We start from the raw sequence: 67,737 nt of genomic DNA on the forward strand, positions 1-67,737 counted from the left end.
CAGCAGAACAAATAAATGTATACTGGTTTGGATCATTTTGAGGGTGAGGGAATGACGACACAATTTACATTTTTGCCTAAACCATAACTTTAATGACTTGAAAAGAGTGAAGGCATGAAAAGCGATATAAAAAATATGAAATTTGTTAAATTGTATTAAAAACAGTTTTGACAAGTATTATATTGTTGATGGGAAATTGTATTTTACATTATATATGCATGTTTTAGTTAAATTGTTTGCATCCAAAAGAGAAATGTTTTTAAAAGTACTAGTACTGTACTAGGGCTTAAAGGAACACATTTGCCATAGTTAAGGTACAAAAGTGCTCATCACTGGTGAGGTACCTTCAAGGCCAATATTTGTACCTTCGTTTCAGGTACAATATTATACCAGCAAGGTTCAAAGTACAAAAGGTACATTTTGGTTACTCATGATACAAATCATGTCCTTAAAGGTACAAACTGGAATGGTACAAATTTGTTTCTCTATATTAAGGTACAAATGTGTACCATTAAAAGGTACTGCCCCAGTGACAATGGCTTGTACCTTCTTTGGTACAAAATTGTACTTTGTTTTCCGAGAGTGTAGGGGGCTGAGGGCAACAGCCGAAAAAGATTGTTCATAGGGTTAAGGCTTAAACCACACACTCTACAGCGCCCTGCCCGACCAAAACAATTAAAACACACGTGAATATCACGCCAACCCAAATCACACCAAAAGAATGAATAAGAAACCCATACCATATGGCCAGCTCCTTGGATGGCCCATGGCGCGAATAACGCTGCCCTCCCACAAAACGCTAATAGAACAGGAGAGGATATTACATCTATTGACCAATGCATAGTCAGAAGAACTGGAACAATGAGGAAAACCAGGATATACTCTTCAGATAGCACTAGGAAAACAAAACAAAGCAATACATGACAAGCCCAAATGAAAGAAAACCAAGAAAAAGCAAAGTAAAACAAACAAATCAAAATAAAGCTAAACAAAACCACAGCGTAGCGTGGGTCCGCACGGGCTACCAAATGAACCGCTTTAGGGTTTGTAAAATACTTGGACAGTAAAATATTACTGAAAATTGATAAGAAATGCCTTACACTACTGAGTCACAGCACAAAGCAATACTTTACTGTAATACATTACTTTTGTGACGCATTACTCCTAACACTGGTTACAAAAGACACATTCTAAAAAACAGTAACCTATACTCTCTAAAAATGTTCATAAACATTAACTAATAATCTTTAAATCTCATTTCTTACATTATCATGTTTCTCTTAGATTTTATATAAGAGAATCTTTCTTCAAGTACACATACTGTGGAAATCTTTTGAAATCGTATTCTTCTTATTTTACGTCCTTCTCATTATAGATGAATAACTCCATGTGAAATAATCCATTCACATGTCTCTAACCGCCAATAATAGAATCACAGATAAAACTTTATATGAAGTGTAAAATTCGATTGCATAAACCTCTAAAGTGAAGCGACATCCCTAATGAAACAAATGAGCAAGATAAAAATAAGCTGACACTGCTCTTCCCCAATTGGACCAAAATGAAAAACAACAGAAAGCAGAAATGAAACTCAATTCTTCTGTAAAAAGAGATATATGTCTCTCATCGGAAAATTTTCTTGTAAAACAGTACTCTATGCAACAATAATGGAGGGTTACTTTACAGGCCCTGTTAACGGAGTTTTAAAATGAAAAAGATCCTTGTCTTTACTTGTGTTTCCACCACCTGTAACACCAGAGGGTGCTCTCACTGAGCCTTGACAACTTTTTTCCCTCTGCAGTGACTTTCTGGCCTTATTTTACCGACCATGCCAACAAGACATTGCGGAGTAGTGCCAGTTTTACCTGCCTTACTGCCTTTACTTTCACCACATCGTAACGGAGCAGCGTAAGCTACTGTTCGTATTGTGATGAAGGCTTCAGGCTCTTGATTTCGCAAACTACCCCTATAAGAGACTCCAGGAAAGGCTGTGCCAGGTCAACAGGTTCTGCTGTGTCCCTGAAATGAGACCTGCAGAATCAGCATTAAAGCATCCTGCCATTAATGTTTTAATTGACCCCTAATTGTTTTACCATTTGAGGAACAGGCAGGAGGACCAAAAGAACAGGCCCTGACTATAAGTTTGCCTTGTAGTTGTGCGATCTTTCCTGTGCTTTAACAGGGAAGATCTAGTGGGGGGTGTTCTAGCAGGCTGCTGAGGGTGCCCCTACAATCTCCAGCTAGAATGAACCAGCTAGACTTCACCAGCCAGCATGTACAAGGTGAAGTTGATCTGCTAATTATTAGGGTAGAAAAGAGGGAGTGGAGAGTAGCAGCAGCACGCAGCCCTGAGCACTGAAACTTGTTATTCGGAATGATAAAGCGTTTTGTCCAGAATCAAGCTTGCTACAAAAAATTTATTAAGATATAACCGATGAGCTTTTATATTTTCCTTTTGTATGGAGCTGGATTTTTTGCTTGTTGCACACTGATATGACACAGCTTAAACAAATGTTATTGTTCGTTAAAGATGTAATGCAATGTGTATACACGATTCAAGGTTAAAAAACGTTGTATTTTCTACATACAGTGGATGTTTGTATCTCCTCTTTGCACCGCCTCTCTGAAACTGTTTTACCTTTTATATACGACGTTATAAAGACTATAAACAACCAACCATATACTTCATACAGAGTTTGTGTGAGATAGAAACAAGCTGGCATTACAGCAGGGAATGGTAACATAATAAATAACACCAGCGCTCTGACTCTTCTTGATCAACCAGTGTTAGGCCACGTCTCATCACCAGTCAACAAAGACAATAAACCCTAAATAAATACTTAATAAAAGACAATATAAACACCACATTTGTTGCCTCTAGTGGAACATTATTACTGATTATTAGGACTCATGTTGTCTTTTTTCACGTTGTGCGCCTGTCTGCATTTGCAGATCACAAACATACAACAAACTCAACCCGCCAAGTCCGTAACAAAGTGTTTTAAAATGAAATTTACTTACAGGCTGTGAATCTGAAGCGCCAGACTGTCATTGCAGAGTTGTATTGGTTGGAATGGACCCCACTTTTAACCAAAGCTTCCGTGCACAGGCGGTCTTGATCTCTCACAGGTTCAGGAAGCAATGTTCGGTGAAATCCTCTGCACAAACTGGAACATTTGAATTGTACTTTTCTGGAACAGTGATGTAAATAAAATGTAACCATTCGTTTTTGGTCGTATCATCTTTTGGCAACGCAAACAAAACATAACACACATCATCTCCGCGACATGGCTGTGCCGGCAACGGTACAATGAGATTTACAAGTACGCCCACCTTACTTGCATTTAGATTTGGGTGGTCTTTGTCAAATCATGTTACGAAATGACGTACATTCGTGGGGGTGTGGTTACAAGAGGCGTTTCAGGCAGGTCTGGGTGAGCATTTGCTTTAAGATAGAATGCATATTTCGATCCGAGACTTACATTTTTGCAATTTTTACAAGTCTAATCCATACATGGGCAACTTATAACACACCAAAGACACATAAAACATGTAACCGCACCATATCAACCCTTTAAAATATTCAAATCATGTAAAAAATATTAAATTATGTTTTCAAATGTTCAAATATGAAATCATTATAACTTAAAATTTTACATTTACAAATGTGGCAGATGCTTTTATTCAAAGCGACTTACATTGCATTGTATTATACATTGTTTCTGATTATGTGCAATCCCCTGGGAAACGCAATCAAGGGAAACAGAATCAGGTGAGGGACTTATTAACTCATAAAGACATTAGAAATAGAAGGAAAACAAGGAGACAAAACAGTCCAATTGTGACACTGAGCCACAGGAAAGCTCATTATGTATTGTGTAATTTATTTATTCTTAAAGTGGCTAAAGTCTGCTGTCTTTTTATTTATTAGGATGAATTTTCAAAATAACAGAAAATAGGAGAGCAAAAGTGTGGTCAATGGGTGAAAATCAGTAGGATTGTTCTTGTAATGTCTTTTAACTTGTGAGTGTTCTGCATATTGAAAACCTTGCAAACAGCTAGGAAGAACTTGTTAACCACACATTCATTTTAATAAAAGATCAGAAAGTTTTCCAAACAGTTACAAACGACACGTTCTATGGGATGGTAACCTAAACTCTCAAAATGTTTTTGTGTTTTTACACCACGAAGGTGCTTTGAGAATTTCCTTGTTTGCTCTGCTTACAATGACAATAAAAAGCTATTCTATTCTATAAACATTAACTTACATTATAATGTTTCTCTTAGATTTTATATAAGAGAATCTTTCTTCAAGTACACATACTGTGGAAATCTTTTGAAATCGTATTCTTCTTATTTTACGTCCTTCTCATTATAGATGAATAACTCCATGTGAAATAATCCATTCACATGTCTCTAACTGCCAATAATAGAATCACAGATAAAACTTTATATGAAGTGTAAAATTAGATTGAGTTGAAGGCGATCTCTAAAGTGAAGCGACATCCCTAATGAAACAAATGAGCAAGATAAAAATATGCTGACACTGCTCTTCCCAAATTGGACCAAAATGACAAACAGCAGAAAGCAGAAAATCAGAAATGAAACTCCATGCTTCACTAAAAAGTGATACATGTCTCTCATCTGAAAATTATGGATTATTGGAGAACAGCATACAGCAAAAATGGAAGGTTAATTTACAGGCCCTGTTTACTGAGTTTTAAAATGAAAAAGATCCTCCGTCATGAATGGGTACAGATTTGTTTCATTATTCTGAATAAATAAACTAAGATTCGCAAATAAATATAGAGAATTTCACAAACATTTTTTAAATCCACATATGCACAAAAACCATAAATACATGTTAGACGTTCCACAAATAAATACAATGAGATTTGCAAATAAAACATATTTACAAAATTATTTTAACCGCATTTATTTGTGGATCGCTTTGTTCACATTGTGGATCAGTGTACGCATTTGTGGATCTGTGCACGCATTTGTGGTTCAGTGCACGCATTTGTGGATCAGTGTACGCATTTGTGGATCAGTGTACGCATTTGTGGATCAGTGTACGCATTTGTGGATCAGTGTACGCATTTGTGGATCAGTGTACGCATTTGTGGATCAGTGCACGCATTTGTGGATCAGTGCATGCATTTGTGGATCAGTGTACGCATTTGTGGATCAGTGTACGCATTTGTGGATCAGTGTACTCATTTGTGGATCAGTGCACGCATTTGTGGATCAGTGTACGCATTTGTGGATCAGTGCACGCATTTGTGGATCAGTGTACACATTTGTGGATCTGTGCACGCATTTGTGGATCAGTGCATGCATTTGTGGATCAGTGTACGCATTTGTGGATCAGTGCATGCATTTGTGGATCAGTGTACGCATTTGTGGATCAGTGTACGCATTTGTGGATCAGTGTACGCATTTGTGGATCAGTGTACGCATTTGTGGATCAGTGTACGCATTTGTGGATCAGTGTACGCATTTGTGGATCAGTGTACGCATTTGTGGATCAGTGCATGCATTTGTGGATCAGTGCATGCATTTGTGGATCAGTGCACGGATTTGTGGATCAGTGCACGCATTTGTGGATCTGTGCATGCATTTGTGGTTCAGTGCACGCATTTGTGGATCAGTGTACGCATTTGTGGATCAGTGCATGCATTTGTGGATCAGTGTACGCATTTGTGGATCAGTGCACGCATTTGTGGATCAGTGCACGGATTTGTGGATCAGTGCACGCATTTGTGGATCTGTGCATGCATTTGTGGTTCAGTGCACGCATTTGTGGATCAGTGTACGCATTTGTGGATCAGTGCATGCATTTGTGGATCAGTGCATGCATTTGTGGATCAGTGCATGCATTTGTGGATCAGTGCATGCATTTGTGGATGGCTGTCTGTGCACTCGTGGATTTTGGAACATTTCTCATTTCAAATCGTGCACACAATCCACAAAAAGGGGGACTCCACCCACTTTTGTTGTCCAATAGGCCACGTTCTAACTTCAGCCAATCACGTTTTGCTCTGCACTAAGATTCAGGGAGCTAACATGGTGACTAGTGGCCGTCTAAAATGTGTGTTATACTAAGAAATGGTAATGGCCTCTTCTTTATACTATGAAATGATCGCTTGTTTCCGTATTGTTACATAAATGCTGTATTTAAACGTTTATGACTTGATAACAGCGTGCACGGACTGCAGTGGAAAAACCTGGTGACTAGGGAGTCGGGACTGATTTGGTCTGCCAGTCAGCCGTTTTATTGTGTTTATGTACCAAAGGGCTAAATTCTGATTTTTTGCAACTGTCGGTGTCCTACCAGTATAACGATTGCAGAATTAATGTGGGGAAATCATCAGCATTGTGAATTTCTACGTCATTCATAATTCAAAATAAAACGTAATTTCTACAGTCATCTCGGTTTATCCCATTCCTGAATGATCTCTGCTGCTATGTCTAAACTGTTCTGTATAACTCTACTCTCACACATACGTTTCTTGATGTACATGACGCGGAAAAACTTTTTTTTGTTAAGGAGTACCTAGCATATGGTTTTTAAGGTCCTGCTTTGGTTTATGGAGTGTCCAACAACAAGTTTATGTACAGAGAAGGTGTAAAAACACTATAATTTCGTAATAATAGGCAGTTATTCGTACCTTACTTCTTGTCTAACTCTCAAATGATTCGTTCCGGTATTCATCTAGTCCCTTCCTACCACGAGCCTTTTATTATGTGATTGGTCAGATGGTGTATTCTGTTGTTATTGGTCAAACGCGTTCATCATTTGTTGCAAATGGAACCCCACTACCATCATTACAGGATTACGGTTTACATGTGGTTGGATGTCACTTTTATTATATTAGTAGCTAGAGATAACGGTACATGCTAATGTTAGCGTTGTATGCATTAACTAAACACAAACATAATGTACAAAAATATTTCTTGAAGTTAAGACAAAAATGAAAGCCATTGCCATTAAATAATGGAAATAAACAGTACTTTAAAGCTGTCCTATATGTCATTTAAAAGGCAGCAATATATACATAATTATATCCCAACAATAATTATTTATTTAGCACCAGGTAAAATGGAGACGTTTAACATGAAAACTTACCGCAGATGTGTGAGCGTCAGCCCGGGATGATTTCAGCACTGATTGAAGGTCAAACGTTTCCTCATCTGCACTCAGAGGCGCACACACACATGTCTGAATCATTAGCCATTGGTGATGTTATGATGAGAGCAGTGAGTTATGCAGTAAGGGCAATATTCAGTAAATAAAGCCTGATAATGCTAACAGCCTGAGGGCTAATATAGGGATGGATTGTTCGACACACGTATCGAGTTTTCGACAAACTAGTGCTTCAAAATAGGGTTCCGGAGCATTGCTTGAAATGAGTCTGTCATGTGACCTGAGGAAACAAAGCGTTGTGATCTCACTGACACATCATGCAGGGATCAAACACAAAGCATAGGAATATATTATAATTATTTATTTAATTGATATTATTTTACGTAATGTATTGCTAATTAAAGTACTTCTATGTCAAAAAGTAAAAGGCAGGTTTACACTGTTCCCAAAAAGTATAAAAAAGTGTTTCATCAACCACAAACTGGTTTCCTGGGTTCTCTGCAGCTTACACGTGTGGTAGAAGTGTGTTTGATCTATAAATGGAGAATACACACAAGAGACCCCGTTCTAAAGTGTGGGAACACTTCAGTCTCCAAACTCCTAATAAAGTGTCACGTCTGATATGAGAGCAAACTTTGTCTTATTCCTATAATACATCCTCAATGCTTCGTCACAAACATCCAAACGCTCTGGGCAACGATACTAAAAGAACAGAGCACCAGTCTGCACCATCTGGGGAATGTACATAAAATAAATAATAAAGGGTAAAATACATATAAATAATAAAGACATCTCCTTTGGGACAATAAAAACAATCTATTTCCTTCAACAAATGAGCAATAAACGAATTAAAATGCAAAAGTCACCTGTTTTGAGTATTGATTTTCATATTCTATTCTATTTTTATGTGTTGTAAGAGATTACACTATCTAAGAACACTGAGTATTTCAGTATCCATTAGTTTGGTGGGTTAATCTAATGTATTTAAGGTTTACAGGCTGTTGGATTTAAGGCCAACACCAATCAAACACTTTAAAATTGTGTCCAGATTCACACTATATCATTATTTATTATATATATACTGTACAGTATATTGAGTTTGGTTCCAAACGTTTTTTTATATATTTTTTTGCATTACATTGCTGTATTTTTTTCGAGTTATTATGGCTAAAGCCAACTACAGTTTAATTGATATTAAGTGGAATCCACCATAAAAAACATGATAAGTGAAATGTTTGAAAAATAGAAATATGGAAGTCTTCATATATATTCAATTATCATTCATGTTTCTTATGTTAAGAACTGGATGTGCTTATTTTTCTTTGTTACTTTAAGTTCTAATGCTGTATATTATTAAATGATATATTAAATATACAAATAAAGCTTATAATAACTTTTTAATTAAAAAAACATCCGGTGTAGGAATTTTTATTGACCACCAGATGATGAAGTAGAGCACCGTGTCAAAAGCTTCGAAGCACCGATGCAGTTTGTTGAAAAAGCCTCACTGATTCAGAAGCTTCATTCAGCACATCACTAGGCTAATAGCGAATGATCGTATAAAACAGATTTATCTGTGCGTTTTATGAGGATTTTGGTACGGGATACACTTAAGAATAAGTTTTGCCCTCTGTGAAATATCAATTTAAAACATAAATCTTAAAGCGGCCCTTCAACGATGTGTCATGCATTCAGACTTGCTGTTGCCTGTCCCACTAAAATCCATTCAAATAGGTTGACAGCACGGATTTGTTTGGAACTATTGAGCACCCCATGAACCATGTGACCCCACGATAGCGAGATCAATTGTTGCAACTCTAATATTCAACGGCTCTGGTTTTAACTACCCAGATAGCGTGGTGACACTGGTATAGTGTTGATCATTTTATTTCAGACGGACATCACAATATTTGAAGTATTTTTCATCAACATACATAACATTGATTCAATAACATTATTGTAGATTTTGTTTATGTATTGTTACAACATTGATTGCAGGTGAAAATGGATCTTGAACCGACACCACTTTGTAATGTTAACTCAATACAATTAGCTTTCACACATCAACACTGACTCAAAATACTCAAGCAGTAAACAGAGAAAATGATTCTGCCACTGTTGTCACCGAGGTCGGTCACTGGCCCAGAGGGGTCGATATTCTCAACAGCTGTGTTAGCTGTACTTGTATTTGGGCGCAAATTTGTTGAGGTGGTTACCATTTCTTAAATCCCTTAATTATTTTCGGTTGCAAACACACTTTGCACTCGTCTCGCTATCTCATTGATCATTTAGCTGCTCTTCTGATTTACGCAGTTACGCAGGGCCAGCGGCAGCATATGTAATTGGCTCCCTATGTTAGCACTGCGTTATGGGTCAGAACATTTTTTATTTTAAATAAAATTATACTGTTTATTATGTAACAAAAATTCAGGGCACAACCAACTTAAGTTATAAAACAGTTTTTTTTATTATTAAGTTGAAGTAATATTGTGAGAAGTAAGGGGGCACAGTGACTTAAGTGGCTGGGCCAAGCCCCCAATGGCCGCCTCGTTGCCCCAATGGCCGCCTCGTTGCTCCAACACTGACCAAAGATTTACAACAGAAATGTAACCATTAGTAAAAGTTATATAGCGTTGATTCAAATGCTATCTGATTATACTGATAGACAGGAAAAAGACTGGGATGCAAAGATAAAACGACGGACAGCCAAGTCTAAGAGGAGTTAAGAGTCAGACAATCTGGTTTTCAAAGAAGAATACGTTTAAATAGCGCTTCAGTAACAAGCTGTTTTTACATTTACATTTAGTCATTTAGAAGACGCTTTTATCCAAAGCGACTTACAGGTGGGGTAGGCAATGGAAGCAATTGGGACAGGATAAGGACAACAAAAGCATAAGTGCATCAAAAAAGAAGACTGGTCTCATATAACCTAACACAGTATACAGAACCATTCTTTTTTTTTTTTAAAGAGTAGAGAAGAAAATAGAGTCAGAACAGATCAGTCAGGTGATGACGGAAGAGATGTGTTTTCAGACTGTCAGGGTTCCGTCATTCATGTTTCGAGTTTGCATGCTTTGTGGACGGGACCTTGAAAGTACCATGTCTTGTTTGTGTTTTGTTATATGTGGAGACACGTGGCGGTATGTTTTGATTATTCGCCGCGTGTCCTCCTGTCTTCCGTGTAGCTCCGCCCCCTTGTTTCTCCGTTAGTGTTTCATATGCGTCAACTGTCTTCCTTTAATGTTTAGTATTGTCACCTGCACGTCTCCTTCGCTGTGTAATCTCCCCTCGTTATCTGGTCCCTAATTAGTCCCTCTGTTTTCCCCTCACACCTCGCAGGTTCATTGTAAATGTTACTGTGTTTGTGTTACGTTTGTGATTCATTGCATCAAGTTCTAGTATTGTCTTTTCGAGTCTAGCCCCGAGTTAACCTTCCTGAGGTTTTGTGGATTTACCCTTTTTTGGATTTACCTTTTTCCAGTTTTCCGTTTTGGATGTGTTTCCTGGCCGAGAATCCCGTCTCTGGATTTTGTGTGGACTTATTATTTATTTTCTGTTTTGTGAGTACGAGTCTCTGTTTTGCCCCATAGTGGGTTTTGTTTTGCTTTTATTTAATTTAAACTATTTTTGTTACCTCCACCTGCCTGCATTTGGGTTCTGCCTTACACCATCCTGACACAGACTTTTCTTAAAGATGGCTACAGAATTTTTTTCTCAATCAACTTCATATTAATAATACTATCAATTGTAATATATTGCATCTATATGTAGTCCTGCTGGCCCTGAGTCACTAACATCAAATTATGTTTTAATAAACAGGAAACTACCACTTACTCATTGGTGTCATTGCCATGATTGAAATCAGGTAAGTCAGCAAGTGTTTCAGACAAACCAGATGTGCTGGATTGAGGAGTGTTCTCTTCTGGAACCAGACTATCCTGAAAGTAAAATAACATAACTATAGTCATAACAACTATTTCTTTAAGTTAAGTCTAATACTTAATAGTAATATAGAAATCTCACTTCCATGCTTGAGCGTGCAGGATTCATTTATGTAATCAATTATTCTGCCTCTTGTTGTGCTTCTTATAGCTGAAGCCTGAGTTCTCTGAATAAAGAAACCTCTGTGACCATCTCAACCGATCCGGCAAAGTCAAAAAGGTGCTGCAAAAATAGAAAACAAGAAATTAAGTTAAAGTGTTGCCCATACAAATCTTTTCCAAAAATTTGAAAACCGATTGTTTTCTTCTCAAGACTCAACACTCATGGAGGTTGCTAGTTTAAGGACAGGAATGGGCACAATTGACAATGGAAGTTATAATACAAGTTAATGAGTTAATTTATCCACGGTATACTTTAGATGAATGCAGAGGTTCTTCAGATTGGGTAGAATCTGACCAAGGTTGTTAGCTAGCTTTCATGGTTGCCACACGCTTTGTTTCTCACCAACCCAGGGTGAAATACTATTGGGTAAACTGGCTGTGGGAGGCATCACAGACCAAAATACAACAGACGCTGGAACACAGAACACGAATATCAAAGCAGTGGTCCTCTGGTTTGGTCCTGGAGGGTCCAGAATTTAGCTCCAATCCTAATCAAACATACCAGAACCAGCTAATTAAGATCCTACTAGGCATAGTAGAAACTTACAGACAGGTATGTTATGGCAGGTTGTAGCTAAACTGTGCAGGACACCAGCCCTTCAGGAACAAGTTTGAGGACCCCTGGCTTACATAGAAATAAGTAGTATATTGCCTAAACATCTGAAAACATAATGGGACATTTTATAGTGTACAATAGGGGTTTACAAAGACGTTCCTGGAGCCCCCCAACAATGCAGATTTAGCATCTCTCCTCTGTCTGACATTTCAAGTCTTGGAACATGTAGTAATGAGCTGAAGACATAAATCAGGTGTGTTTGATTAATTAGCAGTATTAGAAACCTTTAGAATGTGTGAAATAATTCCTGCACCTACATTAGCAATTATGTAGCACCAGAATGTCCATAGATTTGAACTAAATTTAATTTTACCTGAATTGGCTGCATGAGGTGAAACCTTCTTCTTAAAACATGGCCATCTGGAAATGTAATATGTAAAGGGACACCATCCTGCGGCTCAACCAGTCTACTTGAATTAAAACGACGTCTTTCCAAAGCCTGCCAAGAGCACAAAAAATAAAAAATAAATTCGTCTATGAAAAAATAAAAATAAGTGACAATTTGCCTCTGCCCGTCTATTACGGATGTCTGCTTCTCTTTGCAGTGCACGTTCCTGTGGAAGACAGATTTTCCCAGATTTTTATGCTTGCTCACTTATACATTTCTTTTAGAGATTCTTTTTACTGGTTCTTGGTCAGCTAGAAGACTTTCATTGTATTCCTCGTCTAGTGTAGCCCTGAGTTTACGCCCCTCTTGTAAATCCTAAATCAACAGAACGGATGCAAGACCAATCAAAACTGTTTATTCGTTCTTGGTCAGCTTGTTAACTTTCATTTTATTCCTCATATTCCTAAAAGCAATAAAAGGAAATATAAGAACATTCCTTAATATTATCAACTCATTTATATTGAAAATCACAAAAAAATACATGAGTACATGTTAATGTAGAAGGGGTCATCTTACAGGATTTCCTGATTTCTTCTTGATTTGGTGTGTTATATAACTGTTTGTGTATGTATAAGACCTCTTCAAAAGTCAGATTTTTGCACAAAATGATTTATTCTAAATTAAAGAAGAGTCTGATCCAGATCTGCCAAAAATGCCCTGATCAATCACGCCCCCACATTTCTTTGTCAGTTCGTAGTAATGTTTGCATGACGCCACCCAAATGTATATGCAAAAAGGGCGGCAGAGCTTCAGTAATTGCAGCGTGGTGCTGGAGCCGGCATGTCACAGAAATGCAAAAGACAAAATAAAAACATAACCCTGTATAGCGTCCTTCTGGTTGATCCGTTGGTTTCATCGTCCTAACTAGGTTTGAAGGCAAGGCTAACTGACGATCGTTCCAACATGAGAGTTGTGCGCTCTGTGCTTTCACGCGCTGTCTGGTTTTTCTGTGCTTGCATATGTGGTTTTGATCCGCTAGTTTCATTATTTAACCTGTCACTGTTGTTATTAGTGTACAGTTTTTACAACTGTTCAGAGATGAACTGACAATCGGCCTCGTCCTGGAAGATTGCGCTCATGGTTAGATGTGTAAAATTTCTGTCACACGCTTGTGGTGTGCAACAAATCACGAAGCACTGGGTAGCTGGCCAATCAGAGCACACACTGCTTTTTAGAGCGGTGAGTTGTGTAAAAAAAAGGAAAATATGGCCCTAGGGGAGCTACTGTCACGGTTTGTCAGACAGAACCAAAACGTGGGCAGTAGTGAAGGGTTAAATAATATTTATTAAGCACGAAAAAATAAACCCACAATGGGGCAAACAAGAAACTAAAGACTTACAAACAGAAAACTTCCCACAGGGGGGACAAAACAAAACAAGGTTTAGGGCAATCCAAATAATAGATCCTAACACGAAGGGAAACAGGAACAAGGTAATCCAGATACGAAATAGCCAGTAGCAACAAAGGAAAACAGACAATAGACAATGACCAACAGTAAGGGAATAAGGGACATTAAATAAGGGGAAACTAATGAGGAGAGATGACAAAGAGATCGGGACGGGCAGGTGACAAGACTTAACAATGAGTGCAACTAGCAGGAAGAGGCATAGACGGGTGAGGAAGATAAAACACTAATGGGACGCTGTCAGAGAGACGAGGGGGCGGAGCTACACGGAAGACATGGGGAGAACTGTCAAAACGAACCGCCACGCGTCTCCACACGAAACACACACACAAGACATGATATTGTCACAGCTCTGTTCCTAAGGCCCGAATACTCATGACAGGAAGGACAGGACCGTGACAGCTACTTGCTACTACATACAGTAATTTATGTAAAGATAATGAGTTTATTTAACAGTAAACTGTGTAAAAACACTGTACACCAAAAAAACACATAAATGTTAGTGTGTCCTTCTGATCTGTGACCTGTATGACAATCAAAAAGATATCACTGCAATGTCAACAACTGATTCTCTTTACCACTTAATATTGCAAATCAATTCAAAACTTTAATTTACAAGTAAATGAATAATAACAATTAACATATTTTAAACAGTGTTGCTATATTTGTACATTTTTGCAGTATAAATGACATCCGTGGACATCAGTATTTCTTTTTATTCATTTGCATCAATTACAATTCCTGATACATCACCGGTACCCATTAGACAGTCTATTTAATTTAATGCAATCACATTTTTTCTCATTTCAAAAGGGTTTTCACTCGGATATATTACAATATCAGGATACAGAAAAGACAAACCGCAAATTCCGTTTCATGGTGATTTTATGGAAATGCTTGAAAATTAAACTCCTAAAAACAAAACTTACATCGTCATCATCCTCCATTTCCACGGTCTCCGTGTCAGAAGACTGATCTCTGACCGGTAAGACATCCTTAACCATATCACAGTAATGTCAACAATTTATTATTTTGGAATTTCAAAAAGTACATTATGTTTGGTAATAATTTTAACAAACAGCTGTTAGGAAATGAGAAAGAGCTAACAACTTAAATCAAATTTGTATGTCTTGCTGTCACAACCCTTCAACAATCAACAAACTAACACGTTTTCACAAATACCCTTAAACTACAATCAAGAATAGCAATGATTATGTTTTGAGTTTGGAAAGGGTTAAATCCGCAAAAAAATTGAAGAGAAAGTTAAAGTCTACTTTCTGTTGGGTTTAGGGTTTCACAACATATTTTTGTGGGTACTGAGATGGTCATTGCATCTACAAATTTCGTACCACATGACATGAGGTGCTAGTGATTGTTTGTTTAAAATGTTTCACAATGGCATAATAGTGCCACCTACACAATTACTTCTAAAAACAAAATCTGACAAATTTGTAGTTTTTGAACATGGTTAGGTTCTCAAAAATGCTAGATATTCTGAAGAAGAAACAACAGAAATAAAAGAGGGTCCATCAGAGCCTGGGCCCTATTTAGTACTTTAGGGAGGATATACAAAGCAGATCGCTTGAGCACTCAGCTGGCTTTATTAACAGATGGTGACAGTAGAGAAACTTTAATTTTTTCAATTTTTCTCTGACCATCTACCCTTGCCAGTTCAAATTAGATTCTGCCCACTCTTGGAAACTCATTTCTGAGAGCGGAAAAAAACTCCTCCTCGGACAAGGACACAGGCACCTTGATCTTTTTAAAAGCATATAATCTTTAACACAAATTTCATCAAAAAATTAAAGCGACACGGTTCATGTTATATAATGTAAGCATTAAAAGCAGAGCCCTAATATACCTTTCTGTGGGTGAAATGTTTCCATGTCAGGATGGAGCAGGAGAACAACCCTAAAACTAGCAAATCTAGTTTGCTCCCTCCTCTTAGGTCCTCTAGTAGGAGCAGAATTTTGTCTGAACATTCTCAGCCTGAAAGTATTCACACAAATTGCATTGATTGAAAACGCAATTAAAAGCCTATCTTGCGGAAATACCTAATCAGTTAATGGAGCATAATTTATTATACATGTTAATAGAGTAGATAACATACCCATAAGTAAGAGATAAAGTACAAGCAGCTGGTTATGAACGAAATAAACCCGGACAGTTTGATCAGGACCCGGCGCATAGAGGAGGAATCTCATATCACACACTGAAAGGGCTTATTTTGTGATAACAGCCGGGTGCTTGTACATCATCCCGTAGCAAGTCATTGAACATCTTTTGAAATATTTTATTAGCTCATTTGACATTTTCTGTTGTCAGACATTTAAACAAGTGTACTTGTTTCAACAATTTCCTATATTATACCAACTTTAAAGTATTATAGTTACACAGAATTCATGGAAATTGCTGAATATAGTTGTTATTTTTGTTTGTTTGCGCACAGAAAGCACCCTTGTCACTCTATATTATTTAATGCTAAATCACTGGAGTCACAAGGACCATTGTCCTTTTGTCCTTTGTCCTTAAAAACAGGCTGTTTTTAGAATATGAATATGCAACATCATGCCAACAGTATTCCAGTAGTAAACAACCGGTGGATGAAGTACTTACCTTTCTACAATACTTTCTGAGGAAGTTGGTTGTTCTGAATGCGATTTATTATGTTATATAACCTACTAGGCATTCCAGTAATGTAATCTCTGTTAAATTGCATTCTATACAAAATAACTAAATAGCAAGAAAGCAAGAGAAATCAAGATTCTCAGAAGGGACAGCAAATGAATGTGGGAGGGGTTGCAGTGTTCTGGTAGGCTGCAATGTAACAACAAGCTATTAAGCGGCCTGCAAGTACATGGCTCTGCACTGGGACCTTTCTGTTCACACTTTATGGGTCTGCTTTTAATGGAAGCCCATTTCAGATTCAAAATGTGAAAACGTCGCAATTAAAAGATCATAATTATGAGATAGCAAAATAAAAATTGGGACTTAAACAGCTCATGCGCAGTGCGGTCAGCTTCTCTTACAAGAGGTCTTGAGACAGTTACATAGAATTAAATGTAGCTGTTCCATGGAGTTAATTTGCTGTCCTGAAATATAAAATGTTGGGAAATTTTATGGAAAGGGTTACTAAGATGGGTGGTTGGTTTATAAAGAGAAATTAAGGGCAGCTATTAGATGGCTTATATTAGATGGCAACCTGACTTTTAAAAATGACATGTCTAATGTCACAAAAACAGCCTTCTTCAAATTTAGAAATGTTGCCAAATTACGAAATATTTTATGTGTTGCTGACGCAGAAAAGCTTATTCATGCATTTGTGACCTCACGGCTTGACTATTGTAATGCTCTACTTAGTGGTTGTCCTGTATCATCGATAAACAAACTACAGTTAGTTCAGAATGCAGCTGCCAGAGTTCTTACCAGGTCAAGAAAATACGATCACATAACCCCAGTTTTATCATCGCTTCACTGGCAACCCATTAAGTATCGTATTGATTTTAAAATTATTTTAATTACTTACAAAGACCTGAACAGTTTAGCACCTACTTACTTAACCGAGCTTTTATCACATTACAACCCATCACGCTCTCTAAGATCTTAAAATTTAGGACTTTTGATAACACCTAGAATAACAAAATCCACCAAAGGGGGACGAGCTTTCTCATACGTAGCACCTAAACTCTGGACTAGCCTTCCTGATACTATTCGAGGGTCAGACACACTCTCCCAATTTAAATCTAGATTAAAGACACATCTTTTCAGCCAAGCTTTCACTTAATGCATAGTTAATGAACAGCAGCTACGCTAATTATTCTCTTTCTGCCTCCGCCTCGGGATGCCCAACCCGAGGCAGTAAGAGATTCCACCAGGCCAAGATTAAAGTCATATCCCCATACCCAGCTGGAGATTACGCCAGCTACAGTTGAAAATCTCATGCCATCCTCCTGCGAGAGCCTGCAGACTGACTGACCAGCCCAGCTCCATCTCAGGAAATTCCATCTTCACCCAAGAGAAAGTCGACCAGCTCAGACAATTCCATCCCCAATCAAGAGCAAAGACGGACTACTTGTCACATTAATGCTAAAGTTAGAATACTTGGTATCTAATGCTAAACTTAAATCAGATGACAGCATTTTGAAGTTATAGCTGCATTCAGTGGCCCTGATTGGAGGTTACTGGGTGGAGGATGTCGGGGGAATGAGTGACCTCCGAATGACCTAAAATTATTCTTCTAATATCTGAAAAACTGAAGCAGCGCAAACATTTTTTTTTACGGCACAAACTAGCACAAACGATTGAGACTATTTTGCAAATGTTTTGTGCTTGGAGGGGGGCCAACTTCACGCAGGTATTCGCGTTTGGCCTGAACACAACATAACGCATGAGAATTAACGCGATGTCTGCGCTATGTGGTCTGATGTAACTTTCTGCCTTTTACCACAAAAAAATAACCAATAATAATGCTTATATAGTAGGACTCGAATACTGGAATGCAGAAACACAGTTATATTGCGTAATATTTATTTTATTAAACAATCAACGCAGATGCTTAGGAAAATTATTCATCGTGAGCAATTAATTTTTTTCATTATTGTACCTTAGGAAAAGGTCAAATAAATCTTGCAGCAAGCAGATGTTTGTGTACAGAAATTGTGTAATACAATCAGTTAGTAAACGTAGTTAAATGTACGGCGTGTCTATTTACACTCAATACAAATAGCCTGCTTTGTTGGAAAAACAAAGAGATTCCGAACCATTCAGTGTGAAGCAGTTACTCAAGTGGTGTAAGACATGAAGTCTTGGTTGCGGCGCGAGGGAGACCGGATTTCAAGGCTGCCTCCTGCTGAAAAAGCACCAATTTTTTTACTACTTTAAAGAGCATAATGGCATTTGTTTTCATTTAAGTTGTTTTAAGACTTAAAATTCACTTTTATTCATAAGGTGCAGGTTGGGGATATATGTAGGGCCTTAATATCTCAATAAGTTGCAATCATTTTTATAATTTTTATAAATGTAAAAAATATTTACACACTGTTATTTTTTCTTAATGATCTATGGCAAAACAAAGCTGAGGTACAAATAATAACGTTATACTTTAATGCTAGGCACTGGGATGTGTAAAAATGTTGTCGGTCTTGTATATGTGGCATTGGATATTCATGCCAAATTTAACACAATGCAGTGTCAGCTGCGTAAAAAAAATGTGATATTACTGTTGCTTGTATGATTTTGCTTTAAATGTGTTTGGTGCTGATGTTGTACTATCAAACACAGCGACAATGTATTACCCTTTCCATGAAATACCAGAGCTGTTGACCGATGAAATAACCAGAAGAAATTAAAATGTGACATAAAGCACCTGGTGTTCGGCGGAGTAAGAAAGAAGAGTGAAGAGAATGAAGTCCTGTCCAATATTTAACTGGAATAACTGAAAAAGGTTAATTTTACTTTAAAGTCTGCAGTAATGTGATGTGTGAACATGTCTACTGTATGGTCTGTTGGAAAGAAGTGAAGTTAATCTGTAAAGACAAGTTTGAGCCACTAGATACCTGTGTATATCTGTAAAAAATAAATGCTGGATACAGGCATAGTTTGTTCTCTCATGTTTTGTATTTCTCCAGCTTTCCATCAAGAAGATATACCATCCGACGAATATGGAACTGTTTAATTCAAGATGCATAGATTCAAAGGTGATTATAAGATTGAAAAAACTTTTATCTTTTGCTTTCATAAGCTTTTGTTTTTTCTTATCTCATGAGCAGAAGTTTTTCAAAATTCATCTTGAGATCAGTGTTGTAAAATTGTTTATATGACTTATATGAGTTACTAGGGCTACGTGCTAAACAATAAACAATATATTAACAATTCAATGTTTACATTTTTACATTGAATTTTTGTAGGCCCGTTTTATACTTCCTTTATTCACCCCTTGGCTACTGTATAATGTTTTTATTTTTATTTGTAAATGTACATTTTTACACTTTTAAACTTCCTTTTACTATAGAAACAAATTTATGGATTAAAAAACGCTGTAATACTGTGTGTAGTTAAAAGTAATAAGTGAATCAAACTTTTATCATAAAAAGGTTCTGCTTTTAACAGAAGTAAATCATTAGTTTTTGGATTATCTCTTGTCATTTATCTGTGGCGCACCCGTGACAGTGATATGGTAAGATTAATTACAGAAATATAGACATAAGTTTTATGGTAAGGCATAGCTGTAATCAAGAATCTACATAACTGTACTTAAAGAAATTGTAATACTAAAACAATAGTAATATGGAAGTGAAAATCTGGACCTCATCAGTTTTAATAACTTGAGTTGTTAAATATTAGTTTGTTTTGTTATACTTAATTTCACTAACTGTAGACTTGTGTATTATGTATAGTATAGTAATACCTTGTAGGGACATTTTTATGTCCCCGTGTGAAAACAAGCATATAAATTGTCACGGCAAGGAAAACTCAAAAATTCAATTATAAGTGAAATAAGAGTTTATTAACAATGATTATGAAAGAAAAAAAATACAGTGATAATAGTTGGGACAGCATGCTTTTATGCTAACCCAAACGTTGGAGATAGTAAAAGAGCAGCTGTCATAAAATGACAAAACTCGTCATATTCTTGTCCAATGGGCAACTTCAAAGTCATGCTGCATGTATTTGCTTCAGGGAAAACCCGCTGGTTGCCATCGATGTTCTCATGGAGAAATGTTATATTTGGATTCTCTTTGAATCCAAATACAAGTATGGCAGATGCCCCTAAAGCAAACAAGAACATCCTGTAGGGTGACAAAGTCTGTCCCCACCATCCACCTCCACATCTGCATCTCCGTCTGCAACATTAAAATCAAAGCATTAATTAAAAAAGAAATAGGGACACACGAAGAGTGCTTTTCCACCAACGCGCCGAAACCGTTCTATGTACAGTCTGATACTATTAAAGTTACATTTCCAAATGTGCCTGGTACAACAAGGCATGATTACAAACTGTTTTCGGCTGGGAATTTTTGACTTGGTTGTCTAACTTCATCGTGTTAATAGAATGCGTGCAGAGAATATGTCAGTCTCTTGTGTAACCAAGGTAACGAGTGACGCATATGTGTTGACATGCTAAGATTTCCATTAGATTCCACTGAGATGGTAACTATGTTTTGGGAACATACAAGTTATTATAATGTATCCATATGCTAACAAATTATTAATAAAATATACACAAAATGAGAACTTTTTAAAACAATTGTTTGAAAAACAATACATAGGTCCACTGACTGGAATATTATTTTTTTATGGCTGAGTTGACACATGAAGATTCCAAAAATATTTGTTGATAATTGTTTGAAGTGGATGATGCTGTAACCACCCATTGTTGTTTTTCCAAATCGACTGAAGTTATAGAGACATGCGTTGTGTGTAATAGAAAAGACCGGACAACCAACAGCTCTGGAGATCTCAAGGAGGTTTATTTCCCAAGTGGTCTGCGATATATCAAAGATCAAATGTCACCATCAGGCATGACATAAACCTTGTACACCTCCTACACAATATAAAATATATATTAGAAGTCATGCAGTTTTGATAACACACCAATTCCCTTAACATGCCGAATACATTTCATGACTACCCAATCTAGATATAAAACGAAAGATAAAACATTATATGACCCCTCATAACACATATTACATCAACATATAAGCATATTTTTGACCATTTCAGGCAAATTTGATCACTTTTAAAGATAAAAGCTCAAAAACCGCTTACCTCTCCCAAGTGCTCATAAGAACTAAAGAGGAGCACCAAAATAACGTCAACTTCACGACGGAGATTGTCAAAAATGTCACCCAAAATCATGTTAACAAAAGATCTTGCAAATTACACAAAATAAACAGAAATCAATTAAATTAATTGGTAGGATTTTAGGGAGAATTCAGTAAATGTCTATATTACAAGTATTTTTATGTTTTATCCCATTAAGGGGCTCCAAATAAACTTTGTCCAGTTTAGAACCTTTCTGTGGTTGTCTTTTGGCGAGCAGTGACATACCTTGCATATCAGCCACCTTAATACCCCACCTACCCCTCCTCCACTCAACGGCCGGCGTGACCCATGATTACTTAGCAACGACAAATGCCAGGAGAGCGCAAACTCTTTTGGTTGAAAAAGGGCTAAGGAGTGCAGCATGCATTTTCTGCGCAGTTCCTTTAATGCCACTGTAGGGCACACTATTCATTATATATTTTGCCATCATATAAAAAAATTAGAGGCACACATATCTACTTAATTGTATACCTTGCTAATAAAATCAATTACAAAACTATATGCTAAAAATAAAATGACATGGACTCACCATCAACTTCAATGATCCAATCCCGTCAGTGGCCCACAGCAACTTCCAAGGCTCTCCTGTTACTACCTTTTAGAGAATACTGTACTTTAAAGAGGTCCAGCAGGGATGCAGATGACAAGGGAGGGGGGCAACCACAAAATAGTTCCTCCATAACTGTAGAGTGCTGCTCTATGGCATTTAGCACCCCCAAAGTCTTTAGTCCTTCTTTTGTGACGATCCTGTCCTTTCTGTTCTTGGATTTCGTTCCTTTGGGACAGGGTTGTTACAGTAACATGTCGTGTGTGTATGTTTTGTTTTATGTGGAGACATCGGTTTTCCGTTTAGCTCCGCCCCCTTGTTTCTCCGTTAGTGTCCCATTAGTGTTTAGTCTTGCCACCTGCCCTTCTCCGTCCCTGCGCAATCTCCCCTTGTTATCATGTTCCTATTTAGTAGCTCTGTTTCCCTTCACACCTCGTCGCTCTATTGTATTACTATTTCTTGTCTTGCCCTGTGTTACTCTTCCTGGTGGTTTTTGGATTACCCTGAGTGTGTTTTCTCCCTGTGAGTTCCGTATGTGGACTTCGTGCTTTGGACTTATTATTTATTAGCTGTTTCGTTTTGTTCCCCTCATGGAAAGTTTTCTGTTTGTAAGTACTAGTCTCTGTTTTGCCCCATCGTGGGTATGGTTTATTTAATAAAGTCTGTCTGTTACCTTGACCTGCCTGCATTTGGGTTCTGCCTCACTCACTATCGTATCGTGACATCTTTCAGTCTTCCAAACAGATAAAAACAAAAGTTGTCAGATTTCAAATATTTCTTAATCATCAGTAGAGCTTATATTGCAGTATTGCTGCCTTTATACGATCGTGTCTTTCTTCCAGGGTTGAAAAATTACACAATGCACCAAGCATGTTAAGGTTGTCTGAAGCCTCCACCATGGCTGTGTGGGGCTCTGCAATAGTTTCTGCCCTTTGGATCTGAAAGTTAGTAAAAGGTTCTATTAGAAATTCCCTTTTCTTCTGGAAATGTGGAGTGTTGTCCTAATGCCCAAAAATAGCTACACAATGTCTCAATTATAATAAAGTATTTTGCTTTGTTTCAGTGTACGATAATGACAGTAATGTATGTTGATATTCTAGTTGTTTTTACACAATACTGTCCTTTGCAGGTGCAAAATTGAACTGCATGGTAATCAATGGGTTTTAATTTAAATTCATAAAGGTTTAATATTACATCTATATCTACTCAACAGAGCTCCCCTGAAGAAAAAAAAAACAGCACAACACAAAGAGATTATTTTTGCCTTGCAGTTAAGGTGTAAATGACATTTTAGATTCAATATTAAGATCAAAAGACCAAAAACGGATTTATATTGTACCTTGTCCTGCTGGTTATGCAGCACTGTGTCATAGACCTCTGCTTTGGTCACTTGTGGAGCAGGGACCCCTGAGAGCTATGAAAACAGCCGTGTGGAAAACACACATGGTCCCACTCCACCATAGACCAGGCAGACTGATATTATCATCCCCAACAACTTGTATGTTCCTCTTGATAAGCCTGTACAAGTGAAATTAAGATACCAATTTAAAATAATAGTAAAGGTTTTATGTATTTTTTTTTATTATGCAGCAAAATGTCCGATTTCTCCTGCTTTTTCAAATGCAAAATATATTGTAATACTGGCTGGAAACTACATTACATGCTATATATAACAGGCACTTTTTCATTCTGCCTTCATTTCACATTCAGGTATGATATTGAATTAACAAATGTGTAAACAACCTGCAGAGACTGGCTGTGACACAATAAATCAGTTCCAAGAATCAGAAACAAAGGGAAACCTTATGGAAAACATACATAGAAAACCAGAAACACCAGTGCCACAGCCGCTCCCACCAGGCACATTTTCCCTCTCTCCAGCATCTCCACTTTTAAGCTTCTCACATAAAATGAAGGACTGGTGTATGCTGGGATAATACTTTCCCGCTCTTTTGCTGCAAGCTCCCAGATATCAACCAAAAAACGTCTTGCCCCACAACAACCAAAGACTGTAGGCCAAACTCACCATCCTCACTATATAGTTGTTCCAAACCTGTATACATTTCTTTTTTCTGATGAACACAGAGAAAGATATTTGGAAGAATGCTTATAACTAGACAGATGTTGCCCCCCCATTGACTCCTATAGTAAATACAATGTTAGTCAAAAGTGCCCCAGAACTGCTGTCTTATATTCTTCAAAATATCTTCTTTTCAGGACAATTTTTTTAAAGTAATTTTATTTTATGGTAGTCAACACTGTTTGGTAACAAGCATTTAACCAAATATCTTTCTCTGTGTTCACCAGATTTTTTTTTTAATACAGATGTGGAAGTATCCCTTCAAGGGACTTACAATCTTTCTAATGATAATGATATACAACGCATTTGTAAGTTATCCCGGCTTGCTATATGAACCAAGCACTTTGATGGTTGAACACTCTTCTTTTGCTATTGCTTCATTTGAGTACCAAGTTACTTTGAGGTAAAAAATCCTACCTATGTCAGGATTCCATCACCATCTCACTCCACTCATTCCCTCACTCCGCCCACTCAGTCATTCACACGCTCATTGTCACCCGATTACTAATCACTATCACCTGGACCTCATCAGCAGTGCACCCATTTATACCACAGACCAACATTCACTTATTGTCTGATCTCGTCTACACATGACACAGTTTCTATACCATACGTACCTGTATTCCTACCTACTGTCCCAATCTTCTCAGCGAATCTTCTTCCCGCCTGCAAAGGAATTCATCATCATCAGCTTTATCAGCAAGATAAAGAGAGAGACTTGGTTACACTACGGATAAGTTTCCATCTGTTTTGTCATCTTACCGGATATTCACCTATTTCGTTGTACCGATCCATTCTGCAAATTAAACTTATATACTTACCATTCTGTCTGTTTCGTCTCTGCCAAAACCTGACAACCTACAACCTGCTGCACTGAAGAGATTGGCAGGTCTGTGGTTCAGTGAAATATCAGTCTATCAAATAGTCAATCAATCAATCAGTCTTTTTTTAAAATGTAACAAAAAAATCTACCCACCAAGAGAATCAATTGCAAGGCTCTTGCAGTTATGGGGTCCAACAATGAATTGTGACTCCAGAAGATCTTTAATCAGTAGCCGGAGGAACTCCCGGGTAGGACCACAAGTATCAACAGATCCCTCACCACATTTACATTTTGTCATTTAGCAGACGCTTTTATCCAAAGTGACTTACAGGTGGGGTAGACAATGGAAGCAATTGGGACAGCATAAGTGCAACAAAAGCATAAGTGCAATCAAAAATAAGACCAATCTCATATAACCTAACACAGTTTTTTTTTTCTCAGAGTAGAGAAGAACATAAAGTCAGAACAGATCAGTTAGATGTTGACGGAAGAGATGTGTTTTCAGACGTTTCGTAAAGATGGCTACAGAATCTGCAGATATTGTAGCAGCGGGCACATAGGTGGAACAGATCCGGAGAATGTGCGTGAGAGAGATTTTTTTACCTTTATGGGATGGCACAACAAAACGGTGTTCCTTTGCAGAGCTTAGGGATCTGGCAGGTACATATGTCTGCATTAGCGAGTGTAGATAAGGTGGTGCAGAACCAGTGGTGGTCTTGAAGGCCAGGAGCAGATTCTTGAATTTGATGCGAGCGACTATTGGGAGCCAATGTAACTTAATGAGTAGAGGAGTGACGTGTGCTCTCTTCGGTTCATTAAAGATAACTCTTGCCACATTATTCTGGATCATCTGTAGTGGTTTTGTTGTGCAAGCTGGAGTTCCACCCAGTAGCGCATTGCAGTAGTCCAGACTGGACAGGACCAGAGCCTGTAGTAGTGGTGTAGCATGCTCTGATAGGAAGGGTCTAATTTTCCTAACATTGTAGAGGATGAATCTACTCGACCGGACGGTGCTGGCAACTTGATCTGTGAAGTTGAGATGCGTGCAGAAAAAGTCGGATCGTCAGGGCGAAAAGACAGGTAGAGTTGTGTATCATCCGCATAGCAGTGATAGGAATAGCCATGTTTCCTTGACTGGCAGTTCCATAAACCAATGGGAATTGTAATAGAGGTAGTTTTGGATGCTGAAAGAATGCGCAGGTTGTTGTTAGCATTAGTAATGCGTGGGCTTCTACGACTTACCGTTGGTTTACGAGTTGTAATGACAGTAGGGATTAGAAAACGCATAGTGAAAAATGAAGGAATGTTCAAGACAAGTAAAGAAAAGAGAATAAAGATGAAATAAAAGAATAAATAAAGTGCAATAGTCAAAGTGCAAAACCTAATACTCAAGTGCCTTGTCGGTGTCCTTGCTCGGTGGAGTCGCGCAGGTAGAGCGCAATGAGGGCTGTACGCGACCGCTGCACGCGGTGGTCAATCGCACTTAAATACCAGTTTAATAACGCAATTAAATTCAGCAGGACACGCCTTCCAATATCTCCCAATAATAACACGCAAACAAATGCAAACTAACAGCGCATGACTCAGCGGACGCAAACAAAGGAAACGAAACTGCGAGACTGCGTTAGACTCAATAAGACACTAATGATCAATTACACTTATGAATTCCAGTTGATTCTTAAGCTGCAACAAACTGCTTCTCACCAGTTCCAAAGGAATCCACAAATACGACATCTAGTTGGTTATATGGATTAAATACCCGTCTGTTGAATGTCCTCAAAGCACATTGTAGCACCCTTGACCTTCAAACATTTACACAGTTTGCAAATGATCCAGGCTCAACCAGATCTACGGCTGTTTGTAAACTTAGGAGCACCCCCTTCAAGTCATGCCTACAAAACATAGTAAGAACAGCAAAGTTATAAAAGTTGTCATAAGTATGTATTTAAAGTGTAATACAATAAGATATGTGAATGTCCAAATCATGTTGTAGCAATTTAATTTACCAACATTTCAGAAAGGCCTGTATAGGATTCAGCTAGGTTCAAGCTTTACTGTTCTTTTAGTACTGTACAGTGACAAACTGAATGCATCAGTGGACACTTCCACTGCTAAGAATCACAGACAATGAGCAAAGTAGGTCCATATTATTGTAGCTCCATAGTAAAATAAATGTTACCTAGTGTCACTCATTGATGTGCTGGTGGATGCAGAGGTGAAGACTGAGTTGGGAGAGTCAATATAGTCAGGGAAATCAGTTGGGTGGGAAAAATCATTGGAGGCAGAACTAACACCATAAATGGAAGTGAATCCCTCCATAAAAACAGATGACACAGTTGGATCAGTAAAGTCCACGGAGGTAATGGTAACTTTATAAGTGTAGCCAGATGTGTCCATGGAGGCTGAGGCAATTGAAAAAATAGGTGAGGAGGAGCCCACAGAGGGAGAGGTAATTGCAGAGTTGGAAAGGATGGCTACATCAGCGTGGGTGACTCCAGCAGGGGTTACACTGTCAAAAGAGTCCTGTTCAAACACAGTAAAAGCTTAAGGTTGCTTTGAAGCACAAAGTACCATCCCCATAAAATATTTACAAAACTTAAATTTACATATAGTAATTTAGCAGACCCTTGTATCCAAAGCTTATGATCATAAAGTATCCTTAGTTGTCACTGTCTTACATATATTAAAAACTACACTGGAATGTGTAACAATAAATGTAACTGTTGCTCAGGTGATTGTAATATCTAGACACATCTGGAGTACACATAGTCCATGAATCAGACAGGTAAATCATAAAAAAATAACATTTTACTAATTCCTATAGGGTCATCATGGGGTGTTAAATAACTATGACTAGTTTAAACGTTAGAAAATGGATGGATGGATGGATAGTTTAAACGTATCTATTATCAATTATCAGCAATTAGTGATCCCCTTTAACACACTCATGAAAGTTCACCAAGTAACACCTGGAACACTTATATACACAAATACATGTATTTATGCACTTACTACAAATAGTGTGTACACTGTTTTACCATCCACAAAATAAGTAAACAGAACTTTTCAAATAGTATTTCGTTTTGCATAAATGATTTGAAAACAACCTATTTTTTAATTACCACATTTGTTCACACGTACTTTTGTCCAGACTTTTTTAAACACATACATTTGTCCAGACGCATTAATATGGGGTATGGTTTGTGCAAATTTGGCTACTCACTTATGATATGTTTTTTCTGCCAATTCGAAGCCTTAACAGGCAAGGTCAAGGAGCAGCTTACCCTCTCGTCTCCGTCAGTCCGCATGGAGTTATGAATGGATTTGATAGGGAACGCAGACGACAGACTGGCGGCAACATCACGGCGATGTCATGGTAGGAACGTCAACCACCGGCGAAATTACGACGGCGAATGTTAGAATTTTATTAAAAATGCACGTCTACTAACTACTTCTGAACTAGGTACGTCTTTGTCAGGGGTGCTGGTTGACAAGAGCCTCGGACAACAGGATACAAATCAAAAGGTACTTTAAATACAAAAACCAAAAGGAAAACAAGGAACCATGAACACACCACTAGGTAACATTAACAATACTGGACAAAGAACTAAGGAACACACAGGGCTTAAATACATAAGGAAGACACTCCGGGAAAACAGGATCAGGTGCGGGACTAATCAACAAAGATGAGGGACAGGTGAAAAGACATGAACTCATCATGAAACAAGTGAAAACAGGCAAGGAAACAATTAACTAATAATGAGACAAACCAGGGGAGGAAAAAAACAAACATAACATACACAACTGTGACATTATCCCCCCTCCACAAGGCGCGTCCTCGCGCCAAAACAGTACCAAAGGGGGAAGGGGGGGGTGCTGGGAAGACAAGACATGGTGGGATGGAAGGCCTCCAGGATGATAAGTCCAGATCTGGAACCCTGGAGGGCGCCGGCCGTTTCGGGAGGCCTGGAGGGCGCCGGCCGTTCAGGAAGCCTGGAGGGCTATCCCTCCCATATGGCTCTCCCCCAAAAATATTTGGGCTTAGTCCGGGAGCTCATATGGGGGTTAGCTTGGACCAGCTGGGCAGCGGGCTCTGGCGGCTGGGCAGGATAGCCGGACGGGACCGGCTGGAGAGACCCGGGAGGCCGGACGGAGCTGGCTGGAGAGACCCGGGAGGCCGGACGGGGCCGGCTGGAGAGTCCCGGGAGGGCCGGACGGGGCCGGCTGGAGAGGCCCGGGAGGAGCGGGGGGGCTTCCATCTAAATTTATTTTTGTGATCCCAATGATGCAGTTCTAGAAAACGAGTTTTATTGTGTGATATGCGGAACTGGATGAACTTAAAAATTCTAGCAACAAAAGGACATTAATACAAGTTGGACAACAATATTATAGTTATTCGTTAAAGTTGGCGAAGTGATTATATTGGCCTCTAAACTTGTTGCAAAAGCAACTGTTAGTTTATCTTGAAATATAATGATTTATTCAGAACTTGTATTTTAGTTTAACAGATGATAAAAGCACCCTCTCAAAAATTAACCATGGTTTTATTTAAGTAATAGTTATAGTATCATGATTTAAGTATAGTAAAAGTTTGTAATAAAGTGATCTGCTGTCTTCAGTATTGAAGTTAGTTTAATATATATTGTGGAGAGGTGGGCGTGGTTCAGCACGGTCTGCGGCGAGAGAGAGAGCCGGGAGAAAGACGGTAAGTAGGCAGATCAACCACTTAGTGAAATCACCTGCTTCTTGTTACAGTAATTGGCGAGGAGACGCTTCAAAAGGAACCGACGGGTCGGCAGAAAGGCGAGAGAGAGCGGCTGGGAAAGTTGTCACACAGGAGCCAAGTCGTGGCCAAAGAAGCAAGAAAGAATCTCTGTTTATTGTGAACCATAGAAGCAGTTTATTTAAGAACCGGAAGTGTATGAAACCCGGAAGTGAAAAGAAATAAATTCTTACTGCTTTCCCAGCCACGCCGACCCCGACTCCTTTCTTCAAGTCCGAAACGAACTAGTTTACATATATGTTTTAATTAAGTTTAGCCAAATCATAGTAATTAATCTGACATAGGTAGTTCCACTGTGAGTTTATTACACAACTGTGGTAGATTTGGTCTATAATCATTTAATGTGTTGTAATGTAGTGTTATTTCTGTTCAGTCTTTAAATTTGCAGATGTCTACTTTAATCTTGCAATACATGTGGAACCTAGAACCCAAAACCTGGTGTGAAAAGAACGTACTGTGTAGAACACAACTGAGTTTCACTGAAAAAGTTCAGTTTGTGCTGTTATGCACAAACTGAACTTTTGGACTGAAAGGAAACAGAACTGCTTAACCAACTGTCTGGTTGCCATCTCACGTTTCAGAATACACAAAATATACAACATGTAATAATCCCTTCTCACAAACAACATAAAATAGAGACTGTGTCTGTCCCCTGGATAAGCAAAAATAAGATAATGCGTAAACCTCTTGAAAGTAATCTAATAAACGTTAAACAAATCAAACATGAACAAAATACAGATAATCAACTTTTACGACACAGATTGCTTAATATTAGATCTCTCTCAAATGAAGCAGTTTTTGTAAACGATTTGATAACCGATCATAAAATAGACATGCTTTGACAGAAACATGGCTAAAGCCAGATGATTATATTACTCTAAATGAATCCGTTCCCCATGATTATTACTATAAACACGAGCCTCGTCTAAAAGGTAGAGGGGGAGGTGTCGCTGCACTTTACAAGAATTCTTTTATTACCTCTCAGAAGTCTAATTTTAAATACAATTCTTTTGAAGTCATGGTACTTCACGTATCAACACCTAATACTTAGGACAAAACATTTTTAAAATTTATTCTAGCTATTGTATATAGGCCCCCAGGGCACCACACAGATTTTATTAAAGATTTTGGTGGGTTCTTATCAGAACTAGTACTGGCCGCAGATAGAGTCCTTGTCGTCGGTGACTTTAACATCCATGTAGATAATGATGCAGATGCCTTAGGAAAGCTTTCAAAGACCCTCTTAACTCCATAGGCGTTAGTCAACATGTGTCAGGACCCACTCACCTTCGTAATCATACTTTAGATTTAATACTTTCTTATGGTATAAATGTGGACGATGTTAAAATCGTTCAGCAGAGTGAAGACATTTCAGATCATTATCTGATATTATGTTTGCTTCAATGGCCTACGGCTGCAAATCAACCTCCTTGTTACTAATATGGTAGAACAATTACTTCAACTACCAAAGATGCGTTTCTCGATAATTGTCTAAAATATCTAGCATGAGTAAAAACGATGACCATCTTGACATTACTATTGAAAATTTTAGCTCTACCTTCTCGGAAACATTAGACACAGTTGCTCCTCTGCGTTTAAAAAAGTTTAAAAATGGCAGCCCAACACCGTGGTATAATGAAAACACTCAGACTCTAAAAAAAGCGTCCCGGAAAATGAAGCGCAACTTTAAGAAAACTAATTTAGAGGTATTTCGTATAGCATGGAAGGATAATACTCGAAAATACAGGAATGCCATAAAAACGTCTAGATCCGCCTACTTTTCATCACTAATAGAAGAAAACCATCACAACCCTAGGTTCTTATTTAACACAATGGCTAAATTAACAAAAAATAAGTCGTCAGCGACTTCGGATTCTGATTATCAGCATAACAGTGATGAATTTATGAACTACTTCACAAGTAAAATCCAAGATATAAGAGAAAAAATTATAACAATGCAACCTGTAGTGAAATCCGCTGAACAAACTAACTACAGCACCCCTAGGGATAAAATTGCAATTATTTTCTACCGTAGATCACAATGAACTGTCTAAAATCATTAGATCATCTAAATCAAAAACATGCATGCTAGACCCTATACCTACAAAACTACTGAAAGAAATGCTCCCCGAAATTATAGATCCTCTTCTTAGTATTATTAACTCATCTCTGACATTAGGACATGTGCCTAAAGCATTTAAGGTGGCTGTTATAAGGCCCCTTGTCAAAAAAACAAACTCGACCCTAAAGAACTAGGGAATTACAGGCCTATATCGACTTTAGAATTATGAAGTTAGACATAATTAATACTACATATAAGAATTTATAGTCCATTTAATATTTGACCTGTGGTTCTCTCTCCTTTTTCTCAAATGTGTGCTTTTACTGTGCATGTGTGCGAGCATGTTTTCGTGTGTGCGTCTATGTCAATGTTTGTAAGTATGTATGCATATTGTTTGTGTGGAGCATTTGTATGTCTGCCTTTTGTTGTTTTCACCTTTTTCTTGTTTTTACAGGTATATGCCTTTAGTTGTTTTTCTTGTAGTCAATGTGTCTCGTGTACAGCTGCTTTGTAACAATGAAAATTGTAAAAAGTGCTATATAAATAAAGTTGAGTTGAGTAACCAGCCGGTCACTTACAGGGCTCGGCCTTAGACCGACCATTCACCCCATCTAGTGGGAAGTATCAATAAACAAACATCCACATCCTGCTACATGTGGTTGATTCACTGATCTCATCTGGATTGTGAGCTGATCTTGAAAGAACCTTTTGATGTTGAGAAAGATTTGTGAAAATGGGATGCAAGCAAAAACTTAAACTATCAACAATCACACAGACATCAAGAATCAGTGTATGAATCTCAACAATGGGGAGAATCAACAAAAGAAAGTGTCATGCAGAAATGCATGCTGGGTAACATCATAGTACAAAACTCATTCATGACGCAGGATGATGTTTTCTTTTGTTGTCACCATTGTTGAGATTTATACATTGATTCTTGATGTCTGTGTGATTCCAAACTCTTCTGTAAGTATAAATGTGCTTCTTGTTTTCTAAAAAACTTTTAAGGCATTAGAATACACACAAATTTCCTGAAGGTACAATTTTTATTCAGAATCAGATGTGATCAGTCTATCAAGTAGTAAGATGACAACCAACACCACTTGACTGGTGCCAATGTAAGAAATGTACTTTAAAAGCACAGAGGCACAGTCCACGAAAATTCTAGTAGTAGAGAGCCCAACTCAAGTAAACACTGATGACCATGTTGGTGGGTTTCAACTAAATTACTTTCAACAAAACAAATTTTAAGTGTTAACCTCCCCACGGGCCTTTTCATGTTAAGGGTGAAGTATTTTGTATTTGAATACATGCCCACTGCTGTATACTGCTATTTCATACTATTTATAATGCAGTGCAGGGTTGTTTGTTTATCACATACATGTTTTACTGCTGTAACTGTTTTATCAGATTTATTAAAAAAATATATTTTATCTTTGAATATGTCTAAAATGATGACAAAAAGTTGTTTCCCCAGTGAAGTTCATATTTAGATGTTATGAAAGTTGAATTATTAACTGGTCTTTACGTTCCATGATTTAAATACTACTCAGAAACAATCTCAACATGTCTGCGTTCTATTTTCTGATTGATACTGATACTTCAACATGTGGTTGTTTTGTTATTTTGCTTGTCAAGTATAGGCTATATAACAAATCAGATTCACCTGAATAACATGAACACTTAATGGATATTTCACAATTCCTTATAACAAAATACATTTTAAATATCAAAACAGCTAGAGACATTGTAAATTTATACATTACATAGATTATAAACCATAAAAATGTGTTTAGAAATGTAAACGTGATTGTGATTTTCATACCGAAAAAGCTCAGCTCTCCCATTCAACTATATAGGTTTGGTGGGGTTTTGCCTTAACTAATATGGCGGCTTCTTTGATGTATTGCAGCAACAGAGTGAAACAACCAATACGGCGTCTTTAATGTCTATGGTAATAAGGATTTTAAAGACGGTCGTGCTCATACAGTATATGTACATTGCATGCACTGATTTCCTCTGTTCAAATGAGATATCTGAAAAAGCAAATACATTTAACCAGTCAGGGTGTATACCTTGGTAAATATGTATGCTTTTTCAGATATTTCTTGAGGAAATCAGGACAGAAGTGGTCAAAATAGACGGTTTACAACAGCAGGTGTGGACAGATGTGTGCCTCTTTCGTACACTTGTCATCCGATCACCTTTTATCCGATATAAACATTCAGTGTAAAATTCGATTGAGTAAACCTCTAAAGTGAAGCGACATCACTAATGAAACAAATGAGCAAGATAAAAATGAGCTGACACTGCTCTTCTCCATTTAGATCAAAATGACAAAAAGCAGAAATGCAGAAATGAAACTCAATGCTTCAGTAAAAAGTGATATGTCTCACATCTGAAAATTTTCTTGGAAAACAAAATGCAACAAAAACAGAGGCCTAATTTACAGGCCCTGTTTAAGGAGTTTTAAAATGAAAAAGATCTTTGTCTTTACTAGTGTTTCCACCATCTGTAACACCTGAGCCGCTCCCTCTGCAGTGACTTTCTGGCCTTTTATTATCAGCCATGCCAACAAGACCTTGCGAAGTAGTGCCAGTTTTACCTGTCTTACTGCCTTTACATTCACCACATCGTAACAGAGCAGCGTAAGCTACTGTTCGTATTGTGATGAAGGCTTCAGGCTCTTGATTTCGCAAACTACCCCTATAAGAGACTCCAGGAAATGCAGTGCCAGGTCTGGAGGTCCTGGAAGTCCTGGATCCAGCTCGATGGTCCCAACCAGTTTGTGAGAAGCAAATAGCATACCTTACAAAGGCACGTTTGTTTTGGAGATATCATTTGGCTGTCCATCCATCCATTTTCTACCGCTTATCCGAACTACCTTGGGTCACGGGGAGCCTGCGCCTATCTCAGGAGTCATCGGGCATCAAGGCAGGATACACCCTGGATGGAGTGCCAACCCATCGCAGGGCACACGCACTCACTCATTCACTCATTCACTCACTCACACCCTACGGACAATTTTTTCCAGAGATGCCAATCAACCTACCATGCATGTCTTTGGACCAGGGGAGGAAACCGGAGTACCCGGAGGAAACCCCCACACACACAAGTCGGAAGCGGGAATCGAACCCCCAACCCTGGAGGTGTGAGGCGAACGTGCTAACCACTAAGCCACCGCGCCCCCCTCATTTGGCTGTATTAATGTTAATTAACATTAATTAACATTTATGTTAATGTTAAACCTGAACATAGTGGTGTTGTGCAGGGTGTGTATGTCAGGATCGTTTAAAGCTGCTGTGTTCCCTGAAATGAGACCTGCAGAATCAGTATCCTGCCTCCAGAAGAACTTACGTCCACAGTTCTATTCAGGGATTTTCGACGCCTGATTGTTTTTCCATTTGCGGAACAGGCAGGAGGCCCAAAATAGAGGCTGTGACTATAAGTTTGCCATGTAGTTGTGCGATCTTTCCAGTGGTTTACCAGGGAAGATCTAGTGGGAGGTGTTCTGGCAGGCTGCTGGTTGTGCCCCTAGAATCTCCGGTGGTGAAATGCTCTGCACAAACTTGAACATTCGGATTGTACATCTAATGTCTTCCGACTAATCCATGCATGGGCAATTTATAACACACCAAAGACACAGAAAAACAACTATTCGCGCCACATCAACCCTTTAAAATATTCAATCATGTTAAAAAATATTAAATGATGTTATCAAATGTTAAAATATGAAACTTAAAATTTTACATTTACATTGCATTGTATTATACATTGCTTCTGATTATGTGCATTCCCCTGGGATCGAATCCATGACCTTGGCATTGCTAGTGCCATGCTCTCACCACTGAGCCACAGGAAAGCTCATTATGTATTGTTTAATGTATTTATTGTTTAAGTGGCTAAAAATCTGATGTCTATTTATATTTTACAATGAATTTTCAAAATAAAAGAAAATAGTAGAGCAAAAGTGTGGTCAATGAGTGAAAATCAGTAGGATTGTTCTTGTAATGTCTTTTAACTTGTGAGTGTTCTGCATATTGAAAACCTTGCAAACAGCTAGGAAGAACTTGTTAACCACACATTCATTTTAATAAAAGATCAGAAAGTTACCAAACAGTTACAAAAGACACGTTTTAAGAGACGGTAACATAAACATTAACTTATATAACTTATATTTTGAAATCGTATTCTTCTTATTTTACATCCTTCTCATTTTACATGAATAACTCCATGTGAAATAATCCCCACACATGTCTCTAACTGACAATAATAGAATCACAGATAAAACTTTATATGAAGTGTAAAATTAGATTGAGTTGACGGCGATCTCTAAAGTGAAGCGACATCCCTAATGAAAAAAATGAGCAAGATAAAAATATGCTGACACTGCTCTTCTCCATTTGGACCAAAATGACAAACAACAAAAAACAAAAAAGTATAGCAGGGTAAAGCAGTTGATAAAAAGCGAACTTATGAATGTCGACTTCTACTCTGCCACAACAGACATGTGGTCAATATAATACCATATATGAGCTTAACTGTTCATTATCTGAGCACTGACTGGATTCTAGAATCACGGAGCCTCAAAAATGTTAACATTTTAAATCTAATCATTTCAGTTGACCCTCTACACCCCAATAGAATTTCACAAAAATTTGAAATGCAACATATTCCATACTAAAACTACTAAGGTAATGGTTGGTCATTATTTCACAAGTCTAAGAATAACTCAAAAACTGTTTAAGTTTTATAAATGACAAAACTAATCTGCCACATGATCTGGGAAAAATCAACAGGTATACAATACTAACAATTGTTTTTTGTTTCTTCATTGTTTTATGTGGTTCAAAATCACCAGCTCAGTAGACGATGGCATATGATCACTATGGTTACTACAGGCACAATTGAGGCAGCTAATAGCTTGTCATTGGGGGCGGGTTCAGGAGTGGGCAGGCTATCAATAAACAGAGATCAGAGAGAAAGTGAACGTTGGTGGAAGACATTACAAAGTAATGGTGACCAGTAGATTATTATTGTATGTCAGCCCCGACCCGATTCTGAACCAGTGACGGTCAAATAATTAAGGAGCGGCTCTACTAAGGGCTAATGTAAATGGCGGAAACCCGGATTATTCTCAGATTTAACGTTATCAATGTTTGTCGTAGGGAGAGTGAGGGGGACAGATCAGAATCTGGGTGGTTCATGTCCCACCCGTCCCCAGTGCCATCTGCGCCCCTGCCTGTATCACCACAGACACGGTCAGGCCAGCCTCCACTTTGAAAACGACGGTCAAGTCAGCCCTCACACGATTTTGTTGTGCATGTAGTTAGGCATTACGGTACAATTGTGAGATAATGATTTCAAAGTAAAAGTGTTCTTCCTGCAAAAACCCGTTCCCATTCTGTCGGTCTCTTGCCCTTGAGAACCAATCAACTCTGACTACTATAAGAAAGGCCAATGAAATTTGGCGAATGAAATTTGCATGCCGGTCTCCGGCCCCGGATGTCCGGTATAAAAGGAAGCCAGGGGCAGCATTCATTTACCTCTTGTTTTGAAGAGCTTGAGTGCCTCTAACGACTGCATCAGAATACGATACGTGTTTGTGGCATCAGGGACACAACGTCTCGTTCCCTCCATTAGGGGTACGAGAAGAGGCGCCGTCTAGAGGCGTGTAACCGCCTAGTAGATGGGGCCCTAGCCTGGGTGATGGTCTCTGCCGTAAATGGGGAGTAGCCAACTCAGGATCTTCTCGTCCCGTCTAGAGACCAGACATGGGTGTTCCAGAGGTCTGATCTGGGATGCCAGAACGTATCCTTCCCCTGAGAGAGAAGGTCCTCTGTCAGGGGAATGGTTCAGGGGGAGTCGATGTCCAGAGCATCAACTCTAGAGCCAAGCGGGGTTGGACCAGTGCGGTGTTACCCACAACACTTTGGGGCTCCTCTTCCCTGACCTTGCACAGTGTCTGTGCAAGGAGGCTCCTGGGGGGAACGCCCATCCCACGGTCAGCTGTGCGCAAGGGCATCCGTGCCGTGGGGGGCCTCGGACAGGGAGTGTTGTGTGTGACAATGGGTGGTGTCGTGAGAGCCAAAGAGGTCTACCTGTGCCTGTCCGAACAGCACCCAAATGAGCTGGACTGCGCGGGGGTGGAGTCGCCACTCGGAGCGCCTCTGCTGTCTGGTTCAGTTTGCCTTGGATGTGTGTGGCCCGCAGGAGCGGATCACCTGCTGACTCCACAGGAGGAGGCGTCAGGCAAGTCGTGTTAGCTGCCGTGAGTATACGCCACCTTGGCGATTGATATACGCTACGGGTGTCGTGCTGTCCAGGCGGACCAGCACGTGCTGGCCCTGTACTAGAGGCCGTAGCCTTCTCAGCGCAAGCAGCACAGCCCACAACTCTAGGCAATTGATATGCCAGCGCGGACAGGGGCCCATCCAGCGCTACGCTACTGCGTGCCCGTTGCACACTGCACCCCACCCCTGCAGTGAGACGTCCGTCGTCAACACAACGTGCCTCGTAACCTGCCCAAAGGGAACCCCCGCTCGGAGAAAGGTAATGGAAGAACAAGGGGTTAGAGTGTGTCGGCAGAAGGGCCTCATAACCACTTGCCTGCTGCCGGTGTGCTATGGAACTCGACTGTGTAGCCAGTGTTGAAGCGGTCGCATGTGCATCAACCCGAGGGCTATTAAACCCGTCGAGGACGCCATGTGTCCCAGGAGCCTCTAAATTGTTTCCATGGTGAACACCATTGTGACCACAGGTGACAGGGAATCGGGGTTCGATTCCGGAGAGGGAGCCTGAGAAACGGCTACCACATCCAAGGAAGGCAGCAGGCGCGAAACTCAGCCGGAACTGAAATCTGCTATGGCCCTTTAAAAGGCTATATGGGTCAAGAAGAAATGCTCTCAAGTGCTTGGATTACCGTGATAATACTTGAGCCTGTTGCGAGTTCATCGGTCCCTCTTTCGATAACCCACTTGCCAGAGAGCAGGCTCGGAGATCACTTCAAAGAGCTCGTTCGTGAAATGGTCAGCGAGGCTGAGGCCGATGGCGCGGAACACATACCAGTCCTAAAAGCCTGGTTGGAAGGCAGTGACCAGATTCCTGCACTGGTCACCGCAGCAACCTCCCAAATGCTCCTGGGGTTGACCCAGGAAGCTAGAGAGAGCTCAGAAGTCTCTCGCCACAAGAGACAGCATGTTCCCCGAAGTGTCCTGCGTAGGCGACGTAAAAGCGAGCTTCGGAGGGAAGTCTTCCGCAGGTGCCAACACTTATACGGTACTGACCCGACCCGCTTGGTGGAGGAGATCTTGGATGGAACGGTGTTTAGGCGATGTCCGATCTCCCCGCATTGTATATACCAAGCATACAAGAGGAAATGGGAAGATCAGCCAGTCTTCCGGGGGTTGGGTCAATTCAGGGCGGGGGAACTGGCCAACAACGAACTCCTGGCTGGGCTCATCTTGGAAGGGGAGGTGTTGGGTAGCCTTCAACAGGTGAAGAAAGACACCGCCTCTGGTCGCGATGGCGTAAAGAAGCAGGACATCCTCGAATGGGACCCAGAGAGTGAGACCCTCACACGCATGTTCAACATGTGGTGGATCACCGGAGTCGTACCTACCCGCTTGACTAGTTGTCGAACGATACTACTACTCAAGTCGGCAGACCCAAGGCGGACCATGGAGATCGACAATTGGAGGCCGACGGGTGTTTACTAGGATTCTGTCGAAGCGGCTGTCTCTTACTTGCCCGCTCCACCCTAGTCAAAGGGGGTTCCGTCCCACTCCCGGGTGTTCAGAGAACATCGAGGTCCTCCGGGGCGTAATCCGACACTGCAAATCCGAGTGCAGCAGCCCACTCGCAGTAGTATCGATCGACTTCGCTCAGGCGTTCGACTCACCTTCTGGTTGCTATTGGGTTGATCAAGGTGGACCTGCACATGGTAAAGTTGGTCCAACAACTATACACGGGCAGCGTGACGCGGGTCAAGATCGTAAGAGGTGAGACTCCGACCACCGCATTGAGGGTGGGTGTGAAACGGGGAGACCCACTGTCTCCTCTGCTCTTCAACCTGGCTATGGATCCTCTCATCCATAAAGTCGAACAAGGTGGTAACGGGTATCGTTTCGCAGGTCATTCGGTGTCGAGTCTGGCGTTCGCCGATGACCTCGTGCTGGTAAGTGGATCCTGGAAGGGAATGGCGAAACATCTAGCGGTATTGGATTCCTTTTGTCGGGACACTGGTTTGAGAGTCAATCGAAGGAAATGCTTTGGCTTCCTCATCCGGCCTTGTGGTGGTTCCTACGCGATCAATGACTGTCCCCCATGGGTTCTGGGGGATACGGCCCTACAACTCTCAGGCCTCGAGGACTCATTCAAGTACCTCGGGGCACAATGCAATCCTTAGGTTGGGATTGTACAGCTCAACCATCCCCGAAAGTGACCCTGCTGAAGCGGCATGCGATCAACTTGCGATGGGCTACTGTATGCAAGGAACCGGGATAGAGAAGCCCAGTCAGATCAGGCGAGATGTTGGTTACGGTTGTCTGTTTCCTCGAATGACGTGGTAGAAGCATTGGCCACCAGCGACTGGGCAAAAGATCACTTCAGGCGACTATGGCAGAGGGCAGGGGGGTGCGAAGATGAGATTCCACAGTTGGGACTGTGGAACGCAAACGGAGACGAGCCCTGCCCACTGACACCCGCCTGCCCGTGGCCGTGTTAATGGAAGACCAATGAATTCCGAAGATGGACAGAACTTCCGGTCCAGGGGAAGGGGATTGCCGGCTACACAGGTCAGCTGGCTGAAGAATTTGACAGCTGGCTGAAATAAAAAAATAAAGGCTTCACATAGCGCTGCTTCATTGCAGGTGAGAGCAAATGTATACCCAACGGCTGAGTCTGTACTCCGAGGCAGGCCCAAGACAACAGCCTAGTGAAGACTATGTTCACATCCTGGGACAGTGTCCCGGGGTGCAATCAATGCGGATACTGAGGCACCTGGCGACCAAGGTGGAAGGCCTTGGATGGGAGGTCCATCGAGAATGGCCGTTCGTGACTGCCTCCGGGGAGTCGCGGCAGTTGGACTTGGTGCTCGTCCGAGGTTCGGAAGCCCTGGTCATTGATGCCACGGTGTGTTTCGAGTTTGACTCGAACTCACTTTGTGGTGCGGCAAAGGACAAGGTTCATTATTACAGCCCCCATAAAGCAAGAATTTCCCAGACGATGGGAGTGAGCGAGGTACCGTTAACTGGGTTCCCACTAGAGTAGTGTGACTCCCTTGGGCGGCTTGGCCCGGGAACCCCCTCTCTTTGGCAGGAGGGGGGGCCGTGGCGCGAGGAGATTTGTTCATCCCGGGACGCACTCAGCCTATAGAGCCTAATGGTTCGAACTAGACAGATGGGTGGATCAGGACAGAACTAAAGTTTGTTATGTGTTTACCTCTTAGGCCCGGGAGCGAACGCATGACGGCAATGGGAGAGACGGCTGTTGTGAGTCTATGTAGTGTAGAAATATGGAGACATTTTCTACCTGAAGAGAAAGAAAAGCATTTAACATTACCACACAGATGAGACTTTTTGCAATGTTTAAAAGAAACACGTTCAAATGATATTCTCACCTCCAGTTTGAAATGTTCATTCTGGAGGTCTTTCTTCAGGAGCGGATGATCCAGGGAATGTTTCTGATACAGTCCCTTCTCTGCCATCAGCTTCCTCGCATGACTCTTCCACTGCATGTTAGGCTCACTGAAATGTGAAAAACAAAGCACGTTATAAAAGTGCATATAAGTCAGTATGACAAAGTCAGGAATAATTCTAAAATGTAATCTCTTGTCTTTCTGTTAATGACTTTTGACGCGTCAAATCAGTGCTCAGGACGTTGCATGGTGTGCGCGGGCAGGCTTTTTAATTTGGCGGTCCTTCTGGTACAGTCACAGTGAAGAAAAATGATATGCCGCTGTTAACTGCTGAAATTAAAAATTGATCTATCTCTCTGGAGGGGACGAATAAGGTAAAAGTGTAATAATTGTCTTGGTTAATTTAATACGCGTTTGTGTTTTAACCCGTTTGGTTTTTTTCATGTCGTTAAAACCTGTACCTGTTGGCTTTGTAATTTGTAATGTTTTACCGTTTTGATATATAACCATAGACATTAAAAGTGCACGAATTTGCTTGGTTTTGGAACGTTCTGGGACAAGATTTAGCAGTCTGTTGTGCTGCAGAAGTCTATTTGATGCCAAATTTATATTAAGTTGTGCTTGTGCTTCAATTAATGACGTTGCATCAGATTTTCGGCCTTTTAGTTGTCCACTCAGTTTACGACATTGAATATAATAGAAAAGTTTTATTTTGAATAGGAATATTTTTATAACTTAAAATCTTGTCCTTTTTTACTAACTTGACGTGTCCAATCGGTGCTCAGGGCGTTGCATTGCGTGTGCGGGCAGGCTTGTTGTTTTGGCGGTCTATCTGAAACAGTTAAATTGATCCACGCGAAATCTTTTTGGTGAGCACGTGTAAACATAATTTGACCAATAATTATTGTAGTAATTAGTATAAGTTCTTTTTTTTCTAAATGGTAAAACGAGTACGTTTTGGCTGTCTAGATGGTAACGCTTTACTCTTTTAAAATGTAACCTCAAACCTTAATAGTTCACTTATTTGCTCTGAATCGTTTTGGAACAATGTTTATGTGATGTTTTATCACACACACAACTATTTTAGAAAGCGTAGATTCATATTCCAAAGTAAAAATTGATTTCCTGGGTCAGTTGTTCAGTCTGCGCTGACTGTCTGGCTTGTTGTTTTGCCGGTCTTTCTGAAACGGTCACATGAAAGCAAAATAATATATCGCTGTTATCTGCTGAAATTTTAATATAAATCACACAAAATCTCATTGAGCACATCAAAAACACCTTTTGTAAGTGTAATAATTGTATTAGATATTTGTTAACCAAGTCAATATACTCTTTGATTGTCATTTTGAAACATTTTGGGATGCAAATTTGGAGTCTGTGTTGCTGTGTTGCTGCAGTATTCCTGATAAGATCACGCACAAACATCCCAATTTGCTTGTCCCACAACTGAAATGAAATCTATCCCATCAGATCTTCCACTTGGCATTTCTGCATTTCAACAGAGAAACATTTAATGTCCAACATTTGAGTTGCAATAGCCACGTCAACAACTCGAACATCAATAGCACCAACCTAGAAATAAAAACAAAAACATAACAAAATCTGTAATTAATACTTGTCATTGGGGCTTAACAATATCTATCGCAATAGAATTAATTTATGTTAAGCTGATATAATGTTTAACACATTTCAATACACATTACATGTCCTGTCTGAGCACTTGCTCTGCTCCGCAGCAGCGACTACGGGTATTATATACAGTAGAACGGCACTCTGTCATGCCCCAATATAAATGTATAGTTTAAGTTTAACATTGAACATTTTTGTTAATTTATTCATTTACAAAACAGATCTGCAACTTACTAATGCTTGTAAAAGCAACGCAAACAAACATTAACCTTAGGTTTCCTTTCTGCTGCATCATAATCTATTCATTGATTAGCAATTACTAGTCTGACATGTTTCAAACACAATAAAAACAGTTAAATGTGGCCCATCCTGTGTCAAAAGTAAAATTGAATTGTACATGCATTGTAGACATGATGAGTGTCGCTGTGCTTTTTGTACAGTGACCCCTGTCCATTTGAAGTCTCCATTCATACAAAGCTTTTGTGAATAAACCTTGACTTAAAGTTTTAGAATTAAATGCCATTGTGTTCATGGTGTTTGCAACAGCAATGGAACACAAGTTATACAGGGGCCCGTTTCAATAAGGAAGTTCAAACAACACGGAGTTAAAATCTGAACTCTGAGTTGATTTACTCAGAGAATCTCTACTCTGAGTTTTCAGTTTCAGAACAGCTGATTTGAGTTAGTTCAATCAACCCTGAGTAAGTTCACTCTAGGTTACGCGCGTGCAGCATAGCGATGAAAAGCCATCATCAATTGAGTGAAGATAGCACGATTCACCATGGCAACGGCACGTGACAAAAAGCGCTCTGTTCCTTTCTTGCCAATCGAATTGAAGGTAGCCTACAGTTACAAGTGTACAGTGAATATGAGCACATATTAAGAAAAAAAGAGCAAAAGAAACAAAGTTGGCGTGGGAGAAAAGTGCATCACGTGTTAATGCGCTATTTTATCTGTCAATCACTTTTATATTTATTTTGTTGAAAATGTGAAAATGCGAATTATATTTAACTCTCTCGCTCTCATGTAGGTGCTATCCTTTTGCAATAAAAATATATTGGCAGCAGCTGAATATGAAATATACGACGGCTTGAAAAAAAAAAAAAGATTTCGAGAATAAAGTCGAAATGTTACGAGAATAAAGTCGAAATGTTACGAGAATTAAGTCGAAATACAAAGTCGAAATGTTACTAGAATAAACTCGTAATATTTTGAGAAAAATCACAGAATTGCTATCAACAATGGCTGTGGAGGATTTTGTTGAATCCTACTTTAGATTAGGATTTAGCAATAAGGAAATTATTTGTCTTTAGTCGCATCATCGCGGAGTTATAATTAGTAAAATGACACTGCAGCGGTAATGTAGGAAACTGAATTTATTCAGAAGAAAAAATCTGACATGAACTACGAATTAACTCACTGGTTCAGATGACGAGCGTAAACATAATTCAACTCTTAAACTACAACTTTCACGACAATAAAATACGTATTACGACGAGTTTATTCTCGTAACATTTCGACTTTAATCTCGTAACATTTCGACTTTATTCTCGTAACATTTCGACTTTATTCTCGTAACATTTCGACTTTATTCTCGTAATCTTGAATTTATTTTATTTTTAACGTGGCACTAAAACACCGTCGTAGAAATACAATAACATCATTCATTCAGGAAAGTTTGAAGAAATAAAATGGTCTTGCTAGTAGGATGCCTGATTGGGAAATGTTAAATATAATTCTTAAACTGGCCTTAAATGTTGAGATAAAACGTCCAAACGGGGCCTCACAATTCTCTCCCGACATAAATGTAATTCTCTGCGAATGAATGCAGCTTCCTCATCTACGGGTTCCTGAATAAACGAACATGAGATTTTAAGTTCTGTGTGACTAAATAGAGCGCGATTAGAAACACGAATCAATAAACATATGACGTATGCAATTTTAACACCGCTCGCGCATCGAAAAGGGGGCGGAGATTGTAACAAACCCTGGGTTTGCGGAATAAAACCTGCTCCCGACCAGGTTAGGTTCACGGAGTATGTTACTCTGGTTACTCACTCGGAGTATAAGATACCTCGATTTCTGAAATGGGCTTGACTTACTCCGCGGTCGCGGGTTTGACCTACCTCGCGTTCTGAAACCTAAAACCCTGAGTATTCCGTTTTCTGGGGTTGACTTACTCTGAGTTTGCACTTACCCTGCTTTCTGAAACGGGCCCAGATCATCTCATTTTGTCTTAAATACAGGTTTTATCAGAAAAAAAAAAAAACTGGAAAAACAGTCATAAACAAAATTAGACATTTATAAATAAAGATTCATTTAGATAAATATCAGAAGTAGGCTATCAAGAAAAAAAGTGTCAAGAAATGGCGTACCTGTTCCCCAATATAGTGAAGATAATGAAGATGCTTCAAAGCAAATTATCAAGTTATGGAATTATGATTTGATGCACATTTAAAGAAATTATTTTCCCTTTTATTGGTACCATGATTCTTATATTTAAAGTTTACACAAGGTAAGGGCACGGGCCTGTACCTTTGAACACTGCTGGCATCTAGAATTATTTTCTTTTATGATCTATTTAAATTATATCGAATAGGTCCAAATGAAAAAAATATTTCAACAACAATTTTGGCCATATCGTCCAGCCCTAAATATCTGTACAAATATCTTAAATTAAATTGAATTTACATGCTATTTATGTCAGTGTCAATCATTATGTGTGTTAACTTTAAACTGTGCTAAGATTAAAAATGGAAATTCGGCACTATCAGTCTGGTGCAGAGAAGAGAAAGAGGAAAGAAGATGAGGATCAAGAATAGGGTAAGTGTGCATTCCCTGGATTCGAACCCACGATGTTAGCGTTTCTGGAGCGACGCTCTGACCACTGAGCTACAGGAAATATAGCGCTTTTCACAATGTGTATTGTTTCAAAGCAGCTTTACAGGGGAAAACAGGAAAAACAGAAGAGGTAAAACACAGCACAGTGCATGGTATTTATACAACGAGTAAGATCATTCTATTAAATAATATCTAATTTCTAAATAAATAAATGTAGTTTGTTGTGTGCATTAGATCATGGGGGACCTCATTTTGTAATCAGTTTAGAGCCTCAAAATGCTAGGGACGGCCCTGAATATCATAGTTCAAGTTCCACTAAATCTGCTTCATTCGTCTCATTGCTCAACTCATGGCTGGCTGGTCCATCATCGACACAGTTACTGGTGCGTTACTTCGGCGATCAGGATACTTTGACCTGTGTCGTATGCAGCTCTCACCGACACTCTGCCTCGCTCTGCCCTGAAACTCTCGCGAGTCAAGGTCATGTTGCTGTCCATGGTGATGACCCTGTAAGCCCAGCCTACGACAATAGTAGGCGGTCAAATCATAACCTTGACAACTCTCGGATTTGTTACAATTCAATGAGTCCGTATGCACGTATTCTGAATGTATATTTTCGCATTTGTAGTTTCTACAAAGAGCCCCACCCGAAATACGTCTGCCTCATACGGCTACTACTGAAAGGTCATTCTAAAGATTCGCAAAAAATCATGGATTAACGCCTTCCTATTGCTTTTCCCATTCTAAAGGAACTGGTTTACTTACTGCGCTAGGGTTATTCTCCTAGAAGCCGTGTTTAACTGCCTTCTAGGGCTTAATGCGTCCAGGTGAATTTACTAACGACTCCTGAAGTTTTGACCCATTGGTCACAGGATCGTAGGCTTCTGGATGGGATGTATAGCTGAAGTTCAGAGAGGTAGACAGGGGCTATGTTGTGTAGGGATTTATAGACAAATAAGAGAATTTTAAAGTGTACTCTCTGACAGACCGGCAACCAGTTTAGCGATTTAAGAACTGGAGTAATGTGTTTGTGTTTACGACATTAAAAAGGAATCTGGCCGCAGCATTTTGAACCAGCTGGAGACGCTTAATTTGACGCTTAGATATACGTATAGAGAATTGCAGTAATCTAAACGCGACGTAACAAAAGCGTGGACAGCCATTACTAGGGTTTTTGGTGTGAGAAAATGTTTGATTTTGGACAGTAAGCGGAGCTTATAGGTTTCTAAGTCAGGGCTAATACACTTAGTGCTCTTAAGGGAACCGAAAACAATTACCTCAGTCATACAGATGTTACTTTCTCACCGAATCACTTTACTATTTTCCTTAAACATCCGAAGACCGACACACTACGCACAGGCATTAACATTACTATTTCACGTTCTAATGGAGATATTTGCCCCTTCACTTCAATGGTAAGATACCTCCAAACCCGCCCTGGTCATCACAAATTATCCCCCCTATTCATGTTATCAAATGGCTTCCCCATAACAAAAGAGTGGTTCAGGACTCATCTTGCAGCAGCTCTGGAGAGTTGTGGCAAGTCTTCCCAACTTTAGATCGGGCAATCATTTCGGATCGGCGCTGCTACTTCAGCAGCCGCCTGTGGGATTCCGACTTCTTCTATCAAGGTCCTGGGCAGATGGTCATCTATGGCATTCGAATCCTATATACGACTAGATTCTAAAACCATCCTGGATGCTCAGCAGGCATTCTCCACAAACGTAAGGTACTACTTTGCAATTACTGGTGGTGGTGGTATAAGTATAAGTTACTATTGCACGGCTTGGGGCAAGCCTCATATCAGCCTCTGTAAGATTTGAGTCAATTCTGCGGCTCATCATGCAAGCCAATCAGCCTGTGCAGGCTCCCGGAAATAAGTGGCTCGTGTAAGCCATTCAGCCCATGCAGGCTCTGTCGTTTTTATATTTGTTGTTTATTTTATGATTTCTTTTTGTGCTTTTGCAAGCCCATCCAGCCTGAGCAGGCTCTGTCGTTTCTATGTTTGTTGTTTATTTTATGATTTCTTTTTGTGCTTTTGCAAGCCCATCCAGCCTGAGCAGGCTCTGTCGTTTCTATGTTTGTTGTTTATTTTATGATTTCTTTTTGTGCTTTTGCAAGCCCTTCCAGCCTGTGCAGGCTTCTGGAAATACGTTGGGGATTTTTGTTGGCTTGTGCAAGCCCATTCAGCCTGAGCAGGCTCTGTCGTTTCTATGTTTGTTGTTTATTTTATGATTTCTTTTTGTGCTTTTGCAAGCCCATCCAGCCTGAGCAGGCTCTGTCGTTTCTATGTTTGTTGTTTATTTTATGATTTCTTTTTGTGCTTTTGCAAGCCCATCCAGCCTGTGCAGGCTTCTGGAAATACGTTGGGGATTTTTGTTGGCTTGTGCAAGCCCATCCAGCCTGAGCAGGCTCTGTCGTTTCTATGTTTGTTGTTTATTTTATGATTTCTTTTTGTGCTTTTGCAAGCCCATCCAGCCTGAGCAGGCTCTGTCGTTTCTATGTTTGTTGTTTATTTTATGATTCCTTTTTGTGCTTTTGCAAGCCCATTCAGCCTGAGCAGGCTCTGTCGTTTCTATGTTTGTTGTTTATTTTATGATTTCTTTTTGTGCTTTTGCAAGCCCATCCAGCCGTGCAGGCTTCTGGAAATACGTTGGGGATTTTTTGGCTTGAGCAAGCCCATTCAGTCTATGCAGGCCTCCGGGAAATTCTGTTGGGGGAAATTCTGTTCGCTCGTGCAAACCCATTCAGCCTGTGCAGGCTTCTGGAGAATTTGAAGGCTTTTCGAAGCCCTGATAGCCGGTGCAGGCTCTGGCTTGTTCACTCGGCTTCGTCAAGCCTATAATCACTTTCGGAGGTTCTGATTAAACAGTGATTCAGACATCATCAATAGAAGGCAGGTATAATGTTACTTCATGTTTTAACCATGGCTAACCGACTCTCACTTTCTCCTTTAGGAACTGCAAGGAGACACATCATCCGGTGGGTGGATTTTGTTTACTTTCTCTTTTGGGGTAGGCTCCGCCCCTGCCTTATCTTCAGGCAGGAACATCGGAATCATTTTGCCATGATTCATTTATTGGACGGGGCCTATGCCCAAAGATCTTTAACATTATGTTTTATAAATATTATTTATCGTTCTATGTTTCCTGAGTCTTTCTGGTAGAAATGTAAGCTTCCGCGCAAGTTCTATCAGGAAGACTCCTCACAGCATAATCAATTACGGTTAGCCTATCATCCCTCAGCACGTATTATAAAAGGATGGTACTCACCCTCTCTTTCGTTCGCAGAAACTAACGCATGAGTGAAACCTCCATCCTCCCCACCACCACCACCAGGTCAGGGTCCCGTCCTCAGTCCGGGGGTAGGCTCCGCCCCTGCCTTATCTTCAGGCAGGAACATCGGAATCATTTTGCCATGATTCATTTATTGGACGGGGCCTATGCCCAAAGATCTTTAACATTATGTTTTATAAATATTATTTATCGTTCTATGTTTCCTGAGTCTTTCTGGTAGAACTGAATATTGTGAACCAATCCTGATTGGTACTTTATCACAACTTTGTTATTACTTGCTGGCAACGTCACAAGCTTACAGTCTGTCACAAATTTCCCTTTTCCGCTGAACTTGTAACATTGCCACAACAAAAGTTTACTGCAGATTACATTGCAGTTATGTAACAATCATGTTTTATGGTTGACTGGGATGTTTGCACAGCCCACACGAACTTGAAGACTAAAACTTTCCTTAGAAAACATAATTTACCAATAATAATTTTCATAAATTGTAACACATACAAATAAAATGGAATACTCGTACTCGCCAATACAACCTTAGATATATTACATATTTAATGATCAGATGATAACAAAAGATAAAACATTTCAAGCAACGTCAATTTTAAAAGACACTACATTTGGCCTAACTCAACAACAAAAGTCTCCAACATACTTTATTTAGTCTTTTTTAAATGTTTACAGCAAATTGGATATCCTTTGGTCGTTCAGGAATCACAACATTTACCTTAGAAATAAAAAAACTATGTTTGTCACTAAACTATATATAAAAGAGGTGCATGACTTGATAAATTTAAAATGCATTAAACATCCAATAACTTACACACCTGCTGTCTCTGGGCCATCGCGAGTACTTCAGTGACAGTTCTCTTCACATTTTGAGGTGCATCTATGAAGGAAAACACCCAATTCACTAAACAAAAGAAAGAATCACAATGACGAAAATAGAATTTCATAAACCTTTTATTTTTCGAACAATCTTTGAAACATTGGGAAGTTACTTAACAATTGTTGACTGAATCACACCGAAAATGCGGAGTACTTGCACACAAACGTAACGCAGTATGTGTGGAAACACAATGTCGCATGACGGATTTGTACTGCACACGTGTTGCTCTATGCACCGCATACTCCACACGGATTATGTGTGGCCCAGGCATTAAACGTTACTCCATATTTACACATCTATAAATATAACACATGTCTGGCTGGTTATAAGATGCCGTGTTATGACATATATAACACACCTTTATGAGGTACACCAGTTTAATTGCATGTAAACCCAAATTACTACTCAGCCGGTCACATGTCTGCAACTCAATGCATTTAGGCACTTAGACATGGTAAACATGTCTACCAAACAGAACATCAAAATGGGATATAGTGGATTATGTGAGGTGTGTTTACCAAATAAGTATCATTTAAATGGGATAGCCTTATAGAATATTATGATTGTAAATCAATGTATCTATTTAAGATGGTCCTAGATTTTATTTATTCAAAATTAATTCTTCAGAACACAAAAGGGGCTATTTTGAAAAATGTGCATTATTCTAACAGAAAGTACTCTGCAATATATCTCTGCAATAGAAAGTGATAGAGATACAGGAGTTTGTTTGTTTTATTTATGGATACGTGTATTATAATATGACAGTTGACAAGCCACGCCCATAGCAACCAAACAGATTATCTAAGCAACCGCCTAGCCAGACCTACACCTGCAGAAGAATATCGCAGAGGCACGAGGTTTGGTTTGTTTCACTTGTGCCTTAGTGTTTTATCAATCAATAATTACAAGGACAGGTTTTGTAAAGTGCCATTTAAAGAGTGAAAATAACAGTAAAATGATTGTCTTTTCAACAAAGTGTAGCTAGCTACAATCAAAAAGACATGTGCAATGCCTTTGTTAAGGAACCATTTCAAAAACAGCAACAAAAACAAGACCATAGCAATAGACTAGGAAAAAATAACCTGCATCTGATTGTGGACACTCTTTCCAGAAATAAGGAACGCCTGTTGTGGCGAAATCGATCATCAAATTTTGAGAGAAATCACGAACAAGTCAAAGACAGACATAAGTCAAAGACAGACATACAGAGTTAATCTGAAGAAGTCTGACCAATACATATCTGACTCCATCTCTTATACATTGTTCTCACGTTGTTATCACTGTTTAAACCAATCAGGTTTAGCATGACATCACCTATTTTTGTTAGTCCATGCTTTTCTGACCTTCCAAAGTTAAATGTCAAGCTCCATATATCAGTATTTAACTGTGGAAAAACCTTTTTAAAGCATAAAAAAGAAATGCACATATATCCATCTTTAAAAGACAGCACTTCCGGTAACATGGCAAGATGTGTACTTGGCATTGTGATTCCGGCTTTGGCATTTATAATCTTTTGTAGCTTTTCTGATGAAAAGTGCTGTTTAAAGGTTTTAGCTGATTGTGACGATGTCCCGATTAGATACAATCAAAGTATTATTTTTTCCCTTCTACGGCTGCGTTCGACCAGTCTTTCTGTCTCGAAACACCATTCTGACACTGGTAAATTTGTTATCATATGTTTGCTGGTGTCGGGGGATATTCATCCACGTCCCGGTCCAACTGAAGTTTGTCCGGATGTAATTAAAGATCGTTTCATGGATTTGGAACATGCTTGCTGAACAGAGACATCGCTGTAGTCCAGGCTGTGATGGAGGTGGAGCCGGCAGCTGCAGTGTCTGGTAGGGAGGGGAAAGTTTGGTGTGGTGGACATTCTGGAGAAAGGTGTGGAGTCGGTGGGATAGACCAGGCAAGTGGTAATGAAGCCGTGGGAACAGCGGTAGGAGAGACGCCTCCAGCTTTGGATAAGTCGGACTATTCGATAAAGGACTATTTTAAAGGGAAAGGTTTGCACTTTGGGCACCTAAATGTATGTAGTTCATTACCAAAAATTCACAAATTAAGGTGGTTGCTCAAAGACTCTAAAGTGGGGATTTCTTGTGTAGCAGAAACATTGCTAAACTCGTCAGTAAATAATAATGAAATTTGTATTGAAAACTATAATGTAGTTAGGAAAGATAGCAATAGACAAGGTGGGGGTGTCTGTATTTTTATTAGATCAGATATTAATTGTAATGAATTATACTCTAATGTTAGACAGGAGTTGCTGTTTTTGGACTTGCTTATTCCTACAACTAAGCCAATATTGTTTCGAGTTTGCTACCGCCCTCCAAATCAGAATGATTTTTATGAGGGTCTTGAGTGTATTTTAAATAGTTTTAACTCTTTGACCAAGTAATGTAATATAATGGGGGATTCTTATATTGATGTAAGAAAACGAGCAGGAAGTAGTTATAATGTGTTACAGGCAATATGCAAATCTTTCCATTTGTCTCAAATTCTAAGTAAACCCACAAGAGTTTGGAAGGGTGGGGAAAGTACTATAGATCTTATCTTGGTGTCTGACAAGAAGTTAATTGCCCAGAAAGGGGTAATTCCATTCCATTCCATTTTCTACCGCTTATCCGAACTACCTCGGGTCACGGGGAGCCTGCGCCTATCTCAGGAGTCATCGGGCATCAAGGCAGGATACACCCTGGATGGAGTGCCAACCCACCGCAGGGCACACACACTCACTCACTCACACCCTACGGACAATTTTTCCAGAGATCCCAATCAACCTACCATGCATGTCTTTGGACCAGGGGAGGAAACCGGAGTACCCGGAGGAAACCCCCGAGGCACGGGGAGAACATGCTACCTTCCGCTACCTCACGGAATTTGAGTGGAAGAACTTTGATTAGGTGAGACACTGCTCAATGCTCAACAGGATATGTACAGTAGATATATAGTTTCCAGTTTATTGGAGATTTCTAAGTACAACTAATGGAGTCTAACCGACTTGAAATAAATCTCACCATCACACAGGTTACAACGTTGTTTGTGTTGAAATAGTACAAAAAATATATATGTGTAAATAATATTGGAGAGTGTTGTTATATTGGAGAATGTTATTGCGATAGTCAACTGTATTATGTACTGACAGTTTTTTGGGGTGCAATTAATTTATTTCTATGCCCTAAAGGAATACTGAAGGATCTTCGTCATAATTTTCCTGTAGGACTCTTACAGGATCAGGAGTCGAAAGGAAACCAAAAGGATTTTGTTAGGAATGTAATGTATTCTGTACTATGGGTTTTCATGCTGGTCTACAGGATTTCTCAATTTTTTTTATTTATTTGATTGTTATTTAATGAATTTTCTTCACTTGTTAAGTGCTGTTTGATGCAGTTGATGGTGAATTCCATATTTAAATCTGCTCTGTATGCATTCCAGATATACAATATACAGTACAATATTTTCTTTACTTTACATTTGCGACAATGGTTTGAATGACAGAAGTGTTCATGCCTTCCTGCAAATAACATTGATTGTTTTAAATGTATTTTGTGTTCTAAGCATTTGTAATGTTTAAATTAATTTAAATAAAACAAAATCTTTTTTCAATATTGTATTGGGAGTTATTGTCAGTACATGTGTTGGATAAAAATAAATGTGATATAAATATTATAAAATCTAATTTATATTTACTAAAACATAAACCAATGAATGGGATTACAGTTATTATGTACTGTTAATCTAGGTTTTTACAGTACCTGGACTGTATTATATACTTACAGTATTGTTTAATCACTGTAAAAGTGAAATACAGTTCTGGTACTGTACATCTCAATTACAGTAACTAAATGACAACAGTGTTGCCAGTGAGTTACTGTAAAAACCCTTTGAAATGTCTAACAGTGCACATAGGTCTTTAAGAAAGGAATTAAAAGAAATAATAAATTAAGATATATAGGCTTGAAATATATATCACTCTGTGTAATGAATCTATGTAATATATGGGCTTGACTTCCTGAAATGGGTGACAAAAATATATATTGACCTTTCTCAAGATATTCTATTTTTTTTAGATGTACCCGTATGTGACCCAGTCTGAGAAAGTATGCAATTGAGAAACAAAGTTTTTATCTCAAAGTTTCATTTTAATTTGATGTGAATGTCTAACATGACCTTATTTAGTAAACATGAACAATTTAGGATTATATTATATATGATTGTTTAATGACTAGAATATCAGTGTTGAGTCAGTGTATTTAAGTGTTGAGTCAGTGTATTTAAGTGCTGAAGTACAAGAGCTTTTGATTTGTGAACAGCTGCTGCTCATCATCATCATCATCAGATCTTATGTGTTCTCATTGGTGAAGGAAGAACAGATGACATCACACATCAATTTACTCATTAAACTGGACATTGAAGAGCAGCTGTGTCTCATACAAACACTATTAGATTGAAGCTTTATAAGGACACCTCATAGCACATGTCTGGTTCTTCTGAGAGCACATTATTCAACCAGAATTTATAAGTTGTTCCTCTGTAACAGAACAATCACAACTTTAGAAAGTAGACTGTGGAAAATATGTGATTTCAGTGGTGTACACAACATAACGTTACTGTGAAATTACCGCATCAAACGTGACGTGCTAACATGGATGCAGCTATGAAGCCGCCGGGTTTGCTTCAGGGAATATTAATTTTTAAGAAGCTTCCCAATGGAAACATCGACAAGACTAAGGTTGTTTGCACCTTGTGGAATGCGGAATTGGTTTAAAAAAAAAAATTCTCTCAACAGGGAGTGGTCTAGCTTTAGTTGAAACCAGTAACTTTGTATTGAGATCTAATGTATTATGGCTGCTGTATGAACTATCGCTTGTTGCTCCCTCACTCTTTGTAAATTACTTTGGATAAAAGCGTCTGCTAAATGTAAATGTACTATAGGAGCTCTTCCAGTCTCAAGTACCACCTAAACGCAAAGCATCCCTTAGCTAATGCGAAAGTAAACACAAGTACATCTTATTGAACATAACTTATTTTTATCACCAATTATCATAGTAGAACAGCTTTCTCAAGCAGTTTGAGATGCATTTTGGAAACAGGAGATGAGCCCCTGGTCTAATGCGCCACCTGTCTTGAGAAACCCGTTCTCAAAGACTTACTTTTAGTCATTATTTGGGTAGCACACGTATTCTGAATGCCTTCGGCAGAATTCAAATGAGCCATTTTAATCTAGATTAATCTAGATTAAAAAAAAAAATCTATGCCCACCACTAAAATAAATACATTCAATGAAACATGAGAATTGTTAGTCCGTAGTTGTCAACCTTACTTATTGATTGCTATCAGGATTTAAAGGGATTTTCAACAAGCGTGACAAATGTTTCTGGACAGGATCACCTCTTCTGGTTTTAATAACTTTAAATGAGTTTATCCCTCAGCCTCGTCTGGGGTCATTTTGGTGCATATGCTGCTCTGTAGATCACACTATTTATGGCGAATTCAAGGGGATACTTTAGGAAAACTGATGTGTTCAGCGGCATTTCTGATGACTTGTTAAAATGCTAAAACGTGTGGAGAGGGCTGTGGATGATTACAACGGCTTTGATTCTGTGTTTTATGCTCGGCTTTTCTGTGAACTATGGCTCTTTGGTCTGTCGGAAGTACTGCTCGATCTAAAATCACTACGAGATTGAATCATTCACAATGTGAACTCGTCAAACGTCATCATTAAAAACATATTTTATCTTAAAAATGCCTGAAAAGGTTTGAAGAACAGCAATAAAATATTTCCTTGAACTGCCCCTGCGTTCCATTCTGAAGTGATCATCCCTATGCCCTACTCCCTTTGAAGAGTAGAGCTCTTGATGTATAAACTGTAGAGGGAAAACTCATGTGTATCTCTTGATCTATCAGTTTAAAATGTAATTTGCTTAAGGAGCAACACAAACAACGTCAAATCTTTATTTGGAGTGACATTTTGTATGTTGATCCCCTTTCTCGAAGGGCCCTTCGGAGGGCAATATATCCCATTTGGAACGCACCGTACGTGTGTAAACCGTTCTTCTGTGAGCCTGTGGCGCTTATTTGGAGTTTCTTCGCGAGAGCGCCCTCTAGCCTTCATATGTGGTGGCATTTAACCGTAATTCATTGAAAAACTCAGAATAAGAATCGCACAGTTAAAAACTTTACTAGTATTTATAGTAATTGTGGTCACAAACAAGCCATTAACAATTAATGATCAGACGAGTAAACTTATTGTAAACCATTGAAATGTTTTATTGGAGAAGTGAGAGCATGAACATAAACTTCCATGTTTGCAAATAAAGTTTTTTTTGTTATCCAAAGTCAGATAAGAAGACCTGTCCTGTGCAGAGGAACATGAAGCAGTTTTTGTTTTTGTTCTAAAACATTTTCTCTGTTTTTCTTACACACCATAATGCTCAACAAATGAAAAATTCCAAAGTAATGGTGGAAATTGTTTTCATTTTCATTATTAGTCATCTTGGTGTGTATCTGTAAACACTGAATGGTATAAGGGGTTACATTATGCAATGCACATGAGAAGACGAACACAAATTATTTGTGTGGTTTGTTTCTCTACAGCAGGGCATCAGTGTAAGCATTGACATAATCAAACATATCACAGAAGGTTCAGGCTTGCAATAGTAAAACATGCACACCAATAAATCTTTATGTAGTATAAATCCATCATCTTTTAGTGTCAGTTTGATCTAAAGGTAACCAATGATATACAACAAGTCTAGTTTTGTAAATAATGAGGACTTGAACCTTATTAACATGGTTTTCATGGTCCTTAAAAGCATAATCATATGAATAAAAATACTAAGGGAGTATTTCTGTAGACTTCAGATTGAAACATTTTTAACTCTACATACATTTTTGGGCCATTGTTTTATTTTTGGTTAAAATGAAACTGATTAAAATATTTTGGTCTAGTATTAGAAAAAAAAGTTTTTTCACATTATTGTGGCAAGAAGTGTCCGAGTGGAAAGGGTGTCCGAGGATGCTGTGCAGTAGAGACGCTTTATTTAAACAGTGGATGGATGTCCTCGTGATCACTATTTATTGAATTAAGATATAAAACAGTTTGATTATACAGTGTGTCCAGTATTCAGTACTGCACATCAAGTGTTGTCAATATATTTCTATTGCATATGTTGTTTTTTCGTACATAAAATAATAGAGAGAAAGGCAATTATTCTTATGCTCAAGTCAAACTTTTTCTTACGATTTTGAGGTTTCAGATTTTGAAACGGCCATTCCCGGTGGACCTCTCATCCGATGCTTTCACAACAGATCTTATGGTGCCTCAGAATCCGCATTGACTGCACCCCAGGTCACTGTGTCACGATATAGACCGGGGAGAAGAGAACCCAATTGCAGGCAAGCACGAGATGAGATGGTAGGTAGGGGTAACAGGGATTTATTAACAATAAAGAACACTACAAAAACAGGCAAAACAAATCCCACAATGCGGAAAAACAAGACAGGGTAAATAATAATTTATACAAGGAGACTCACTAACTAAAACTAACAAAACAAACACTGGATAGGACACTGAACTAACACTTACTTTGACAAGGGGTAAACGAGAACAAGGTATGGTATACAGAGAGCAAGATATGATACACAGGTACATCGACGGCTACATACAACGAACCAGCACAGGACAATGAACAAGAGGATGTTTTATAGGGAAACAAACACAGGATGATAGATAGGGACCAGGTGACACAGATCAAATACTAAGGGGAAGCTAATTAACACAAACTAGGAAACAGGAGGGAAGGACGATGACGCGACTCGGGGAGAGTATGGAAGGCCACAAGGTAACAAACATCTCTCCCCACATGAAACAAAGGATTCTGTATGATTCCACCCCTAAACCAAGAAATACCTGACAAGGAGCGGGTGAAACCATGACACACTGCCCAGGATGTGGGGAGACCGATTCCAATCTCGATGAACAGAGCTTGCATGAGGCTGTTGTTTTGGGCCTGCCTGCGAGTCAGACTCAGCTGTTGGGTACACATTCGCTCGTACCTGCAGCTCCGCAATGAAGAAGCCAAAAGTTCAAGGGGAGTGGAGCAAAAGGGGTGGGACAGGGCGGGACAGTCTCAACCCGGGGTGGCGCTCGGGAGCGCGAACCCCCGGAGACTTGACACGAGCTCTGGGCAAAACCATCCTTCTCCCCGGCTTGACTGTCGCGCTGTGACCCGGCTGGACTGTCGGGCTGTGACCCGGCTGGACTACAGGGCTTGACGCCGGCTGCTGGGCCGGCTGGACTACAGGGCTTGACGCCGGCTGCTGGGCCGGCTGGACTACAGGGCTTGACGCCGGCTGCTGGGCCGGCTGGACTACAGGGCTTGACGCCGGCTGCTGGGCCGGCTGGACTACAGGGATTGACGCCGGCTGCTGGGCCGGCTGGACCTACAGGGCTTGACGCCGGCTGCTGGACCGGGCTTGGCGCCGGTTGCCTGGGAGAATCCGCGGCCGGGCTGGCCGCTCGGACCGTCACATCCCCACAGCGCCCCCCAAAAAATATTTGGGGCATGACACCACCGGACTCGGGACTTTGGGGCTTGACACCTCCGGACTCTGGGCCTCCGGACTCGGGACTTTGGGGCTTGACACCTCCGGACTCGGCGCCTCCGGACTCGGGACTTTGGGGCTTGACACCTCCGGGCTCGAGACCACCGGACTCGGGACCACCGGAGTCTCTTTCTCTTAGACCGGCTCACAGGGGGTGTTGCCGGCTGCAGAGAACCGGTGGGAACCTCGGCTGACCCCGCACTTGAGTCGGACGGGGAGTCCCACGACTCGCGCCTTCCCCGCTTGCCAGTGAGGCTGGTGGACGGTGAAGAGGGTACGGGAGGTGAGGAGAGGCCCGAGACCCCGATCTGCAGGACCTGGTCCTCCGGGATGGTGACCAGCCCTGTGGGAGAACTCTCCCTGGAGGCATCCCTGGAGGCATCCCTGGACCACTCTCGATCCAACAAGGTCTGGAGTGTATCCACTAAACCTAGGGGTTTCAGCTGCCGCATTTCAGCAGGTCCTAGGGGCTCATCAAGGCAGCTATTAAAAATTATCTTTAGCTCTGCCTCGTTGAACCCCGAGGACTGCGCTGACGCCAGGAAGTCCATGGCAAAGTCCTTCACGAACTTCCCGTTCTGCTTGAAACCAAACAAGGTATGGGCTTGGCAGGATCTTGGACCATCCATCGGTTCGACCGTAACTGCCTGCTGGGTTCAGTACGGGCGGGTTGTTCTGTCACGATATAGACAGGGGAGAAGAGAACCCAATTGCAGGCAAGCACGAGACGAGATGGTTGGTAGGGGTAACAGGGATTTATTAATAATAAAGAACACCACAAAAACGGGCTAAACAAAACCCACACTGGGGAAGAACAAGACAGGGTAAATAATAATGTATACAAGGAGACTCACTAACTAACAAAACAAACACTGGATATGACACTGAACTAACACGAGCAAGATATGATACACAGGTACATCGACGGCTACATACAACGAACCAGCACAGGACAATGAAACAAGAGGATGTTTTATAGGGAGACAAACACAGGATGATAGATAGGGACACAGATCAAACACTAAGGGGAAGCTAATTAACACAAACTAGGAAACAGGAGGGTAGGAACGATGATGCAACGAGTATGGAAGGCCACAAGGTCAAAAACATCTCTCCCCACATGAAACAAAGGATTCTGTATGATTCCACCCCTAAACCAAGAAATACCTGACAAGGAGCGGTGAAACCATGACAGACTGCCCCAGGATGTGGGAGACCGATTCCAATCTCGATGAACAGAGCTTGCATGAGGCTGTTGTTTTGGGCCTGCCTGCGAGTCGGACTCAGCTGTTGGGTACACATTCGCTCGTACCTGCAGCTCCGCAATGAAGAAGCACTCGGTGAAGCCTTTTTGCGTTTCCAGCCAGCTGATGCTTGCCAGGCAACCTTTGAATCTGGCTCTTAAATCTATCCCTTTGCCATAAACCGGCAACTCTGTACATTTTCGGAATTCATCGGACCTCCAGTCACACAGCCATGGCCTTCTTTTTCTTGTTGTTTGTTACCAGACGGTTGTATGTTGATTTACGAAAAAGGCAGAAGTTAAGTGAAGTCCTTGTGAAAATGGCCTATTAAGGCACTAAAGAGCTGCCGAGTTTAATCAGGTGTTTTAAATAGGGAGACACCTAAACATTTTGAAAGAATGGGTCAGAGAACTGGAGTTGAAAAACACTGTACTACGGTAAACGCTATAGTAGATTATTACTATCAAATGATGATATTATCACCATATTGAGCTTTATTTGCAACAACACAGAGACCTTATTAGTAAACAAAACGAAGAGAGAATCATTTCTCTGAATTTATTTTACTCCCAACATCAATCTATACCAGGGGTGTCCAAAGTCAGTCCTGGAGGGCCTGTGTCCTACAAAGTTTAGCTTCAACCCTAATCAAGGTCTCACAAAGCAGACTAGAATCTTCCAAACAGTTGTGTTGAGCCAAATTGGAGCTAAACTCTGCAGGACTGTGGCCCTCCAGGGCCGACTTTGGACACCCCTGATCTATACAGTTTAGAATATTAGCAAATGGATATTGAGCTGAAACCTGACTTTACATTTAAATTAAATCGCAAATCAAATTTAAGTGGCAATTTCTGTCAGAAAAATCGCAATTACATTATTTTTCCAAAATCACACAGCCCTAATAGACACACAGGTCTATTCCAGAATCTGATGTGGAGTATATGAATATATGATATGGAATGAATGAAGTGTAAAAGTTCTTACCTTCACAATCAATGTCAGGTGTGCCAGGATTTAATTAATTCAGTGTAGAATATGGGGTAGAACAGGGATTGCCATCTGTTGTCCATAAAACTACAAGCTCTCAGCAGGAGTCAAACCGGCGCCAGGTATTTTGGGTCAAATTGCCTTTTTTACCACATCCATCACTGACCAGGACAGATTCCAATACCCTCCCCTGGACTTCAAAGGACCATCGGGGAGAAGGTAAAAAAAGACACTCACCATATGGCAGAGAGACTGATACATTTCTTGTTGAATAAGTCCTCTTGTTCTCTCCTGAGACACAAAATAATGGTTCGAAATGTATATCCACATTGTATGCTTGTCCCCATGTTATATGGCCTCACCTATTACCTCAAAAGCATGTGTGTTTAGTTGTATTCTGTTTATATTTACATTCTTGTACAAACTAAAGGTCATTGTATTTATAATCCTTTCAAGTTTCATATCTAAATGTTTCCCTCATCATTTCTTAAAAGATGGTGTATAGCACAGTAATGTATTTTATACTATACTGATTTGATATTATTTCAAGATTATTAGAGCTTCAAAATTCCAGGCGACCATAAATGCAAATGAGTTAATAAGCCGCACAAAGAAGCATGTTTTCGAGCCCAAAATCATATCATCGCTTTGGACTTAACCCCAGACTTAAAACATCTGTGGACGGAGGAAACTTTGTCTGTTGGTATTTGCTATCTCGTGTTCGCACACCTGTCGAGACAGCTTGGAGAAAGCTTCTTCCGGCAGATTGCTTCGGAAGTTTGTTCTACCTTCATCAGACAATCCGGTCCCAAGAAAGAATCCAACAGACTCACCCGCTTGCTCTAAACCCATCAGGAATCTGAAACTTTGTTCACGTGCAACAGAACTTGTCCCAGCACACCCAAGAAGCCAATGCAAGTATATGATCTATTGCTTAATAGCTGCGATTTAAGCTTTTACCCCTTTAAATAAGGAGATTGTTCTTGATGGTGTATGCAGATGTGAATATCTGATGTAATACTGCCACTCTTTCCTTTATCTATTTCTTTCATTCTTAACTGCTTTTACATTTCATGTTTGTTAATGTTAGTGTTTGTTTTCATGATAGTTGGTTGGTTTGTTTCCCTTTCAGTGTAGTCAATGACCTTCTTATTGCATCAGATAAAGGTAACATCACACTCTCAGTCCTTCTTGATCTTAGTGCTGCTTTCGATACTGTAGACCATAAAAATACATTAGATCGTTTAGACAATTATACCGGTATTCAGGGACAGGTACTACAATGGTTCAGATCTTCAGATATCAATATGTCCATTTAAATGGGAAATCGTCAAATCTTACGCAAGTAAATTATGGATTACCTCAAGGATCGGTTTTAGGATCCTTGCTTTTCTCAATATACATGCTGCCCCTCGGCAACATTATTAGAAAACATGGAATTAGCTTCCACTGTTATCCAGATGATACTCGGCTATTTATCTCATCAAGACCAGATGATTCCTTCAAACTATCCAAATTGGCAGAGTACATCAAAGACATAAAACATTAGATGACTAGTAAATTCCATGTAAACAGAATATCTCCGATTACAGGCTGCAAATTAAAGGCTGCACTGTTACTCCAACAAATACAGTTAAAGACCTAGGCGATATATTAGACGGCAACCTGTCATTTACAAATCACATCTCAAATATCACAAAAACAGCCTTCTTCCACCTTCCACCTTGTTGCCAAATTACAAAATATTTTATGCAGAAAAGCTTATTCATGCATTTGTGACCTCAAGACTTGACTACTACTATACTAATACTAATACTATTCGAGGGTCAGACACACTCTCCCAATTTAAAGATCTAGATCTAAATCAAAGACACATCTTTTCACCCAATCTTTCACAATGCAGGGTTAATGAACAGCAGGTACGTAATTATTCTCTCTCTGCCTCCGCCTCGGGATGCCCGTCCCGAGGTAGGGAGAAATTCCACCAGGTCCAGATGATCGACATATCCCCATCCCCAACTAGAGATTACGCCACCTACAACTGCAGACTGACTGACCATCCCAGCTCCATCTAACACAATTCCACCACCACCCAAGAGAAATACGACCATCAGACCACCCCAGATTAGTCCACTCCATGCCCAACCAGGAGCAAAGACGGAGTACTTGTCACATTAATGCTGAAGTTACAATACTTGGTATTTATGCTAAACTGACATCACATGTCAGCAGTTTGAAGTTATAGCTGCATTCAGGGGCCCTGATTGGAGGTTCCTGGGTGGGTGTTTGTGGGGAGTGAGGGGGCTCGTTGGTTGTGGTTGGGGGGATTCATTTGCTGGGACTGTGTGGGTCTGGTTTTGTGGTCGATGTCGGACAACAGAGGAATTAAGTTTCAACATGCCATTACTATTTTCCCTCGTGGTTCCCCTGTTTTCTGGTGTCGATCATGGGATGGGACGGGGTTGAAGCTACACGGTTTTCGGCGAGTGGGACTTTCTGGGTTGCAGATGGTGTGCTCTTCCTCGTTGATATTTGTTTAGTGGTTTTTGGTCGGGGTCACTGAGTGCAGCTATGACATCAGAGGGTATCTGGCCCTCCCGGCTGAGCCTGGTTTCTCCTGAGTGTTTATTTTGTTCATTAATCAATCATTGGAGTTTGGGTTCCTCGCCACAGCAGGGTAGTGTTGGCTTACTCACCGGGATAGTTTTTAATTTAATATTATTTATTAGAATGATCTTACTTCTTCTATAAACACCTTACACTGTGCTGTGTTTTACCTTTGTATTTTTCCTGTTTGCTCCTGTAAAGCTGCTTTGGCACAATGCACATTGTTAAAAGCGCTATATAAATAAACTTGAATTGAATTGCACTTTGTTCTTTTAAAGAGTGTAGATTTATTAATATATAATCATTACACAATCAGTGAGTTAAAATGTTCATAAAACGGTGATAATATAAGCTATCGCAATCATTTCTGATGCAATTTATTTAAAAAAACACTTGTTATCACGACAGGCCTAACTATGACATGGTAAGACTTTACAATAAGATTCTACTTTTTTCAAATTTGCTTAATGCATTAGCTAATATGAACAACACTTGTACAACATTTATTAATTTTAGTCTTTGTTAATTTCAATTTACACCATGATCTGGCTTACTTCGTCTGCATTTACATCTGCAAGACATCTACATAACATAGTTTCCTCATCTGCAATACAGCTCATAGATGTCTGCTTTCAGGCATCTTATAGACATCTAGAAGATGTGTGTAAGATATGTATGATTTAGAATAGATGTAAAGCTGCTCTTTATAAGATGTTTAGCAGATGTTTTTAAGCAGTAGATCTCCAGATCTTTATCAGACATATTAAAGACGTTCAGACATCTCTGAGAGGTATTGGAGATGAGCAAACTAGGTACTGCAGATGTAAATACAGATGTAAACTAACGTAAGCCAGGTGGAGTGTCCTATCTGGGTAATGAATAGATTTTTTCATAAACAATTAAACAATAAAAAAAAAAATCAAATCTAAAAAAATCAAATGGGATAACATTGAAGTATTTATTTTCAGTTTCACGTTGTTTGCTGATGTTCCCTAACCGTTCTAATCGTAAAATAGTCTGTATACAGTGGTGGAATGTAACGAAGTATTTGTACTTCGTTACTGTACTTAAGTACATTTTTATGTATCTATACTTTACTTAATTAAAAAAAATAATGCATACCTACTTTTACTCAAGTAGATTTTTCAGCAATTATCTGTACTTTGTACTCCACTACATTATTAAAATGCGTGTCGTTACATCCTTCCGAATCTCTTGCATACACATTTTTTGGTCGACTGACGTTTTGGCATTGCTGGCCAATGCACGTTGAAACAGATCGGAGATCTGATTGGTCAAAGAACTCACACGCTCAGCGCGCGTTTTGAAACAACACAAGCGGAAGTGTGTAAATCGAAGGACACGGTGGACACCAATATCAAACATGGACGAAGAGCCAACAACGTCGACGGAGCTTGAGCCTGTGCCCTGCAGCTCTGATTCTGAGAGACATCCCTGGCCTTATTTAAGCAAGTTATTTGAATTTAAAGGTTCAAAGAATGACTCCTGGCGTTTTCAATGTGTCAAGTGCCTACCTCAACGCAAAGAACTGTTGGCGTTTAAAAACTCCCCTTTAAATTTGAAGAAACATATAGAGGTAAGACATGCAATGCTAGTTATTAATATTTAAGTTACAAACTTGCTATGAAATGGTGCTATGACTGTTATAGAAAAACGGATGTCAACATAACATAACATAGCCAGTTAGTGGTAACGTTAGCACTAACAGGGCAACTTCATTAGCTGGTTATTAGCACAGCAGGGACGATAGCTTGCTAGTACGTTACATTTTTGGATATGAGCAAACTACTGCTATATCTGTACATTAGTAGTTGGCTAAAATACCTGTTTGTTTTGACTCGATGAAAAAAGTTTCAAACTTTTTATACATATGGACATATGTTCTAGCTTCTTTACCATTCAACATTGGGTATTTAGTTGACATTTACAAGTAAGCATGCAGGCAAAACTATATCTTGGTTTGATTCGATTGGGAACAATTTTGCACTATGACAGTTGTTTTTTGTCAATATCATGACATTTTTTAGAATTTGCAAACATATGTTGGTTTCGCGTTTCAGTGCCCCATATGTTTGCAAATTCTAAAAAATTTGCGTATGCACTGTGGTTTTGTATTAACGTAAATCTAAAATCCTGTAACTTTAGGGTCCAAACATGGCAAATACAGTAGCTTTTTGCTTTTGTGGTACTTACTTACATGTTGCCAGTCATAACAAAGTAATATCATATGCTAGTAAAATGTAAGGTTAGTGTTTGCACTTGCACTTAACTAGTAGTGGTTTAGATTAATTCTTGAACCCTTAAAAAATATTTGTATTTATAAAAAAAATATTTAAAAAATACATTATGTTGTGAGATTTATTTTGGTTGTAGATTGACTATATTACTAAATACTAATACTACTAATGCTAAATGTGTATTAATTCTGTTGTCACTATCTTTTATAGAGAAAGCACAGAGCACTTCTGAAGGAGTACTTGGCAGCAACTTCTAAAAAGAAGGGGACATTGTTTGCTGATGGAGGTTCTTCAATAAAGCAGCGAAAACTTGAGGACATCAAAGTATCTCAGAAGACCATAGACCTTGCAGTGGTTAACTTTATTGTCCAGGGTTTGCACCCTTTTGGAGTAGTAGAACAGACTGGGTTTGTTGATTTAATACATTGTACTCAACCTGATTACACAGTCATGTCACGTACAACATTGAGAGAGAGAATTGATAAGTGCACAAAGCAAATGAAAGAAAAATTGAAGAATGCAATGCAGACTGTTAAGTATATTGCCACAACTACAGACTGTTGGACCGCTCATAGGCAAAGTTTCATTGGGGCTACTGCCCACTGGATAGAGCCAGATACCCTAGAAAGAAAGTCTGTGGCTCTGGCTTGTAAAAGGCTGAAAGGGACACATTCTTATGATGTGTTAGCCAGTGCGCTTAATGATATTCATAGTGAGTATAACATCCGTGAAAAAATTGTTAGGACCACAACAGATAATGCCTCAAACTTTATTAAGGCCTTCCGAGTTTATGCATGTGAAGATGAAGGAAGTTCAATTACAGATGAGAGTAAAGGTGTGGATGACAGTGAAGAGGAGGATGCAGAAGAGGAGACAGAGGGTGTTGAAGTGGAAGCTTTGATGGAGGAAGAAGATGAGTGTTCTGAATAACAGCTTCCAAAGCATCACCGTTGTGCCTGTCATATTCAGAATTTGATCTCAACCGTAGATGCTAGAAAAGCTGAATCAAATGCTATGTACAAGAAGGTATCTCGTGCAGCATTTGCCAAGTGCTCAGCTCTTTGGAATAAGAGTTCCCGGTCATCTACAGCTGCAGAGGTTATTGAGAGGGAGTGCAAGCTGCAATTGATCCGTCCAGTTGAGACCAGGTGGAACTCTCTCTTCCTTGCAGTTGAGCGAATACTGAGGATAATTAGGGAAAGTGGAGAAGGAGCAGTCAGAGCAGTGACCATTGCACTTAACGTCCCAATGTAAGTTTGTCATGGAGCAGATACGTAGTTGTGATGTGGTAGGCTATTGATTGTGTAAAATAATGTTGTTTACTAATGATTTACTCCATTTAATTGAACTGAAATAGTGTAGCCTATGCTTATCATGCTGACATTATGCATGTTCTCACATGGTGTTTTACAGGTTCAGCCTGCAGAACTTGCTTTCTTGTCTGACTATGCATCAACCATGAGCCCAGTCTCTAAGGCACTCAACATATTGCAGGGAGAGGTGGATGTCCACATGGGATGGCTGGTACCCACTATAGCGCTCCTAACTGTGAAGCTGGACCGCCTCCAAACTTCATCCAAGTTCTGCCAGCCACTGATCTCTGCTCTTCAGGAAGGAATACAGCAGCGGTTTGGAAAAATGATGAATGACCCAGAACTCATATCTGCTGCAATTTTACTTCCTAAGTTCCGCACATCATGGACAAGCAATGAAAACTTGCTAAAGTTGGGTAAGTCATTTAAATAATTTCTTTGTCAAGCATTCATTTGTTAATAGAATAATGGGTAGTGGTTCATTTTAACCAATATATGTTTTTTAAAAGGCTAGACAGAAATACACTTCATTCATGTTTGGATTTTTTTGTGTGTGTGTGTGTGTGTGTGTGTGTGTGCAGGCATGGACTACATCAAGACACACATGGAGGAAGAGTCAGCCTTATCATCACCTGGTAGCCATTCTGGATCTGA

The 67,737-nt window shown here is 39.6% G+C and overlaps 2 long non-coding RNA genes and 1 other non-coding gene across 3 annotated transcripts; 1 reads left to right on the forward strand and 2 right to left on the reverse strand.

Moving 5' to 3' along the window:
• Positions 1–19,215: 19,215 nt before the first annotated feature.
• Positions 19,216–28,681, forward strand: LOC130417133 (uncharacterized). Its single transcript, XR_008906150.1, has 3 exons — positions 19,216–19,355; positions 28,187–28,309; positions 28,397–28,681. It is a non-coding gene; the product is annotated as an uncharacterized LOC130417133 (long non-coding RNA).
• On the reverse strand, positions 20,215–21,561 carry LOC130417134 (uncharacterized). The gene is made up of 3 exons (XR_008906151.1): positions 21,427–21,561; positions 20,938–21,202; positions 20,215–20,501 (listed from the first exon to the last, which is right to left on the reverse strand). It is a non-coding gene; the product is annotated as an uncharacterized LOC130417134 (long non-coding RNA).
• Positions 28,682–35,567: 6,886 nt separating the features above from the next.
• trnaa-agc (transfer RNA alanine (anticodon AGC)) lies at positions 35,568–35,642 on the reverse strand. Its single transcript has one exon. It is a non-coding gene; the product is annotated as a tRNA-Ala (tRNA).
• Positions 35,643–67,737: the final 32,095 nt, after the last annotated feature.

The sequence above is a fragment of the Triplophysa dalaica genome, unplaced genomic scaffold, assembly GCF_015846415.1.
Source record: "Triplophysa dalaica isolate WHDGS20190420 unplaced genomic scaffold, ASM1584641v1 Contig19, whole genome shotgun sequence".
Classification (NCBI taxonomy): domain Eukaryota; kingdom Metazoa; phylum Chordata; class Actinopteri; order Cypriniformes; family Nemacheilidae; genus Triplophysa; species Triplophysa dalaica.